Source organism: Ptychodera flava, chromosome 22 (genome assembly GCF_041260155.1).
Source record: "Ptychodera flava strain L36383 chromosome 22, AS_Pfla_20210202, whole genome shotgun sequence".
Classification (NCBI taxonomy): domain Eukaryota; kingdom Metazoa; phylum Hemichordata; class Enteropneusta; family Ptychoderidae; genus Ptychodera; species Ptychodera flava.
In genome coordinates this window covers 10,691,161-10,763,249 of record NC_091949.1, presented here as the reverse complement: position 1 = coordinate 10,763,249, position 72,089 = coordinate 10,691,161, and the positions used below count along the sequence as shown (strand labels likewise).

Sequence of the window (72,089 nt, the reverse complement as noted above, 5' to 3'; positions counted from 1 at the left end):
ATCTGCTTTTTGCAATACACTTGTTTTTTGGTAATTTGTAACATTGCAACTTCAGCTATAGGTCACCTAACGCTTTTGACAAATGTGAATAATTAAATGATCCAATTCCAATCGTGTTGTTAGTCCAGTCAATCTACGAGATTTTGGCACCCAACCAAATTGCAACATAATTTTTTTCTTCAGAATGCATTTGGAGAGGTACCCAGAACGACATGTCAAAAGATTAATCGAATCTACCTTGGGGAAATATGTCTAATTTGCATAAATCAAATATGGCTGCTAGCCGTCCTACAAAATAACATAATTGGCCATATATCACATGTTAAACAAGCTATTTCAGTGATTTCAAAGTCTGAAACTACTTATTTGGCATGGGGAATTATTTTGGAGATATAATGTTGCATATAGGCAGTTCTTTAATTTGCATAATTCCAATATGGCGGCTAACATTCCTAAAAAATACATTTTCGGTCATATACCACGTATTAAACAAGCTATTTCAGTGATTTTCAAGTTAAAAGTATATTTCTTTGGCACGGACAAACAATTTTGGAGTTACAATGTTCTACACAGGCACTTTGTTAATTTGCATAAATCCAATATGGCGGCCAACATACCTATAAATGACATTTGCGGTCATATACTGCGTATTAAATAAGATATTTCAGTGATTTTAAAGTTTAAATATATTTCTTGGGCATGAAGGAACACTTTTGGTGGGTCAATGTTTTAAAAAGGCGCTTTTATAATTTGCATTAAGTACATATGGCTGCCAAATTAATGTCCGATTGTTTAGTAGGTTTTAATATAAATAAGGTTCTGGTATATTTTTAGCGCTAGGAATATATCAAGAAGATACTGTTTAGTCCTTGGACATTTATTTTTAAAAATGTGAAAAGTATGCTATAAATTATTTATAGTAACGATCCATTTCAGAATAAAGATCCATTTCAGAATTAAAGTTTATTTTAATAGGTGTTTGTGGTACCTAAATGTGTAAAATACTCCATAAATATACTGTATTTTGAAAAACGTTAAAGCTAATTTGGCAGACTTACTTAAATTAAAACTTAGGATTGTTGCAAACAATGTCAGACTCATACAAACCTTATCTATGCGCAAACTTACAAAAATTGAAAACTGCTTGCTTAGCAAGGCTTAAAATTCATTCAAATACCTAATCAACCCTAAAGAATCCAACTGTTACACGATGCAAACATGTACAGCTGGAAAAATGGCACTTTTGTATATTATGAGACTTAAACAAATCATGAAATTCCCATTCATACTGAAATCAAAATGGACCTCACAGAACAACAGAAAACATAAAGTTTAGAAAACTATTTGAAAGCTAAGCAACTGACCCTTGTAAAAATCCCTTTTAAAAACCAGAAAAATCACACGATGCTTACAGAACGCAAGGCATTGAAAATTCTATCAAGAATAAGAAGATAGCAATTAAACATTTGATAAATATAGGGGAACAGCAGCTCTAGATGCTGATGATAACATAAGGAAATGTCAGCAACAACTGGGAGAGCGGCGATACCAGACAAAGTTAACAGCAGATGGCACAAAACGAACAATAGAAGAAATAAACAACCTAACAACAAAATGTATGATAAAAAACACATCGATTATCACATAAATATCTTAGTCTATTAAACAGTAAATACAGACACCACTTTCATACCTCCTGCTAAAAAAATCACAAAACTCGATCACGAGGCACATAGTTCATACGACGTCCGATAAGTGGGCTCTGAAGTCTTACTTTTTACGTTTCGAAACAAATCGTGAAAAAAAAACAAAAATACATAACATATACACACATTTATACAGAAAATTGAGAAAATCTAAACAATGCGACTTTGGTAACATTAGACGAAGAGTAAATGGACTTACTAGTACATCACATAATGAAACATTTGACCTAGTCAACAGGACATTGAATCTTGAAACGTTACCAAACGATTACATGAATGGAAAACCACAAACAAATATATGTCATCCATGCCAGAGATAAATTAGAGAAACAACAGGTTTGAATTTAACAATGAATTCGAAAAAAATATGTGGGACGGTGCTGTATGGGATCTCCAGCTTCACAGGATATATAGCTGATATTGCATTTCATGATACAGAAATAAGAATAATACAGCAACATGCGTAACAATATATTTTGGTTGAGGTTTGAGATGGAGTATTTCTTTATTTGAATGCAACACGAGATCAATGAATTTAAATTGAACATCTTCAACAAAATGCATCAACTTTTAAATTTTCGGTTGAAACTCTTATCAAGAAATAACATATTCAGGCCCAATTGTCTTTTATAAAGGTCACCGACACAACAAAGACAATTCTTGCCACCGGAATACACAAAAGCAACTGATACATTCCAGTTAAAACAGAAAGCCATGTCACGCTAGGGCAACATTGAAGGGCCTCGTTAAAAGTGAAACATTGGAGAATATCAGAACATGCAAAAACGAAAATGATTTTACACAGAAAATCACATACTGCAGTGAAAAACCGATTAGACTTACACTACGAAAAAACGAGAAATAGAACATTTCAAAAAAGGCAAGTGGAATGAAAAGTAGCAAATAAAACCAAGGAAGAGAGTATAATAATCGCTATCATACCAATCATAATCCAATAACACTAGGTCAAAATTTGTAAGACAATAGTTGTAAACTAGATACAAAACAGCACAGAACAGACAGTAAATAGACGGTACACAAACAAAGTCAAATTCATGAAAGAAAGATATATGGACTTCTGGCCAAAAGACCAAGAAGTGATGTCAGGTGTTTCGAAAATAGTAAGCGCATCCTGCCCCACATGTGGCACCCGCCATATATCAATCTGTAAGTCAGATAGGTAGTGGTCACTAACTAAGGCCCATGTCACCGATGCCATCAGTGATCATTTGTCGAAGAGAGATATTGTATTTATCTACCAGCTTGCGATACCTGCCAAAAAAGCGTTTGAATGTAGAGACAAGTCTTGCTCTGGTGTAACCTTGATTTAACAGTTTGTAAGAGAGATGGCCATGTCTCTCTACAAAATCACCGTATGAACTGCATGCTCTTGCATATCGAATAAGCTGGGAAATGTATACCCCATAAGCAGGTGAGAGTGGAATATTACTGATGAGGTGTGGAAAATTGATTATACTAAAGTTGAAATCATCTCTCTTGTCATATAGCCTAGTAGAAAGGTGACCATTAGAGTCAAATTCAAGTAAAATGTCCAGATAGGAAGCAGAAGAGGCCGTTTCTGTAGTTTCTTTAATCTCCAATTCTGGAGGATAAATCATAGCGAGATATTTACTGAATTCAGAGTTATTCAATGAAATACCATCGTCTATGTATCTAAATGTAAGGTTGAAAGTTCGAGCTACAGAGACCTTTTTCTGCTTGATAAGGTTCTGGATAAATTCTGCCTCGTATTAGAACAGAAATAAGTCGGCAAGTAAGGGAGCACAGTTACTGCCCATGGGAATTCCTATACACTGTTGGAAAATGTGTCCTCCAAATTCAACAAATATGTTGTCAATGAGGAAATCAAGCGTACTGATAATGTCTTTCTCGGTATAAAACACTATAGAGTTAGTAATATTTTCAACAAAATATGTAGAATTATACCCTAATACCACATATTTGTAACGGCGTGAACCGTTTTTGTAGAAAAATGCTTGGTTGATGATGTTTTTCAAGCGTTCTTTCAATTTATCATGTGGTATTGTGGTATACAATGTGGAAAAATCGAAAGTTTTAATAGATGTTATTCTTGAAACAGATCTTGATTTCAAATTTTCCAAGAGTTCCTTCGAATTTTTTAATATCCACATTTGATTTACACCACTCCGAGAAAAGACAACATCACAGTATGCTTGAAGTCCCCGTTTAACAGTACAAAGAACAGCAGTCAGTAACTTCGATAACTCTGTTGTTGAACATTTTGAAGATCCTGCGATAAACCTAGCTTTGTAAGGTGTTTTGTGGAGCTTTGGTATCCAGTATAAGCTAGGCAACTTATTATGGTCATCCTTTGTTGTAATATTAAAATTATCCATGAATGACTTATGGTTTGCCAAAATTTCAGATTTGTTGAACATTGATTGTCTGTAAGTGGAGTTGGTGGAGGTCTTAGTTACACCAAGTTCGTCTATAAGACATTCAAAATAATACTTCTTACAGACAAATACAATGTTATGGCAGCTTTATCAGCAGGGACGACAACATATTTGTCATGGATATCATTCAAACACTTAACAGCATCAGGATCTTTAAATACAGAATAGGGTCTTCTGCAAACATGTGATCTTAGTCGACCGATACGGCCACGCACTATTTTCCTCACAGATTTGACCCATTCTGACAGTGTGTCTAGCTCTACATTCTCCCTTTTAGCCCATTTCCTGGCATATTCTTCAACAGAGTCCATAATGATCTTAAAATTATGGCTCCAGTTGATCCTGCGAGGTTCTCTGAACTTGGGTCCACAAGATAATATCTTACGAAGGTGGTGATGTTCAACCAAGTTCAGATCACCAGTGATGACATGGCCAACTGGAGTATATTTGAAGGGAGATGTAGAGCAGTCACATGATGCTGGTGTTTGAAGGAATTCATCAATTTTTAAGTGCCGCAATGCCTTATTGTAATTGAATATTTTATTGGAGATTGTCTTGGTGTATTGATATGACAGAATAGGTACAGACTGGTTCTTAAAGTATACAGGTATAGTTGATGTAACATTTTTGTTGTGAAGTATATTGCTGATATTAATGGCATCAATTCCTTTGTTAGTAAATGGAAGATGTATGAAATGACGATGATCATCAGTCATAGGTTCAGCACGAACAGGCTTGTATAGTCTGTATAGTGCAATGTCAGCAATAATACTGACCAGTCTATACGGTTGTTTGTTCGGATCTGTCAAAGACAATGCACAACAATGAAGTCCATACATCAGACCTAAGAGAACCAAACAAGCCACGACTGAAAAGTGGTGTGAATTTAAGAAAATATTTAAAGAATTTGTTTCCAAAACCACTGATCATCGCATACAAGAAGCACAGACAATACACTCAGAAAACACTAGAACTCACAATCCCACCGAATGTCCTATTAAACTTCGAATAACACGAGCAAACACAATTACTATCAGACCGGTTGTTTACGTGTCATAATACACAAAAGTTTCATTTTACCAGATGTACTCGTCCATAAGAAGGAGGGTCAGTCTAAAATAAAAAGTTAACATTTAGTAAGATGTTTTGACACTGTATAGTGTTAAACACCCATACAACTTACAGATAACGTCGTATACAGGTGAAGCCAATGTTATTCAGAAAAAAATATTATTCAGACGGCTGACAACCATTATTAGTCGTGATATATAGAAAAACCACCATTTTAAACACAAATGTCCAAGGACTTAACGGTTTCTTTTTGATAGGTTCTTAGTGCTGTAAACTATACCAAAACCTCATTTATATTAAAAGCTACTAAGCAATGGGGCATTAATTTGGCAGCCATATTTGTTTTATGCAATTTTCAATATGCCTTTCAAAACGACGAAATGCCGAAAAGTGTTTCTTCATGCCAAAGAAGTATATTTAAACTTTAAAATCGCTGAATCAGCTTACTTAATAAGTGGTATATGGCCGCAAATGTCCTTCGTATAAATGTTGACCGCCATATTGAATTTATGCAAATTAATAAAGGGGCCGTGTAGAACATTGTATCTCCAAAATTGTTTGTCCGTGTTAAAGAAATATACTTGTAACTTAAAAATCACTGAAATAGCTTGTTTTATACGTGGTATATGATCGAAAATGTATTTTAAGGAAGGTTAGCCGCCATATTGGAATTATGCAAATCAACGAACTGACTATATGCAACATTATATCTCCAAAATAATTCCCCTTGCCAAATAAGTAGTTTTTGAAATCACTGAAATAGCTTATTTAACATGTGATATATGGCCAATTATGTTATTTTGTAGGACGGCTGGCAGCCATATTTGATTTATGCAAATTAGACATATTTCCCCATGGTAGATTCGAGTAAACTTTTGATATGTTGTTCTGGGTAGCTTCCCAAAATGCATTCTGAAGAAAAAAATTCTGTTAATTTGTGATGGGTCTAACCTTATTTTGAATGGACTATGTGTGTGTGTTTGTTCAAAGCAGAAGGTGAAAGCTTGTCTCCCTCAGTACTAGTCTCCCTCCTCAGGCTGTTGTGATCCTAGGCTACTCAAACAGCCAGACCTACCATGGATAATGTTCATGACGCATGGTCCCAGGGCAGAGTTCTGTGTCCAGGCCGTGTGTTTTGGTGTAACCAAGCTGTAACAATGCACATGCCTCCGTGACGCTGCCTGTCAGGGAGCTTTACAGTAACATTCAGATACACAGATGTGGCTATGGTACGTGATCCGAGTTTTGTTGGCTTGTGCAAAATGCATGAGAGAAAAGCCAATTGGGATTCAAGGACACTCCCCGCCCTCAAATGGAGACCCAAAGTATCCGAGCGTTCTTGACGGCCTACTATCACTTCGGAAATGAGGGCACGCCGATGGTCTGCACTTCACCTACACTTGTAATGTGTAACTTGCATTACCGTTCAACAATGCAAGAGTTTAGTCGCCTCTCACTACCGCTGATGCAGCAAAAACCATGCCACCTTTTGATTGTCGGAACAAATGTAATATACCGTCCTTTCATCATCTTGCTCTAAGAGATTTATTTATGCTTTCATTTTACAATTATTCCGGGATGTTCTTTTTACACATTGCTTTGTAACATCATAAGGCTATCAGCCATTTCATGATTGGTATCAGTATTCTCTTATTTATTGCTTGGAACATTAATGGCAAGTGGTCAAATTCCGTGTGACTAACAGTTAAAGAAAGGGTCAACAAGAAAAAGTATGCCCCATGTACGAAGATACTTTGTTTTACGCTTAGAAAATGGGTGGATTGAAAATCAAAAATCATTCATACAATTAGGCCTAATGAAATTACTCAGATATATTTTCGAGAGACTGTGTACTTTCTCAAATACACAGTTGAGCTCATCTACCTTCCGCTTATACTGTAAATAATATCATGGTATGCACGGTTGCTCCGAAGACAATGGTCTGTAGGGCTATTGCCGACTCTTCAATGCACTCAATCTTTCTCCAAAACTTGTTCAGGAGCAACATATAAAAACATTTTATTTTCAGTCCTTAACCTATATGATGCATGCTTTGACTTGTTTTCTCGCTTCAAGTAAATATGATCTGAGTTTTGCTCTGGCTTCGTTTACACGCGACCGTAAATCGGCATGCCAAGATGTCGTATATTACCTCTTGAGCCTGAAGATCTACAGTATTTTTTCAAACGTTAAATTAAGCTCCAAAAAGTCATCGTTGATGGCACAGTCCCCACTTGTTAATGGGTACTTTGATTACAAGTCCTCAAAGTGGATAGAGTCCTCGTCATTAATTAGGTCTGTGATAAAAATACTTTGATACAGATTGCACTCAATGGCCAAGAATGAGTTCCGTGGTGGTGAATATAAAACCAATATAGGCCGTCATCCTAATTACAAAAGGTCATTAAATGATTCAATTAGGAATTAATCGACAGGATGTTGCCAAACATTTTTGCACACTATCCTAACACTAACAGATTATCGCCGGTACTATATTCCATAAAGTTTGATGCACTATTTACAACACTATGAGATCAACATCTGTATCAAGTTTCATCAAATTTGACACAGTCTTTGTGGATATATCACTCTAATTAGGAAAGTTCATTACATATGCAATGACAAATTGATTAAAATGACACTGATAAATGTCTTTTTCAGGCAATGTGAGCTCAACACCTGTACCAATTTTCATGAAATTTGATGCAGTATTTCTTGACATATCATCCTAATTACTAAACTTCAGTAATTGACATCATACTGCTACATGCTGTGAAACAAATTAACATGCATATGTGTGAAATAGGTCAATGTCATTCTACCAACTTTGAATTATACTCGGAAAATATGTGAGTTATGGCTCTGTACATGAAAAAATTGTAGCAAAATCGCCGCCACGCAGCAGTATTTTATCTTACTGTCTAAAAAATCGACATGCATATGTATGACATAAGTCAATGTCCATGCACCAACTTTGAATAAAATCAGTTGAGAGTTGCCAGAGTTATGGCACTCGACATGAAAAAATGGCCACCATATGGCCATATTTGATAATATCGTGAAACAAATAGACGTACTTATGTATAACATAAGTCAATGTCCTTGTACCAACTTTGAATAAATTCGCTTGATACATGTCTGAGTTATGGCTAGGACATGAAAAAATTGTAACAAAATGGCCGCCATGCTGCAATATTGGATCATATCGTGAAACACATTGTCATGCATGTGTGTGACATAGGAATATCCTTGTACCAAGTTTGAATAAAATCGGTTGAGATATGTCTGAGTTATGGCTCCGTACATGAAAAAATCGTAATAAAATGGCCGCATGGCGGCCATATTGGATCGTATCACAAAACTAAATCGATGTGCATACATATGACAAATGAAGAAATCCTTGTACCAAGTTTAAATGAAATCGACTGAGACATGCTTGACTTATGGCTAAGGACATGAATAATTGTAACAAAATGGACGCACATCGACCATATTTGATCGTATCACAAATCAAATCGACTTGCATATGTATGACATAGGTCAATGTCCTTGTACCAACTTTCAATAAAATCGGTTGAAACATGTCTTAGTTACATGTATGGCTCTGTACATGAAAAAATCGAGACAACATGGCCGTACGGCGGCCAAATTTAATCGTATCACAAAACAAATCAACGTGCATACGTATAACATACGACGTAATCCTTGTACCAAGTTTGAATGAAATCGCTCAAGGCATCTCTGAGATATCTGCGTGAACAGTCGCATGCACGCACGCACGCACGGATACAATGACATGATCAAACCTATAAGTGCCCCCGGACGGTGTCCGTGGGGACTAAAAAGCAGCTTTTGTATAAATATGTTGAAATCAGAATTTACTTCATAAAATTCAAATTTCGGGATAGGGAATCGTTATATTTATAATAGCACTGAATATCTGGCAAATTTGTCAAGGGCCTGATCAAAAATCAACACAATTTACAGCACTTCCTTCAGTGTTTCCTGGGACCACAATCTATCTTCGACACTCAAGGGGTTACTATATAGCCCACGACGTCAAATAATTTTCAAAATCACCAAGGAGCCAAAATGTTTGAAATAATTGTGTTGACATCGACAACCGTAAATGAAATAATGAAATTACCCTTATCTGATTAGGCAGAGTAGCCACTGATCAGAACAACGGCGATCGTGGGCTGCCACGAGAAAATATTTTTATCCCAATAAATTAGTGACAAACTAAAATAGACATTTTGGTCTAGTATGTTATCGAAGCGTTTCCCTGTGGTTAACTTTGTCGAATCCTGTTGTGCGTCGACTTTACCACTGAAGTTGCATTTTCTGGGATGTATGATTCCAAATACAATGTCAGTCCTTATCGAAGTGCCTACTGTGTGTCCTCTACTGTCCATTTGATAATTTTAAGATACGATTGCTGTAACTGCCGCTAACATCATTTTTCTTCCTCAATTAGATCAAAATGTCAAGCCCACTGTTCCTTGGATGATGGCATGTGCATACAGCAATGCTGTAAAACCACCGTACAACTATCTGTCACACAATGATTTTGAAGATCATATGATTTTCCTCCGTTCAAGCGTCTATCATGTACTCCCAGAATGGCATGCACGTCTTCAGCGGTCAACGTCATTTCAATTTAGCCTTTGTTTAGCAAAAGTTGGGAGGACGTCGTATGATGAATTCAATGTAATGCGTGATTTTGCTGACGATACACTCCTTGCTACTAACTATGCGCAAAAAGTGTGTGTAAGCAAGTCCACAAGAAAGCCAGCTCAACTACCGGATTGGTTCACTGGTGTGTATGCTCCACATGGCAGCCACCAGACACCACAATACATGGATTGACTTGGAGACAAACCGTCGAGAATATTCCAGCACAAAATCCAACCAGCAAGTAGTGATATCGATGTAAATAATCACATTACATACACCGCTTACATCAAATATACCGAAGAGTGTGCCTACACAGCAGCTGAGAACAACGCCTATCCTTCATTTATCACTGATCTCACAAGATACAGGATCAAAACCGCTAGCATTCTGTACATGGCTGAAGCCCTTTGAAATGAATTGATAACAATAGAAACGTGGGAGGATGGGGAGAATCGATGGAAATTAAATTTTGTGATGAAGAAGGAAAAAAAAGAAGACATATGTCACTGTAGTTTTTAGTACTATGATTTTATCAACTCAAATCTCTAGATACAACATTTTTGTATGGAATATGAGATGCCGTCTCACCTAATCTCTTGAAATTTTATCGTCATATGGAAATATTAGTATTCTTTGTCTTGCCATGTGTTTGTTATGCAGAATGGAATCGCAATAAACACAGTGACAGCTTTAGGTTGATATAGCGTACATGTAAGTGTCTCTCTATTTCAAAAACATTGACCCTCCTCCATTTAATTTGGATTATTTGGCCTACTTTTGGAAAATCAAGCAACTGCAACTTGTACAGCTTGTGTATTTTCTTCTCCCGTTTGAGCAAAAATGGTATGCCACCTAATTATGCTGTAAACTTTATTTTACTGATTGTCCTTCTGTTGTTAATTGCTAGGCCCCGTCAAGGCAGTTTGCATGTGTGATTATCATACTGTTTTGGCGAAAGTGTTCTAGAAAATATAAGCATACCAACCGCTTACTTGAGCACCATCGTAGCTTTCCATTGGATATCGAATAAATCACTGTACCCCCTTTTTATAAGGGAAGTGTGTTTTCAAAGAGAAGTGTTTTCCTTGAGTGCGTTGTGATATTAATCATTCTACAGGGTTTGAAGTGTATTACCCAGCAAAATCAATTCGTTTATAAAGCAAGAGCTCCTCTTTACAATATCAAATGTTATAATACATACACATTTTGACTTGTCCTGAATTCGTTAAAAGCAGGCAATGTAGGATGATGAATTTCTCCATTGATTTACACCTGTACTGATTAGCATCATTATTAATTACGTCCAGTATTTGTTTACTTAATTCGTCCATCTCGCTCTTAGTCAGGTTAATGAGTCTACATGTCGGAATATTTCATAACATTGTTTTACAGTTACGGTTGCAGCATAGTGGAGCAGCTCTGAAGTAAATAAAGTATTTACAACAAAATTTTTAAAATATATTGTCGAACTTGTTCAATGCTCATATAGAATATCAATTCACACCTTACCTAAATTGTCCAGTCACTACGTTAAAGCTGTGCATTAAACATATATCTAAGGGGCGACGTCAAAAGTTCAATGAAGGATAAAAAACTTAATTCTTTTAGTTTGGGGGTGGGGGGTTTTGACCTAAAAAAGTTTCTATCCTACAAATCGATTTAAGGTAAAAATTGCCAGGGGAATGAATATTTTGAAAAAATAGAGCAGAAATGCACACTTTCGTGTTGAAGCCAGCGGAGGGAGTTGTTTTAACACGGTGCAGAGCTGCACCTGGCCTAGTTAGTGTAAACAATGCAGGCTGTTGGCCTCTGTTGCACCATAGACGGTAGTTTCTCTACTGTCTATATGGTTGCACTCGGAATTTATAATTGTATTTTGCTACATTTCTGGTGCACGTGTAGTCCGCCTGAATGGAGTAGTGTGAACTGAGTTGTTACAACCACCAGGACAGTTGAGAGAGTTTTTATACCTCTGGAAGGAGAAACCTGGACTTTATTGTTGTTGTTCTTGTTCATTCATTGATAAACTTCAAGTTTGTTGTTAGTATGTTGTATTTACATTTGATGAAACACAAAGTGTGTTCCCAATCTTAAGCCCCACTAGCTTTATCTTTTAGCATTATTTTTATGATTTTACTTTCAAACTAAAATAAGTTGGTGACAATGTAGTCATTTAGGTCTGTGTACACACTTATAACTACCTGCCGGGGCTATATATGCAATTTTGAACAAGATAAAGATTACACTGCGATTAATGTTCGCCCAAACATTAAATCACAGCCCCATGCAGAAAAGCTAAAACCTTGATACTATGCATATCTGCACTAAGATCTTCACATAAACTGCACAGAGTAGTCCAAATTGTAATGCATACGGGTGGATGTTTTCAACTATGACACTGTATGTTCTGATTCCTTTTTAATATTACCAATTTTGAAAATGCCAGGAAATCAAAATGATCGTTAAAATTTAATTTACATATGTGAAATGTTTCTGAAAGGAATGGTTTCCTAATGCAGTAAAAGTTCATATCTCTTCAGAGGGTAGATTTCAGAAAGGAGAGAATAGGTAGATAATTTGAGGTCAACAAATTTCAAGAGTTACAGCTAGTGGGGCTTTAACGATGCATTACTTTATTTCACCCCTAAATTGACTGATCCTTAGCTTTGCTTTACATAGAAAGAGACTGGCAACAGGTTCAATATAAGTCAATTAAGTTTCTAGGGGGGTGGGGGGGTTTGGGGAGAAACTAAGGGAATTAAGTTTTTTATCCTACATTGAACTTTTGATGTCGCCCCTAAATAGTTGATAATTTCAATTTATAAACACTGAACATAAAAAAATCAAACACTATCACCACTTTCCAATTGCAAAAGGAAAGGATATCACTGCAAGTGAATGTAGGGACAGTTTAAGCTTCATGTAATGTTTGTAGTGAATATATCATTGAATATGTGTGTTTGACAACGCAGCCGTAAAACAGTAAATACAATTTTGAAAAGTTGACGTTAAAATAATACCATTTGGTGATACTTAAAACACTTATATCGCACATGAACTAATCCCCACCCGTTCGGCTGTAATGTTTTAAGTAACCTAACATTCCTGTGATTCCCCAGTCGTAATAATGACGTTTCCCTTAGCTGAAACATAGGGGAGGGGGCTGACGTAGACTTGAGGTTCTATATGTGTTAATACAATGATCGGTTGACCCTTAATCGACCTGAAGTCTCGCAACAGTGAACACATTCATCACGTGACGAGACTTCCAGGTAAAACAGAAGCAAGGCACAGTCACAACCGGGGTTTAGATGATCGAATCGACATGCGGATGCAAATGACCTCCTACAATAAACTGGGCATATGGTGCACCTTGGTGGGCCATATACCTGGTGACTATATCAACGCCAAAGGTGAGTATTTATACAGAAATCTGGTGTATGCTTTTTCCAAGTTGACGTTGCGAGCTTGTCTCCCTCCTCAGGCTTCTATGATCCCAAGAATACACTCAAACAACAAGGCCTGCCATGTACTATGACCCTGACTCTTGGTCCCTGGTCAGAGTTTTGTGTCCAGGTCTGTGTGTTGTTGGCGATGGTTAGGCTTACCAAGCTGTAACAACGCACAGGCGTACACAACGCTGCCTGTGACGGAGCTTTACGTTAACCCCGGCGGTGGCAGTCTCTGCATGGATGGGTACTCACGCTCGTTAGCAGAGTTTGAAATGTACCCCTTTTCCCAGAATTTTTCTCTGAAAACACCCCCTTTTGGGAAATCTGGGAGAAAATCACTGCGAAAAACACCCCCTTTTTTCCGATATCTGGGAGATTTTACCTAAATATTTGCCAAGACATTTGAATACCATAATTTACCAATTTCAAAGCAAGTGTGCCGACTCTTGGTGAAAAAGGAACACGTAATACACTGGCTTAGCATGGGTTGACTTTGTGTTTGATGTCACAGTAACAGACTGCCTTGTTCAATGTATGCTTAGTAACATAATGAAAACTTGAAATACAGTGATCTTTCAATGTTTTGTCTTCACCACATCTTCATCAGTCACACTCATGTCAATCACTTTTCTGATCCGTTTTGATCTTGTGTATTAGTTGATTGCTCTTGAGTTATTAGACATCGTCCGTCATCTGTAGCTGCAACAAATACATGTGGGGTACGCTTTTTCTTTGGTCTGATTCTCGGAGGGTGATCTGAAAAAGTACCCCTTTTTCTCGATTTCACGGACCTAGATGTCTCCGTGATGTCCGACGAAAATCACCCCCTTTTCCGCGAAATTTCTAACGAGCGTGCGTACCCGGCTGCTCCAAGACTGCCACCACCGGGACGTTAACATGGAGCAGACTTTCAACGAAGACTATGGCAGGTGCTCCTAGTGTTGACCTGAGAAAAATACATTGCAGAAAAGCCAATAGGGCCCAGAGCCAATATCCCGCTCTGTACTGGGCAAACAGCTATCCGTGGACTGTAGACCCTTACTATCGTTGCCACAACTACAAGTACACCTGCACTTGTAATTTGTAAGTTTCATTACCAGCAAACAAGAGTTAAGTCACGTCTCACTAGTGCTGCTGTAGCAGTAGCCATGCGACCTGTTGAATGTTAGGACGAAGGTAATTTACCATCCCATTTCCAGAGATTTAGTTACAAGTTAACAATTATCCCGGTATGTTCTTTTTACACACTGCTTTGCAACATCACAATGCTATCCGCTATTTCATGATTGGTATCAGTATTCTCTTTATGTAATGTTTGTCACTGTGAAAATCGATGACAAATGCTCAAATTCTGTGCGACTACAAATTAAGACAGGGTCAACAAGTGAAAAGCCATTATACTGATGTACCAAGAGATACTGGTTTAGTTTTAGAGAGAGGATGTAGTGAAATTTATCAATCTTAATACTTGATCCAACATTTAGGGAAGTTTCCACAAAACAATCATAATCACCATATGATCAATGAAATTACTCAGCAATATTTTTGAGAGAATATCTACATTCGAATATACACAGTTGAGCTCGTCTGCCTTAAGCTTATGAGGTAATATGCTGTAAAGAATATCAAGGTATGCACGGTTGGTCGGAAATCAATGGTCTTTAGGACTGGTGCCACCTCTACAATGCACTCGATCTGACCCCAAAACTTGTTCAGGAGCAACATATAAAAATGCTTTATTTTCAGTCCATTCCTAGAAATGGTTCAAGAGTGCGATGGCTCGATGATTTGTGTTCTGTTTTCATATGAAATGCATGAGTTGGGTGAATTGGGTTGGCGGGGTGAACGCGATAAAGGGGAAAACTAACTCACATATGCACAGACTCAAAGTAGCGCGTTCGATAGCTAGGAAAACTTGGCCTCGGTTGCTAGAAACCCAATAGGTTTGTATATAAAATAGGAGCGACACGAGAGAAACTATTGTAAATGTTTTTATTTTTTTTTAATTTACTGACTTGAACCAAGTCTAGTCCTTGCCCTATATGATGCATGCCTCATTGTTTTTTTCTTGCCTTGACTAAGCATGGTCTAAACTTTGTTCTGGCTTCGTATGCTCGTGATGTAAAGTGCTCCGTAAATCTGCAAGGCTTGAAGATGTCAGTTGTTTCATCTTGAGTCCGGCGATTACTTAATATATCGCTCAATAAGAACTTAACAAATTATGTTGTTGTTACATCGCCGTCCCTGCTTTTATACAAACTCTTCATTTGTGGGTTCATCGAGATGCAGCAGACTAAAATAGCAATCAACATTAATCTTAATCCGTAGATTTGTTCGACATTATGGCGCGTTGAGCTCTGAAGCTGGAGTTCGAAATTTGTGCGAGCTCAAAAATGTAACGCAGCGCGCAGGTCTTCTTGTTGAGGATATAACCTCTGCTCCAGCCAATCAAAACATGAGAATGAGCATAAAGTGTGACAATAAAAATAATCCCAGGACAACCAGTCATTTTCTCTTTACATTTTGTTTGCCGGCACTAAAGGTAGATATAATGTAGATTTATTCACTTTTATTGTTATATTTGTAACTTTCTATTTTTAGGAAGGACGTCGACTTTTCCTCATTCTGTCCATTTGACCAAAACTTCCCTTCTTAGAAATCCGTCGCCGATATAACATAATTGGCACTAATTTTTGAGAAAAGGATCTTTAAGTTGTTCAAATTTACCGATAGTGTTAGGCGCCAGGTAGCTGGAAATCTCAATATTACAAATTACCCATATAAACAAGTGAATTGCAAAAACGAAAAGTAAAGAAGTTTAAATATGCCGATTTAACCAACATTACTACAATATTATTGAGAATATAAGTGAACATCTGGCAAGTTTGTCCTGCGTCTTGTCAAAAATCAACACGCTGCGCATGCTCTTGTATCTTCATATGTACCAAACAAAAATTTGCATATGTCAATTTAAAAGGCCCTCGATGCTCGGGCGCTTTCTACCCGAAACTCGAAAGCGTTACTGTAGCACACAATTTCAAATAATTTTAACCTCACCTAGGAGGCAAAAGGTTTCAAAAAATTCGAGTATGTAAATGTAAATGTAAATGTAAATGTAAAAATTGAAACGACCAATATCTGTCAGGCAGAGTAGCCACTGATCCGAAAAAACGAGGATCGTGGACCACCACGACGTGTTTTTATTCCGATGAAATCGTGAAAAACTAAAAAAAAGGGTGTGGTATTTTTCAGAGTATTTCCCCATGGTTGACTCTGTCAAGTCATGCAGTGCATTGTTATATATTACGACCTCTACAAGTGAAGATGCATTTCTTTCTGGGATATAGGATTCCGAATACAGTTTTGGTCCTTTTCGAAATCCCATATAATCTCTCTTCCCCATCCTCCGTATGCAAAATTGCTGTAACAGTAAGGCAAGGAAGAAAAAATAAATTGTTCATCGGAATCGCCGCTTCTACTTTGGCATATTTGGAATTTTTTTTTTTTGATCTTGGCGAATTCTGCCTTCCGCATTACAAATATTTTTAGTACTGCCGCTGGTGGCGCCCTACACTTTGTCGGGTTTTCGCGGGCACGGGATTTTGAATGAGACTTCCGACGTGTTCGGACTTAGTTGACCGCCGACACGTTGTTGTGACATATAAATTTGGCGAATCACGACGCAAAGTGGGTCGATTTGGCCAGAAATTTCCTCGTTTTGTAAAGGTTAGTACATGTCACATCATGAGTATTAATTTGATCGCCAACATTCGACGTGATGGCCAACAGTTAGTTCCAAAGACGCTATTCAGTGTTTGTCCTGATATTACGTTCGGCGATTTGTTCAACAAGATCGTGACAGCAGATGGACGGTGCATCCGATTGAATGAAAATTGCATCGAAAGTATAAAAATTTATGGTAATGACAAAACACATGGTTGCGTCGATGTTAAAGTACGACCGATATCTGAATGATGACTATATAACTTCACTCCGATCACAGTACAGTGTTGTTAGACCATTGTGTAAAATGTGTAGAGACAGTGGTAAAGAGGCCAAAACATGGGGCCAAAGTAAAAACAAAAAAACTCAGATGCTAGGTCCCACCAGGACAATATTAAAGGACAATACTGAATTGTTGGATTTCAGTGATTTGCTGTACATTTCAGTTTTATTCTGAGAGAATGTTGAAATACTCAGAATATGTTGTGCAAACACTAACTGTGAATGTAATGGCCTATGTTATTGTTGGGAAATATACTGTATTAATTCAGTTACCAGTATCAGTGTTTCTTGTCTGAGATATTTCTGGTAAAAAGAGAAACAATTATCTTGCCTTGTCTGCATCTGTGCAAAAACGCCAGAGAACCGCGATTACCTTCGGCCAAAAAAAAAAAAAAAAACGCTTGCCACTCCTGGGACTTGGTCCAAAAAATCCGATGAACAAGATTTTTTTTTCTCTGGCCTAACTAACATTATTATTCTTCCTCAATTAGATCAAAATTTCAAGCCCACTGTTCCTTGGCTGATTGCATACGCATGGAGATGTGCTGTAAGACCGCCATACAACTATCTGTCCTACCGTAGTTTTGAAGATCATATGATTTTCCTCCGTTCAAGTGTCTATCATATACTCCCAGAATTCCATACGCGTCTGAAACCATCTGCTACATTTCAATTCAACTTCTCTTTAGCGAAAGTTGGGAGGACGTCGTATGATGAATTAAAGGTAATGCGTGATTGTGTGGATGATACACTCCTGGCTACTAACTATATGCAAACTGTGTGTGTAAGCAAGTTGACAAGAAGGTCAGCTCAACTACCGGATTGGTTCACTGGACTTTATGTTTCACATGGTAACCACCAGACACCACAATACATGGATAGACTTGGAGACAAACCGGCGAAAATATTCAAACACAAAATTCAACCACCAAGTAGTGATACTGATGAAAATAATCACATTTCATCCACCGCTTATATCAAATATACCGAAGAGTGTGCCTACACAGCAGCTGAGAACAACGCCTATCCTTCATTTACCAATGATCTGACAAGATACAGAATCAAGACCATCGGCATTCTTTACATGGCTGAAGCTCTTGCAGATGATGTGATAACCATAGAAACGTGGGAGGATGGGGAGAATCGATGGAAATTAAATTTTGTGATGAAGAAGAATGACAAAGACGAGCTTTGTCACTGTAGTTTTGAGTACTATGATTTTATCGAGTCAAATCTTTAGATACATCAATTTTGTGTGAAGTATGAGATGCTGTCACACTAAATCTCTTGAAATTTTATTGTCACTAGAAAATGTAATTATTCTATCTTGCCATGTCTTTGTTATGCAGAATGGAATCACAATAGATACAGTGCAGTTTTAGTTGTGTATGTGTCTCACTGTTTTCAAAATATAACCCTGCTCTCAACAATAAATCATTACTGCAGCTAGCTGACGTTAAAGATTTAGATGACATCTTTACCATTATCAATATCGCCAGTAACTATAGTAATCATACGTAGCGGGATAACTTCATAACTCTGTAGTCCATGTACGAAATTTGTGACATCGGAGTACTTTAACTCACACGCATCGTTTCAAGCATGATCTTGCGCCAAAGAGGAGTCAAAACGCCTTTACCAAGCTAAATGTGTACAGTAAGTACCTAACCCTAATATAATGACTACTGAAGGACCATTTAAAAATTTAATAAATCAATAGTTCCCACAGATTTTGTCATTTAGCAAGCGTTTATCTTCCAACTTTTCACCTTGCGCAGCGGGTGAGCAATTGGAAATGGGCTAGTATTCAGGGGGAAACAACTTAAGTCATAAGCTTATATACAACACAGAGGAATAGTTTTTAAAACATCCGTTGTGTTAATACAGTGGTAAAGGGGGTATGTCAAAGAGATCTGTAGTGACATAGTAATATTGTAGACATCTCATTCTACAAAATTGTAAAATCACAGACGCATACATACGAGCATGCAAAATGTTCTTTATTTTCTATCTCGTTATATACAAACTGTTACGATTTTGCTTTGTTTCAAATATACAAAAACGACACTGTAAGATGATCAACAATTCAGAATGCAACGATATTGCATTTGTCTTAGTGTCAAGAAAGGATTCTTGATAAAAAGTATGAAAATAAAGAGATCTGTGATGTTGCAGGATAAATCAGAAATATTGGCCGACTTTTACCACACACAGCAAACAATTTGGTAACAGATGTTCTGAATACTTGCAAGAAGGCATTTTAATCGCACGCGCAATTTGGCGGTCATGTTGTCATTTATCAGAAACACCAAAGATAATCACAGTCACGAAATAAATAAAAAACATGAAAGACCTACGATAATCGCCCTGAAAATCTTCCTCTCTAATGGATCACACTGTTTGACCAGTAGCGATTGACAAGTATGTGGTCAAACGGTTTTCCCCTATTTTTATCATCTTTGACCTACTTTGTGTATTTGAGCAACTGCATGGGCTAGAGGTTTGGTGTTTGATGGACATTGATTAGTATGGGAAAACACTTTTTCCAAATTTGTGGATGATCTTTGATAACCGTTTGACCCACTTTTATGTATCTCAGTTCCTATAAGCACTTTAGATTTTATGTGGTTAGGTATAACGAGTATCGGACTAAAGCTTTTTTCAATAATTTTTGTTGAACTTTGCCTCACTTTTACGTATCTCATAAAATACAAAAGCTAGATATTTGGCTTTGTTTATGTATTGACCAGTATCAGACTAAAATTTTTCTCTTGTTTTGGGATGACTAACTTGCATTCACTTATCTGAGTAATTAAAAGGGCTAGAGGTTTTTGGTTTGGTGTAACAGTATTGTTTTACAACTTCTACCCTAATTTTTGGATGACCTTGGATGACCTTTGTCCTACCTTCGCATAATCACAGGTATCTGAGACTTTTGTAAAACTTCGGTATTGTCACATTAGTCACATTCCGTATTTCAATAATTGACACACCTTATTATGTGCATACCTGATTCAAGGTATTTGATTTACACCTGTACTTGATCTACCATCATTGTTGATTATATCCGGTATTTGTTTACAAGTTTTGCATGTCAGATTATTTCACTACATTGTTTTATAGTCACTTCTGCAGAATACTTGGGTATCTCTGAAGTAAATAAAGCATTTGCAATATAAAAATATCAAACATATGTTTGCTAAGAAGACAGCTGTGAGCGTGAGACCTGAGGAGTCCCCCTCCTGATACCTAAACCTTTGAAAATACTATATTGAAATACTGTAATTCAAATAAAAAATTGAAATAAAATAATTTACTAACATCCCATTCCTGATGCTGAAACTTGTACAGTTTTTTGTCGAATTTGTTGTGCTTTTAGTGTACTTTCGGACTAAAGAAAAAGACACACTACTCATATTGTAGCAACTAAGAATTTACTTCTTTAGTGCAATGTCATACATATATTACACGTCATTGGTTACTATTCGACACTTCAGATATTGTCTCACCAAGGTGGTTTATATCACTCAATAAATGTTATATTAATGGTGAATATACTACAGAAATAGATCAGGTGACATCTAGAACGCTAAATCGCACCTGGATATGCCCAGCCACAGCTTTAAAGCTGTGCACTAAACATACATCTAAAAAATTGATAATTTCATTGTTATAACCACTGAATATATAAAAATTCAAACATTCACCCCACTGTTCTCCAACATTGAAAGGCAACAAAGGCAAACATATCATTGCAAGAGAATATAGGGATAGTTTGAAGCCACATACAGTTTTGGTCACTACATTATTGAATGTGTGTTTGACTACAAGGCAGCTGTAAAGAAGCAAATACATGAGTGAGGTTAAGAGAGGGTCTCCCCGTTCCCGATGCAGAAACGTTTGAAAATGTGACATCAAAATAACACAATTTGGTGATACTAAGAACACTTATCACACATGAAAATTTTGTGTAACCCCTCTCTGTACGGCTGTAATGTTTTGAGTAACCCCTTACTGTTTATTATTTCTTGAATATGGGGTGGCCCCATAGGGCCTTGCACAAAAATCCGTTTCCAGGGATAGGGATGGGGTAGGGGTGTCTAAGCACAAGGTTCTTATTGCTATGGTTTATTTTATTTTAATACGTTTGACTATGATATGTATCGCTAATAAATATTTATACTACCAACCTTTGTTTGCAGCTTTGGTGTCTTTGTCTCATTTTGGCACTGGTTTTGTAACGATTTCTTTTCCTCCTTGAAATTTGCCGTGCAAGGTATTTGTCCTTCGACAATCTTAAGCGAACTTTTGTCACTGTGTTGCGTCTATTATCTGACCAGTTTGATTGCCTAATTCGCCAAGCAAGCAAGGTAGTAATTTAGCCTCTTATCTGATGAGTTAGCCTAATTTGCCAAAGTAAGCAAGGGTAAAATACTAATCTGTGGACGCTGTCACCAGATTATCACCGGACTAACTTTGACCACAGACAAATATAGCAGACTGGAAACGCGGCATGCCTTTTGTTCCATGGTCTTCTCGGTAGACTATTGGCTTTTCATATTAAAATGAGCTTCTAAGGTGTTAAACTTTTTGGAGGCTTTGCTCGTAGTTGATTATGCGAAAAATACGACGAGATGGCATCGTACTGCCAGTCGCGTAGCAACCATAGTTACTTTGTGAGCTCTCAGTCCAGAAACACTGCTTCACGCCAATCAAATATAACATGCCAGCACGCCAGCAGTTTCATAAACACGCCAGCAGTTTCATAAACATGTCCTTCCTTGACGCACGTGACGCACGTGACGCACGTGTAAAACATGGTATGACTGACCGTAAACCATTGAGTAAAACCAGACAGTATCGATAAAAGACTTTCAAATTTGGTTCAAACACACCCATTATATATTCATAAAAATATTAGAGGAATTTTAAAACGGTAAAACTCACTTTCCTGAAGCTCAAAACACTCCCGTTTTCGCCAGCACGTCAATTCCGCTCAGCACCACACGACAACAACAACACAAACTTTGCCGAACATACTTTCGCTTAGCAGTTGGCGAAAATCCGAAAATTACCGAAGGATGCATGGTCGGCACTCTTCGGAAAAGAGAGGCAAGAGCAACCTGAGGCGAGGCAAACATGGATGGGTTACGTAACCACTTCACGCTGTAAACAATACCAGTTGCGAGTCTGTCTATGTTTGTCTGTGCTATGACAAAGTCAACAACGACCGCACCAGGAAGGTATAACTGAAGGCCTTGATGATAGGTATTAAGGGGTGACATAAAAGATAATAGTTAATTGCATATTAATGAACATTTCAAGATTTGTTAAATATGCAAATTACTATTATCTTTCATGTCATCCCTTTATACCTTTCACGGCTGATATATCCTGCTGTGATCAACATTTGTAGTAAATTTAATCAAATTGTGTGTAGTCGTTTTCAATGTATATCCGTTTTTTCTAAAATCATTAATTATGCAAATTAATATAAAAGTATGCAAGCCATCCCCACTAAAAAGAATAGGTTCTTGCCAATTGCTAAATCAATCTATGTACAAGATTTGATTCTGATCTGAGAAGCCGTTTTTTAGATATCGGGCCAACAGACAGACAGATACACCAACAGACAGACAGACCGACATCGCTACGACATCAGCTGACGTGTGTGACCAACATGTCACAGAGATGTGCTGTGACATTTAAACACCTCTTTCTGTAAATATGTGAAATAGACAGACTTATACATGCGCGAAGGCAAAATATATTTTATTTTTCATCTCTTAAAATACAAACTGATAGTATATCATGATATTCCAAATTGGCTTTGTTTCAAATACACAAGACAAGAGTTTAAGATGTGCAGTAATTCAGCATGTAATGCTATCGTTTTTCTGTCAATTTAAAGAGAAATCTAGATAAAAAATAAAATACAGAGATCAGTGATGTTGCATGATAAAACAGAAATATTGCCCGATTTGCACCGCTCACAGAAAGCAAGGCTCATGTCATTAGTCTGAGCATGGAGGTAGCACAGACTACCTCCATGTTCTGAGTAATTGCAAAATTGCAAAAGACTTTCCAATCGACCTTCCAATTGGCTGTTTTGTCATTTGCAAAAGAAACTGTGATAATCGCAGTCATGAAATACAAAAACATGCAAAAAAACTACAATAATCACGTTCAAAAATCTTCCCCTTTAACAAATACAGTCTTTATCAGTAATTCACATGTATGTGGTAAAGGTTTCCCGTTGTTTTTATGACCTCTGACCTACTTTGTGTATCTCAGTAAGTGCCAGAGGTTTGTCGTTTGTTCAGTGTTGAGCAGTAGGCTATTGGACTTTTATCCCAATGTAATAGATGACGTTTGACAACCTTTGACCTACTTTTATGTATTTCAAAAACCACAAAAGCTTCAAATTCGTCTTGGTAAAACATTGACGAGCATCGAACTTAAGCTTTTTTCCTACCTTTTATGCGCCCTTTACCTCACAAAGGCTAGAGATTTGGTTTTGTGAATATACTGACCAGCATCAAACCAAACGTGTTTATCTTGTTTTGGGATGACCTTTGACTTTAATTCACTTGTCTCTGCAATTACATGGACAAGCAGTTGGATTTAGCTTCTAGACGTATGGTTTCATAACTTCTACCCTCATTTCTTTGGATGACCCTTGATGACCTTACACCTACTTTGTCAGAATCAGCAACTTAGACTGACCTACAGCTAAGGTGATGTCATATTAGGCACATTGTCTCTTTAATAATTGGCATTCGTTAGTATGTGCATACCTAATTTAAGACAATTTAAATTTAATTTAAGACGTTTCCTCCACTCTTGCCAGTATCATCTCCAGTATGAACAGTTGTTCGGGGTCGCCCTGAAACGCAGACATTGTGGTTTCGGCTTTCTTGGGTTGGTTGGTCACTATTCCGCGGTAGACTCCTCGTGTCCTCTTCAGGTTGGTCGTAGCTGGAGTTGCCATTCCCTCTGCTTGCGCTGACTTCGGCTTAGCTTTCTTCTTTGAACTCATCCTGGTCTCGGCACCAAAAACAATGTGTGGGATTGTTTACGAAGCAGGATCTTTTGAGTTCAAGTGATGGAGACAGAGGCGTCGACTGTATTTCTTCAAACTTTATTACTACAGCTACGATGAACTACTGCTACAAAATATAATGTATCAGTGGGTGGATAAGTGACGACCAGATCCATTGGTGAACGATGCGCTCTGAGTATACGCATACACATACACATGCACGGTATGTGCACAATTATATACTAGTATTAATGGCTAATTCAGGCTGTGATATAAACGGTTTTGCGGTAAAGTAAGAAGTATCTTTGACTTTGATTGGTCAGAGATGAATAACATCAGAAAGGGTTAAAACTACGGGTAAACACAGGATATTGGTAGGAACTGACGAGATGACAATCTGTCTTCATTGTCAAGGAATTAAGAAGTAGCTATCTTTGTATACGTTTCTCGACAATAGAGCTAGAGGGCCGTTTTTGTGCACATTGACCAATTTAGGGCCTAATCTGTTCCAAGATTTGGCGATGATCTTTGATCTGCGTTTAGATATTTCAGCAACTGCAACTTGAACAGTTTGCGTGTTTTTCCCCGTTTGAGTAAAATGGTATGCCTCCTTTATATATTACTAATTTCCAATTCTGATGTTAATTGCTCTGGGCCAGTCAATGCTACTCGAAGTGTTGATTATTATATTTCTTGGCGAGAGTGTTCTGGAATACAGAGGCGTACTAATCACATTTGTCAGCCATATAGTAGCCTCCCCTTGCAACATCGAATAAATATATGTCATACCTTTTATCTAGGGTACCATGTTCCCAAAGAGACGAGTTTACCTTAATTTCATCATGATATCAACCACTTCTAAATCATTAGAAATTGAAGTGTATTGCTACACCTTCTCTTTATGATATCAAATGTGATAAACTCTTCCATTTTTCCTTGTCCTGAATTCGTTTGAACAACTCAATGTCGGAAGATCAATTTCTCTATTGATTTACACTTGTATATGATCTAACATCATTATGATTACGTCCATTATTTGTTTACTTACTTAATCCAAGTCGCTCGTATGGGCGGGTAAATAAGTGTACATGTCGCATTATTTCGTGACATCATTTCATAGTCACCAATATAGAAAACTGCGACAGCTGTGAAGTAAATAAATTATTTACAGTGTAAAATATCTAACATATGTTTGTTAGGCTGACAGGTTTCAGCAAGACCTGACTTGGGAGTCCCCTACCTGATACTTAAACGTTTGAAAATATGATTTTCAAATACTGTAATTCAAATAATTCATTGGAATACAGTAATTTGATAATACTCCCTCCTGATGCTGAAACTTTTAAAATATTTGTCGAAATAGTTCAATGATGACATCTAGAACACTAAATCAAACATGACCTAAATTTGACCAGTCACAACTTTGAAGCTATGCACTAAATACACGTTTAAAAGTTGATAATTCCATTGTCATAAACACTGAATATATAAAAGAATTGATACTCCAACCATTCTTCAGTAGTGGGTTGCAACAAAGGCAAGCGTATCACTACAAGAGAATATAGGGACAGTTTGAAGCTACATGCATTGTCTGTAGTCACTACATTATTGAGTATTTGAGAATTTGACATTAAAATTATACCATTTTGTCATAACTACAACACTTAAATCACACATAAAAAATTTGTTCAACCCCTCCCTGTTCTGCTATGATATTTTAAGTAACATCATACTGTTCATCAATTTTTGAGTAATCCCTCTCCCATTCCTGCGATCTAATCATTGACTCTAAATCGACCTTTAAGTCTCGCCACAGTGATCACGAAAATCATGTGACTCCCAGGTCAAACAGAAGCCATGCACAGCCACAGCTAGAGGTTTGACAAGCGAATCGAGATGCGGATGCAAATGAAATCCTACAATAAACAGGGCATATGGTGCACCTTGGTAGGCCATATACCTGGTAACTATATCAACGCCGAAGGTGAGTATTTATACATAAATTTGGTGGGTGCTTGTCTCCCTCCTCAGGCTTCTGTGATCCCAGGCTTACGCTAAAACAACTGTACCATTTATGGACAATGAATGTGACCCTTGGTCCGTAGGCAGAATTCTGTGTTGTTGCCATAGTTCGGCGTACCAAAAGTACCTCCATGGGCGTACCAAACTGTAACAACGCACAAGCCTCCATAACGCTATCCGTGACAGAGCTTTACGGTAACGCCGAGTCATGGTTGCTTGTTTGATACACGGCCAAGGCCGCTGCATGTATGATGATGATTACAGCGACTTTCGTCGTGTATCGAACCACAAGAGATTGTGCACCGAGCAGCTTTTCGGGGAACAGCTATAGCAGGTGTTACAAAACGATTGGAACTATTTTGGCATAATTGGATGGTGAAGTAATGTCAGTTTTTATCTGCAAATGTAAGCTCATCTGCTTTTCTTTTTACGTTATACACCAGTTTCTATGGGTAATCTCTAATATTGCAACATTCAGCTGTAGGGCACCTAACATTTTGACAAATTTGAAAAGTATGAATATCCCATTATACCAACTTAGTTCCAATCGTGTTACCAAAACTTCCCTCTCAGAAATCAGCTAACTGATTGCTCTGGAATTTCATTTGCAGGTTCTTCCTACAGCAGTTGTGTATACATATGTTGAAATCAGAGTGTAATAAATGAATTTTAAATTTCGGGATAGCACATTGCCAAGTTTGTCCAGGGTCCGGGCAAAAACCTACACTTAGTGCATGCTTTAATACCTGCGTACCAATAATTTGCACCTGTCAATTTAAAAGCGCCTCCTCGAGCGTTTATCTGGGCCACGTTCGATCCCCAACACTCAAAAGCGTTACTGTAGCACAAATTTCCAATGATCTTAAAACTCGCCAAGGAGCCAAAATATTTGAAACAATTTGAGTAGACATCTAGAAATGTAAATGTCAGACTGAAACTGACCCATATCTGATAAGGCAGAGTAGTCACTGATCCGAAAAATGGGGATCGTGAACCGCAAAAAGTATTTATCACGATTGGAACTAATTTGGGATAATTGGATGGTGAAGTAATGTCGATTTAATCATCTGCTTTTCTTTTTAAGATGTACACTTGTTTTCATGAGTAATTTGTAATACTACAAGATTCAACTATAGGGTACCAAACACTTTAAAGAAATTTGATAAGATATCAAGATCCGATTATCCCAAATTAGTTCCAATAATGTTATTTTTATTCCGTTGAAAACATGAAAAACGTAAAGAGAAATTTAGGTCCAGTATGTTATATGCGTTTTCCGTCATATATGATTCCCAATACAGTCCTCTACTGTACACATGACTTTAACATTACTGTTATTATCACTAACATTGTTTTTCTACCTCAATTAGATCAAAATGTCAAGCCAACTGTACCTTGGATGTTGCAATAATGCATGGAGATGTGCTGTAAAATCACCGTACAATTTTCTATCCTACCGAAGTTTTGAAGATCATCTGGTTTTCAACCGTTCAAGAGTCTATCATATACTCCCAGAATTCCACACGCGTCTTGAGCCTTCAGCTGCATTTCATTTCAACCTTGCTTTAGCGAAAGTTGGTAGGATGTCATATGACGAATTCAATGTTATCCGTGATTGTGTTGATGGTACACTCCTGGCTACTGACTATGCACAAAATGTGTGTGTAAGCAAGTTGACAAGAAAGCCAGCTCAATTACCTGATTGGTTCACTGGGTTGTATGCTCCACATGGTCACCATCAGGCACCACAATACATGAATAGGCTTGCAGACAAACCGTCGAAAATATTCCAACACAAAATTCGACCACCAAGTAGTGATATTGATGAAAATAATCACATTACATACACCGCTTATATCAAATATAACGAAGAATGTGCCTACACAGCAGCTGAGAACAACGCCTATCCTTCATTTACCAATGATCTGACAAAATACAAGATCAAGGCCGTTGGCATTCTCTACATCGCTGAAGCTCTTGTGGATGATATGATAACCATAGAAACATGGGAGGATAGGGAGAATCAATGGAAGATAAATTTTGTGATGAAGAAGAATGACAAAGAAGATTTTTGTCACTGTAGTTTTGAGTACTATGACTTTGTCAAGCCAAATCTCTAGATAATTCAATTTCCTTTGAAATGTGGCACGCTCTCACAATAAATCTAAATGAGACTTGATAAATTTAGCTTATTCAGAATTGTTGAGATTTTACCACATCAAGGCTCTTAATTTTTCACTGTCATGCGGAACCGGACTACAATAAATTCAGTGACAGCAAAGCTAAGTGTGTTTTGCTTTCCAAATAATTGACCTACCTCTTGAACAATAGAACCATTAAAGCAACTGAAATTTAAGATTTACATTTGACGCACAATGTACACAGGTCCCGGAATAAAATGCTTCAAGTTTTATAATAATCGATCGTACGCAACGTTTCAGGATGAATTCGACATTGTGTCCCAATCCGAGTCTGGATATTAATTTTTATTACATTGGAGTACTTTGAGTATATATATAAAAAACATACACACGTTATACACATTCATTCTTCATTCTTCAATGTGTACGCGGAGTCACATACTCTTATCATCAGGTGCTGAAAGGTAGTCAGAACAGTTTGAATTGAGAATTGATAACACACACACACACACACACACACGCACACACATAAATATATATATATATATATATATATATAATTATATATATATTAATCATTATATATTATATATCTTATTATATATATAATTCAAATTACTTCAAGTACAAAGTAATAATATCTGTTAAAGTTTAATGCACTTTAAACTCCCACGAGGTCATGTGTACTTCCATATATATATATATATATATATATATATATATATATATATATATATATATATATATATATATATATATATATATATATATGTGTGGTGTGGTGTGTGTGTGTGTGTGTGTGTGTGTGTGTGTGTGTGTGTGTGTGTGTGTTCAGCGGATCAGAAATATTGAAAATTTGCAAATACAGTAGCACACAATTTCAACACTTTTTAATACCAGTATACCTGACAACATTTGGACGCAAAAGGATAGTATAAACCAAATACCGTCGTGAAAACCTGCGAATACGAGGCGATTTTACGTATTCCAGAAACTAAAAAGGCTAGAGGTTTGGGTTTGTGCCTATATTGACCATTATCACACTGAAAATTGTTTCTCTTGTTTTGTGATGACTTGCATTCACTTATTCCAGTCATTGAAATGGCTAGATATTTTGGTTTAGCCTGTAACAGTACGGTTTTACAATTTCTACCCTAATTTTTAGGATGACCTTGGCTGACTTTTGACCTACTTTCGCTGAGACTGACGTACAACATCGGTTATGTGACATTAGTCACACAGTCTCTTTAATAATTGACACTCTTTATTACGGGTATACCTAATTTACGGTAATATGCTCTTCCAAAAATGAAAGACTCAAACGGTTGTCTGGCAATCTTTCAACCATTCTCTTTCAAATTTAATAATAAAAATTGGGAATCACCATGCATATATTGGTACTGGAGAAACAATTTACCCAAGATTTACCGATATTTGAAATTCAAAATGGCCGCAATCGTTGTCTTTACTCTATGTAGAAAAATAAAATTTTCGAAAAACAGACGGCGAAAAATTTTCCTACATCAGGAGCTTAAAATGAGCTCCCACAATTAGTAGATTAGGAAAGATTTATGAAAGTTTGAGAGTCCAAATATATACCCCCAGGCTAATTCTACCTTGACGCAAACCAATTTTTGGCAGCAGGTATCACAAGCTAGTAGATTAATACGATATCTCTCTTCGACAGATGATCACTGATGGCATCAGTGGCATTGGTCCTACAGTTGGTGACCACGACCTGTCTGACTTACAGATTGATATATGACTGGTGCCACATGCGGGACAGGATTCGCTTACTATTTCCGAAACACCTGACATCACTTTTTTGTCAATTGGGTCTTTGTAAGAGGTCCCTATATCTTTCTTTCACGGATTTGACTTTGTTGTGTGTATCAGTACAAAGACATTCCGTTATTTTAGCCAAAGCATGCAGAACCATTCCTATTAACGATGTTTACATTCCCTATTTTCTAGTCTTTGTACACTCCTTGATGTACACTTGGCCTTGTCCCCCAGGAAGTTCCAAAGTCATACAGTATCACAGTATCATAACTCTCAAACACAACATGTTCAACACATGAAGTTTGGTGTCGAGATTGGAAGGGTCATTGTGTATATTATTTTAAAAGATTGTGTATATTGTTTTAGGAATAAAGTATATGTGTAGTTTGAGATGAGAGGATGTGTGACCTAGAGTGACAATTTTTTCATTACTTTCTCTGTTCAATGTGTATGTATGTAGTTCTTTGAGGTGGCAGCATGGGTCATTGATTTCTGTCGTCTGCATTTATGTCTGACAACTCCAATACATTGGGTCATAATCCTTGTGTAACCTTGCTACATGTATACCGTATAAAAATATTTTAGGGTCACATACATAGTTTGATTTATATAAAGATGTGAGTCCAAGAAAATTAGAATGAGCATAACAGTGTGAAAATAACAATAATCCATGAACCGGTCATTGTGCCTTGATATTTGTTTGCCTGCAATATAGGTAAATGTAATGTAGACATTCATTTTTTGGTAAAATTTTTAACTTTTAGTTTTCAAGGGGGACTGTTCCTTATTCTGTCCAGCTTTGACCAAAACTTCCCTTCTTAGAAATCGCCACCAGTATAACATAATTGCAACTAATTTGGGAGAATAGGATCTTTCAGTTGTTCAAATTTATCAACATTGTGAATTGCCAGTTAGCTGAAAATCGCAATATCACAAATTACCCATAAACACAAGTGAATTGCAAAAAATTGCCAATTAAAGCAATATTACTACAATATTATTGAGAATCTGGCAAGTTTGTCCTGCGTCTAGTCAAAAGCCAACACGCTGCGCATGCTGTTCTATCTACACAGCAGCCGAGAACAACGCCTATTTTTCATTTACTAATGATCTGACAAAATACAGGATCAAGACCATTGGCATTCTTTACATGGCCGAAGCTCTTGCAAATGATGTGATAACCATAGAAACGTCGGAAGATGAGGAAAATCGATGGAAATTACATTTTGTGATGAAGAAGAATGACAAGGAAGAGCTTTGTCACTACAGTTTTGAGTACTATGATTTTCTCAAGTCAAACCTGTAAATACGTCATTTTCGTTGAAATATGACACGCTGTCATAGCAAATCTTTCAAACTTTTGTTGTCATAATGAACTATTAGGATTCTCTAACATGAAGTCTCGTGATATGTCCCTGTCATGTACAATGGAACCGCGATCGATACAGTGATAGCTTTAGCTCTATCTGTCTAGCAAGTTATTGTGTGTTAAAAAAAAACGGACCTTAATGCAGCTAACTTGAAAAGATTTAGATGATATATTACTACCAATATCATCAGTAACTATAATGATCATACGCAGCAGGATGGTTTCATAACTCTCTAATGTATGTCCGAAGTTTTGTGACATAAGAGTACTTTGAATTTAAAACAAAAAACAAAAGAACACATTTCCAAATCATGCAAACTTGTATTCATACATTCTCCACAGTAAACAGATCTACAACCTCTAATGATGGTACTCACCATTTCCAGCATCTGGTGCAATAGAATAATGTGATGTACAGTAACTACATTTACAATGACGACTGTATGACCATTTTAAAACCTAATACATGAATAGTTTCCACAGATTTGTCGTGTAGCAAGTGTTTATCTTGCCTCTTCATACTTTGGACAACGGGTGGGCAAGTGAAAATTGGCAAGGATTCTGGGTGAGACAAATTAAGTCACATATACAGTAAAGAGAAATAGTTTGAAGTATATATCTGTTGTTTTAATGCAGTGGTAAAAAGTAGCATGTCACAGAGATTTACTGTGACATTGTAGACACCTCTCTTTGTAAATATGTGAAATAGACAGACTTATACATGCACGCATCAAAACTGTATTTTGTTTTCCATCTTTTAAAATACAAACTGTCACTATAATATGATATTCCGAAGTGACTTTGTTTTAAATACAAAAAGACAATATTTGAGGATGTGCAATAATTCAGAATGTAATGATATTGTATTCTATCAAAAAGGAATTCTTGATAAAAAGTATAGAAAATACAATTGGAACTAATTTGGGATAATTGGATTTTTATATTTTTCAAATTTCTCAAAAGTGTTAGGTGCCTTATAGCTGAATGTTGCAATAAAAGAAAATGCTCATAAGAACAAGTGTTTAACTTAAAAAGAAAAATTGATGAGGTTACATTTGCAGATTAAATCGACATTACTTCACCATCCAATTATCCCAAATTTTTTTTCCAATAGTGTTAGAAATAAAGAGATCTGTAATGTGGCTCGATAAAACAGAAATATTTACCAATTTGTACCATACACAGCAAACAGTTTGCTTTGATGACAGGGTTTATATTATTAGTCTGAGTAATTGCAAAATTGCAAAAGACATTTCATTTCAATCGATCTTGGAATTGGTGGTTATACAGTATTATCATTGCCTTGGTAAAATATTGACGAGTATCGGATTAAAGCGTTTCCCTACCTTTAGATGCTATATGCCTCGCTTTTACATATTTTCTAAGCCACAAAAGCTAGAGATTTGGTTTTGTGAATACAGTGACCAGTAAGCACTTGAATTGTATCTCTTGTTTTAGGATGACCTTTGACTTTAATTTACTTGTTTCTGTTTAATTACAAGGACTAGAGGTTTGGTTTTGGTTGTAACTGTACGGTTTCATAACTTCTACCCTCATTTCTTTAGATGACCTTTGATGACCTTAGACCTACTTTTGCAGAATGAGCAGTTTACATTGACATACGGCGTAGATAATGTCATATTAGGTATATTGTCTCTTCAATAATTGACACAACTTAGTATGTGCACATCTAATTTAGGACAAACAAATAGGACGAGAGGGCCATTTTTGTTGCACATTGGCCAGTATAGGGCTTGATTTGTTCCAAGATTTGGCGATGACCTTTCATCTGCTTTTTGGTATGTCAGCAACTGCAACTTGTATAGTTTTATGTTTTCCCCCGTTTGAGGAAAGATCGTATGCCACCTATAATTATGCTGCAAACTTAATATTAATGATATCCAATTATCCAATTCTGTTGTAAAGCTCTTGGGGCCTATCAATGCTGCGCCAAGTGTTGATTGTCATATTTCTTGGCGAGATTGTTCTGGAATACACAGGTGTACTAATCACACACTTCAGCAACATCGTAGCTTCCCATTGCAACATCGAATAAATATTTGTCATACTTCTATCCAGGGTACTATGTTTTTAAAGAGAAGAGTTTACCTTGATTGCATCACGATATCGACCACTTCTAAATCATTAGAAATTGACGTGTCTTGCTACAAAATGATTTTATTTACGCAGCACCTTCTCTTATCAAATGTAATAAATTTACATTTTCACTTGTCCTGAATTCGTTTGAACAAGCACGGTTGATAAAGATGAATTTCTTCGTTGGTTTACATCTGTACGTGATCTAGCATCATGTTGATTGCATCCAGTATTTGTTTACTTACTTCGTCTATCTCGCTCTTACTCAGGTTAATAAGTCTACACGTCGGACTATTTCATGACATTGTTTTATAGTCACTTCTGAAGAATAATTTGGTAGCTCTGAAGAAATAATGTATATCTAACATAGGTGCCAGAAAGACCTGGCCGCGGAGTCCCTTTCCTAATAATTACACGTTTGAAAATACAATGTTTTTTACTTTAATTTACATAATTCATTGAAATAGAGTAATTTGATAATATCCCCTTCCTGATGCTAAAACTTTTAACATTTATTGTCGAAATTGTTCAATGATGACATCTAGATCATTAAATCACACTTGACCTAAATTTGCCAAGCCACAAGTGTAAGACTGTGCAATAAACATATGATTTAACAGTTCATAATTTGATTTTTATAAACACTAACATATAAAAATTCAAACACCCCCAACATTCTTCAGCAGTGAGTTGCAAGAAAGGCCAGCGTATCACTGCAAGAGAATATAAGTACAGTTTGAAGCCATATGCAGTTTGTGTCACTACATTATTGATATGAATGATATATATTATAGCCCAAACATGGGACTATGTGCCCGCGGGTAGGTGACCATTGCCCGACGTAAGGAGGGCAAATGGTCTCCTGTCCCGAGAGTAAATAATCCCCTGTTTGGGCTATAATGTTTTATTACATGCCTCTCTTACTCAGTTCGCACCAAAAATATTTACGTTTATTGGCAAATTATAGTCAAAAGCTTTATTTTCATTTTAGATGAAAAACGGTTAAAAATAGAACGACTTTCATCATCGATGTCGCATTGATATATTTAAACTATTGTTTTGCGGTTTATCAATATTTTTATGCGACTTTTTCCAAAACCTGATTTTTCCGTGCAAAACATGAAATTTCAAGACTTTTACATCCAAAAGTTTTCAAGTTGAAAATAGTTCCGGTTCACTTTCAGTCCAGTGATGACTATGCGGCCCGCGACGTCATCGGCGAGTTACCATTGAATCGTATGGAGCGCGCGACGTTCGATACACGAGCCCGGTGGTGGCAGTCCCCGGGTTGGTGGGTCACCCATGCGCGTTACCAAATTCACGGAAAAGGGGGTGTTTTTCTTCAGTCATCTCGGAGATTCTAGGTCCGTGAAATCGAGAAAAAGGGGTACTTTTTCAGAGTAACCTCCGAGATTAGGGGTAGTCCTTTCATAATCTCCCTAGGACACTAAATTTGGTCTAGTCTCACTCACAAAGAAAATGAAAAACAGTACCGTACGTTTGTATGTACTTATGACGTATACATGCCCATCGGGCCAAAAAAAAAAAATTGTGTGTTTCCGGTAACCCGACCTACCCCAGTTCAAACCCCCCGACCCTAAACTTTTTTTTGGACCTTGAAAACAAATCCCGCGAGATTGGCTGGAAAAAGTTTTAAATCACGCGTGATTTCATGACGTCATTAAACAACAATGGCGACAATTAGCGTGTTTTCCGTAACATGTGATTTACACTGGAAATGGGCACACAGTCCATGTAGCCGACAATGAGATGCAAATGATATGCGGTTAAGGTCTCCTCGACTAACTTTCAGCTGGTTGCTCACTTTCTACTATTTTTATAGTATTTTATACAAAGGCACAGACTTATTCTACCTGCAACTTAAAACTGATAGTGATTTTGTAGCCCATTCTTTACTATTTTTCATAGTTTTTGGTAGCCGGTAACAGACACTTCGTGTTCGTGTCGGCTACATGGACGATCTGCCGAGAAATGCGATCACGTTCAAGAAAAAATGTCTTTGCTGACAACTTTGGAACACAGGCGTAATTTAGAAGAAATGTTAGAAGACTACCACCCCGGTTTCAAGGTTTGTGTGGGATATCGAATTGCCATACAGTGTTCTGTATCACCAAATGGTCCCTGGTTCGATGTGGATAGTAACATTCTCCTGGGAGAAGTTGCTTCAACCTTTGGTGTGAAGTCGATACGATTTTTTTGTATTGGAGACAAAGCTGTGGTATCACTTCAACATGTGGTCCAGGAAACCAATGAGAAGGCTATGAATGCCTTTCAAGTTCTGATGGCCGGTGGGCGTGAATTTCCCCCAAGAAGACATCAAGGTAAAGCTAAATGTTTGATAAACAGCGTACGGAACTGACTATGAATGTAGCGGTCATGTGTGATGCAATTGTAGTGCGAGTCCATACTACTGTAATACTAGTGCTAAGTAACTTCACTTAGGTTCACTTAGGTTAGGTACTGGGCGCAGGCCTCTCGGCCTCTATGTCCAGATCCGGTTGGTAGTACATAAGTCCTGGTGCTCCAACTGTATGAAGTTTTTCCTTGTAATTGTACTTAATTCCCTGAGTAGTCCAGAACTTATCCAGGCGCTGTTCAAACGAGTTGACAGATGGTGCAGTTACAACATAATCTGGTAGAGAATTCCGTATGGTAACAATCCGGTTTGTGAAGGAAAATTTTCTGATGTGAAGGAAAATTTTCGTCAGGCGTAAACCGTCTGATAAAATTCCACGGTCACCTTCGCCACAACCAGGACGGCATTGCAGCTGTACTTGTAAAGATCCTGCATAGAAAATTGCTAAACTTGGTTTTATTCTTATTTTCTGTGTGATTTTAAATATTAATTTCACAGTCGAACGTGCAGTGATGTGCACGTGTTTAGGTTGTGAAGCTCAGTCGCGCGAGGGCGCTCCGTATGCACTTTGCTCCTGTCCCAAGTCCACATTGTAAGCTGTATGTTGTAACCCAGAGAGTCATATGGCTGCAGGATTTTGTTGGCACATTAAATTAAAAAATATCAGAGATCAAACCCCCAAAATGATGATGGTTTAAGTCACTGATGTGTCTGTGAAAGGATCGAATTGTTGTGTGGATTCACCCAGTTTTATTTGGGTTTTTAGTAGGCAAACCCTACATGAATTCTGTGAAAAAAAGAGTGTGTCTCCATGAAAAATATGCACAGAAAATAAACAGTGACTTCAAACACGATGTATTGCATGTTTTTGAAGGTCACCAAAAAGGAGAAAAAATAAAATTCTTTTAGACAGAGAATTATTGGTAATATTAAGAACTTAAACAAAAAATGAATTTATATATTTTGCGTGGTCACAAATGATATGAAATTAATTTTTTTTTTTATGTTTGTAGTGCTGGTGTCAAAGATGGTCTTTCAAAAAAAGATAAATTGTACAACAAACTGGTGACACAATTTGTTGAAAAAGATTGGATTTCCCCAAAGCATCTGCAAAAACTACTGGATCCTACATTGTGCAGGTACATTTTAATTTTTTATGAAGAAAATGGTATGCATGCTGTTTTAAAATGTTCAATAAAATATTTGAAATTATTTCTATGTATTATGAATTTAGTATTTAGTATTTTAACTCTTTTAATTTTGCTTCATTGCATGAACTTTATGGTAGAATATATATGTTCTGTACATTTATTTTTTAGTGTTATTGTCAATTTAATTTATTTTCTAACATGTTTGTTTTCATTTTTCATTCCTTTTTTCCTTTCAGAACATAACTAGTAGCTGAGCGAGTGATGTCAATCCTCAACCTAGGATTACAGAACTGTTCATTGGAGAGACAAATGAGTGATGACAAAGGAGAAGCAGATCTTAAGAAGTGTGGATCAATGGCTGACATCAGAGAACGTAGCAAGAAACAGGCAGACCTGAAAGACAAGTGGGTAGAAGTTGTAGAACCACTACAATCACTTGTACGGAATAGGTTTACCAGGCTGAAACTGAAAGAGGAAGCAATTCAGGCAATGGACCCTGTAGCTGATGTAGAGATAGATCATCTTAAAGTTAAACAGCACTTGCAGGCAGCATTTCCAGATCTGGCTACAGACAAACTACAGAAAGCACACACCCAAAAGGTGAAGTCCTACACAAGCTGGATGGACAAGCATAGCCGTCAGAGGCAATATTGCTTTCAAATCAGGAAATGTGATGATACCATGTGCTGTACACCAAAGAAGACAGTAATGGATGACTTGGAACGGCTTCCTGATCCGGTGTTGCAAGAGAATGGAGAGCACTACAAACAGTACTCTGAAGTGAAGGTAACAGACACCACAGAAAATGACAGACCCTCTCTAACTGTGACCAAAGTCTCAAAGCAAAGGTCAAGTCAAAGTGAAGCCCCCAATCAGAGTCTGAAAGTGTTTCAGTCCAAAGGGCATCACCCCAGTGTAGTAATATTACATTTTCTGCTCAGACTGCCAGGGTAAGTCTGCAGTGTGTTGAGTGCAGAAAGCCACGTGTCATCTATGCAAAGACAAAGTTGTCCCAGACTGATCAGATCAAGCTAGCAATCCTCATGTCAGAGAATGACTATACCTGTGGTGCAGAGCTGTCACCATCCGACCATCGGCTACATAAAAAAGTTGCTTTGCGGCCACATCTCAGCTGTGCTGTACCAGTGGAGATCCCGTATTATGGAGCTGATGTAGGACAAAAAGATGTCTGTGCCCACTGTGGTTGTGATGAGGCACAGATAGATGCTGAATTGAAAAAAACAAAATAAGACTGTCTTACCTATGTGTAATGCATGCCATGAACTTGGCAAAATGCCAATCACTTACCGCCCATTTGGCAAAAAGTAAACAATCAGCAGTAGCAAAAAGCAGCAACAGAGTCTTTATCTGCATCACAAAATGTCAAAAGCTATGTCACGGTGCATTGATTGTCAATGCTACTTGTTTCTGTTTACATTAAAGGGTTGAGAAATTCAATTGACGGTATTAAAACTTTCCCATTTTCTTTTTTGCAGAGAAAAAAAAATTACCAAAAAAAAAACAAAACAATTTCCTACCTACCTACCCTATTTCTGAAGAGCATGTTACAGGAAACACACAATTTTTTTTTTGCCTCATTTGTGATGTATGTACATGTATACAAAGTCAACCTCCAGGGTCAACCCTGGAAGTCAACATACTAACCTCCTAGATTTCGAAAATAAGGGTATGTTTTTTACAGCTAATTTCTCCCAGATTTGCCACAAATAGGGGGTGTTTTTCTCAGAAATATTCTAGGAAAGGGGGTACTTTTCAAACTTGGGTAACAAGCATGGGTACCCACCAACCCGGGGACTGCCACCGCCGGGTACACGAGGCATGTAATAAGGGTATTTGACGACCAGGCAGCTTCAAAGCAGGGTCTCCCAGCCCTGATTCAGAATTTTTTTTAAATCTGGCAATATAACATCACTTGGTGATACTGACAACACTTATCACAAATCAAAATTTTTGTATAACCCCTCCCTGTTTGGTTATAATATTTTGAGTAACCCCTTTGTTGTTCATCATTTTTTGAGTAAGCCCTCTCCCTTACCTGGCATGCTCGTTGACCCTAAATCGACCTTGAATCTCGCAACAGTGATCAAGGCAATCATGTGACTTCAAAGGTCAAACAGAAGCAACGCACAGCCACAGCTAGAGGTTTGACAAGCCGATCAAGATGCGGATGGAAATGACTTCCTACAATAAACAGGGCATATGGTGCACCTTGGTTGGTCATATAACTGACAACGATATCAACGCCGAAGGTGAGTATTTATATAGAAAGTTGGTGTATGCTTGTCTCCCTCCTCGGGCTTCTGTGATCCCAGGCCTACACTCAAACAGCTGTACTTGCAATGGACGACGCCTATGACCCTTGGTCCATGTGCAGAGTTCTGTGTCCAGGTCAGTGTTGTCGGCGATAGTTAGGCGTATCAAGCTATATACAACGCACTGGCCGCCGCAATGTTGCCCGTGACCTAGCTTTACGGTAACATCTAGCCCTGCATACAGGTCTGTGTGTTCCCGGCGTTATACGGCCTCCGCCACAGCCCTGCAACGGTCTATGGAGATAACTGGCGATCTGCGGTCCGGATCCGGACCGCAACGAAAAACGGTCTTTTGGCCGAAATTCTGCTCTATCGGGGCAAAATCCTTTCCCTGCCTACCTTTACCTCCTAACCGACCCAAGAAAAGATGCGATTAACTTCTCCTAACGTCCAAAACCGCTCGTTTTCTGAAACATAACGTACTCGACAAGTTGTTTACCCATGGAGATCGCCATTTTGAATCTCGCCAGTTATCTCTATGGACCGTTGCAGGGCTGTGGTGGAGGCCGTATAACGCCGGGAACACACAGACCTGTACACAGGGCTACGGTAACATCCAGATATGCCGAGCCATGGATGCTTGTTCGATACACGGCCAAGACGGCTGCATAAATGCTGATGTTCACAATGGCCTTCGACGTGTATCCTGTGTATCGAACCACAAGTGACTGTGCACCACTACCGCTGATGCAGAAAAAGCCCTGCGACCCTTTGAGTGTTGGGACAAAGGTCATTTAAAGTCCCTTAAGCAGACTGCTTCCAGATAGCTATGTTACGTCACAATGTTATCATCCATTTAATGATTGTCAACAGTATTCTCAGTAAAGTGTTTGTTGCTGTGGAAATCGATACCATATAGTCAAATTCTGTGCGACTACCGATTTAAGAAAGGGTCAAAAAGTGAAAAGTTGTTCTGTTGTACCAAGAGGCTCTGTTGAGTTTTAGAGAATGGATGATTAAAATCTGCCAATCTTAAAATTTGATCCAACATTAAGGCAAATTTCCACGAAACAATTATGATCACAATTACTCATATAATCAATGAAATGACCGTCAGATATTTGTTTTGAGAGATCGTGTACATTCCCATTGCCAACTCTTAAATGCATTTAATTTTTCTCAAAGATTTGTTCTGAAGCATTATACAAAAAAACATTTTTTCCATTTCTTAACCTACGTTATGTATGCTCCTTTGTCTTGTTTCCTTGCATTGAGTAAGTATGGTCTGACTTTTATTCTGGCTTTGTGTACATGCGATGTGAAGTGGTCTGCATGCCAGTATATCATCTGTTTCCCATTGATCCCGCTGATTTACAGCATCCCTTCTGAAGCTACATTGAGCTACCAAAAGCTACACTTTTTGGATGATGAATTTATGTGGAAAACTCCCTCGAAAATGAATATTTTCACCTTCCATTATCAGATATACAGTTTCTTACTCATTCTTAATCATTCTCACTCATTCGTTAGTCTCAGGGCCAAGTATTATCAAGATTTCTCATAACGTCTGTGATTTTCCGTTTTATCGAGTCGATTTCTGAGATATTTGTGTTCTTCAGCCATTTCTGTAAGCTCTTTAGGTTCGAAGGCAAATTGTCTTTCATATATCGGTAAGTCATTTCGGGGACAGGTGCATCCCTTCTATCGTTCATAGCGTCTGCAGATTAATGTAACTGTATTAACAGCAGCATTTTCAGGGAAGTACTAGCAAAAGAAACGTCACATATTTCACGAGCAAGACTTCTAGAGAATGGCACGTACATATATGTACGTATGTATGTCAGTCGACATCAAAAACTGGAGAACTGCTGCTTTTACCCACTGGTTATTTGGTACATACATGTGTCATGGACTATAGGCTGGAACTTCTTTTAAAAATATGTAACTCTAGAATATGCAAACGTTACCTCAGACCGAGTTTGTACATTTTTTGTAATTTCAGCAGGGACATCTTCAATTTTGCATTTAAGGGATTTTGTTCATGATGTCCCTGCTGGTGAGAAAAAGTATTTCAAATTTTACCGCATGGTTACATAATTTGCATTCGAGGTCCCTAAGGCTGTTATTCTACAATATAAGCTCCAGCATTATTGCCTTCACGAATTTTTAGTCCCTTATAGAGTGATTTAAGAAGCATTTGATAAAGTACGTTTAAATCAATCCTGGTAAAATTTTCAGCAGAAAACAATGCTAAAATGGCTTCCACATATTTTGTCTCGTTTCAAAGATATTCCATAATTTTATGCACAGCCTGTAGAACCAAGGTTGTGAACTACACACTTTAATTTCTGCTGTTCGTTCTGGTAGATCTAATGTAGATTTATTCATTTTTGTTGTGATATTAGTAACTTTCTAGTAACTTTCTAAAAAGGACTTTTCCCCATTCTGTCAAGTTTTGACCAAAACTCCACATCTTAGAAATCGCCACCAATATAACATAATTGGCACTAATTTGGGAGAATAGGATCTTTCTGTTGTTCAAATATATCAAAAGTGTTAGGTGCCAGGTAGCTGAAAATCGCAATATTACAAAATACCCATAAACACAAGTGAATTGCAAAAACAGTAAATAAGCTTAAATTTGCCAATTAAACCAACATCACTACGATATTATTGGGAATATAAGTGAATATCTGGCAAGTTTGTCCTGCGTCTAGTCAAAAGTCAACACGCTGCGCATGCTGTTCTATCTTGTACCAAACAAAAATTTGCACATGTCAATTTAAAAGCCCCTCCTCGATCCTCGGGCGCTTTCTAGGGACATGTTCGATACCCGAAACTCAAAAGCGTGACCGTAGAACACACGTTCAATAATTTTCAAACTCACCAAGGAGCCGAAAGTTTTGAAACAATTTGATTGGACATCTGCAAATGTAAATGTAAATGTAAAACTGGAACGACCCATGTCTGACAGGCAAGAGTAGCCACTGAACAGAGATCGTGGCCCGCTACGATAAAGTGTTTTTGTTCCGAAAAATATTAGATATGGTATGTTTTGGGAACATTTCCCTGTGGTTAAATTTGTCGAGTCATGCTGTGCATTGTTTTATATTATGGCCTATACCACTTAAGATGCATTTCTTTTGAGGATGTACCATTCCGAATACAATCTTGGTATTTCTCGAAATCCCTTTACTCTCTGTCCCATACTGTCCGTATGAAAAATTAAGACACGATTGCTGTAATAACAACATCATTTTTCTTCCACAATTAGATCTAAATTTCAAGCCCCACTGTACCTTGGATGATTGCTTACGCATGGAGATGTGCTGTAAGACCGCCGTACAACTATCTGTCCTACCGTAGTTTTGAAGACCATATGTCTTTCCTCCGATCAAGTGTTTATCATATACTCCCAGAGTTCTATACGCGTATGAAGCCATCTGCTACATTTCAATTCAACTTCTCTGTAGAGCAAGTTGGAAGTACGTCGTATGATGATTGCTGTGTAATGCGTGATTGTGCTGACGATACACTCCTGGCTACTAACTATGTGCAAAAAGTGTGTGTAAGCAAGTTGACAAGAAAGCCAGCTCAACTACCGGATTGGTTCACTCGACGGTATGCTGCACATGGCAACAACCAGACACCACAATTCATGGATAGGCTTGGAGTCAAGCCGTCGAAAATATTCTTACACAAAATTCAACCATCAAGCAGTGATATCGATGAAAATAATCACATTAGATTCACCGCTTACATCAAATATATAGAAAAGTGTGCCTACACAGCAGCTGAGAACAACGCCTATCCTTCATTTACCAATGATCTGACAAGATACAGGATCAAGATCATTGGCATTCTGTACATGGCCGAAGCCTTTGCAGATGATGTGATAACCATAGAAACGTGGGAAGATGAGGAAAATCGATGGAAATTAAATTTTGTGATGAAGAAGAATGACAAGGAAGAGCTTTGTCACTATAGTTTTGAGTACTATAATTTTCTCAATTCAAATCTCTAAATACGTCATTTTCGTTGAAACATGATATGCTGTCATAGCAAATCTTTCAAACTTTTGTTGTCACAATGAACTATTAGGATTCTCTAACATGTAGTCTCGTGATATGTCCCTGTCATGTACAATGGAACCGCAATCGATAGAGTGATAGCTTTAGCTCTATCTGTCTAACAAGTTATTGTGTGTTTTTCAAAAAAAAACCGGACCCTGCCCTCAATGAGAAATCCTTAATGCAGCTAACGTGAAAAGATTTAGATGATATATTATTACCAATATCATCAGTAACTATAATGATCATACGCAGCAGAATGATTTCATAACTCTCTAATGTACGTCCGAAGTTTTGTGACATTTTTTTGGATTTGAAAAAAAAACACATTTCCAAATCATGCAAACGTTGTATTCATACATTCCCCACAGTAAACAGATCTACAGCCTCTAATGATGGTACTCACCATTTCCAGTATCTGGTGCAATAGAGTGATGTGGTGTACAGTAAGTACATAACTCTTTTACACTGACGACTGTATGACCATTTTAAAACCTAACACGTGAATAGTTTCCACAGATTTGTCGTTTAGCAAGTGTTTATCTTGCCTCTTCATACTTTGGAGAACGTGTGGGCAAGTGAAAATTGGCAAGGATTCTGGCTGAGACAGAATTAAGTCATATATACAGTAAAGAGAAATAGTTTGAAGTATATATCTGTTGTTTTAATTCAGTGGTAAAAAGTAGCATGTCACAGAGATCTACTGTGACATTGTAGACACCTCACTCTGTGAAATAGACAGACCTATACAAGCACGCATCGAAAATGTATTTTGTTTTCCATCTTTTTAAATACAAACTGTCACTATAAGATGATATTCCGAAGTGGCTTTGTTTAAAATACAAAACGACAATATTTGAGGAAGTGCAATAATTCAGATGTAATGATATAATTGTATTCTATCAAAAAAGAATTATGGCTAAAAGTATAGAAAAATAGAGATCTGTGATGTGGCATGATAAAACAGAAATATTACCGATTTGCGCGATACACAGGAAACAGTTTGCTCGGATGACAGGGCTCACGTCATAGATCTGAGTAATTGCAAAATTGCAAAAGACATTTCAATCGATCTTGAAATTGGTGGTTATATTGTCATTATGCAAAAAATATGATAATCGATTTTATGAAATTAAAAAAAAAAATCATGCAAAAAATACGATAATCACGTGCTTCGAATTCTCTAAGCAAATACAGTGTTTATCTGTAATTCACATGTCGTCAAAAGTTTTTTCCCCTTGTTTTCATGACCTTTGCTCTACTTTCTGTACCTCAGCAAGTACATGTGCCGGTGGTGTTTGTTTGGAGTTGATCAGCATGGGACTACATTTATCCCAATTAAATAGATGACATTGGACCTTTGAAACTACAAAGTCTTCAGATTTGGTCTAGGTAAAATATTGACAAGCATCGGACTAAAGCTTTTTTCCTACCTTTTAGGTGGCATTTTTCTCGCTTTTATATACTTAGAAGCTACAAAGCTAGAGATTTGGCTTTGTGAATACAGTGACCAGTAATACACTGAATTGTTTCTCTTATTTAAGATGACCTTTGACTTAATTGACTTGTTGTGTGTAATAACAAAGACTATAGGTTGGGTTTTGGTTGTAACGGTATGGTTCCATAACTTCCACCCACATTTCTTTGGATGACCTTTGATGATCGTAGACCTACTTTTGCAGAATGAGCAGCTTAGACTGACATACAGCTTAGAAAATGTCATATTAGGCACATTGTCTCTTTAAAAATTGACATACCTTAGTATGTGCATCCATAATTTAAGGGAGCCTTCAGAAATTAAAGAGGGTGGGCCGGGAATGGGGGGGAGAGTCACTTTTAGAAAACAGTTCAAGGGGGAGGGTCACTTTTTATAAACCTATCTTGGGGAGGGTCACTTTTGACAGAAGCTGATTTTATGGCCAAAACTTTGATTGTCCGTGTGATATTTCCTGAATAGGAAATCACCAACAAAATACGTACACATTACCACAAGTTTCACAAGCAAAGAAGATGCAGTGGTATCCTACATTAAACACTTTGAACAGTTAAAACTGATAAAAGACAAGAGACAAAAACATATGCAACAGGTGGAAAAGTGTATATCAATTATCAAATGTACATAAATGCAAAGATATTGTCAGTTTTATATTAGAAAAATTGTGCATAGTTCTGTCATAGACTACCATGTACAGTAAATCATCTTTGAGTGAAATTCCAAAATAAATTTCTTGCACAACCAGGGACTTATAACCACTCTAGAGTTTAATCAAAAACATTAATATCAATAATCAAGAGTACACAAATGCAAAGATTTACCTATTTTTGTATTGGAAAAAACTATTCATAGTTTCATCATAGACGCCATGGATAGTGAACTAACTTTTTTGATGAAATTCAGAAATCAATTTCTTGTGCACAAATGCACATTTTACTTCCTAATTCAAGCAAAGTACATTATCAAACATATATAATATACAGATATAGCATGTTTTGTGGGGGAAAATTGTCAATAATTTGCCTGATAGACTCCATGTATTATGATTTAATATTTTTGGATGAAGCACTAAATCAGCCACATCTTGCCTTCTTATAGTTGCACAAAATATGGTGACCCTCCCTCAAATATATGAAATACCATATCTCTTCAAAAATTCTTGCGTGATAAATTGCGACTGTCACTCCAAAAACACCAGCCCTCTCCTCTGTAATTTGTCCCTAACATAACAATTGAACCAATGGTTATGTAAATTAGCTGATACTATTTCAGTTATTCCTGGGGGGAAGGGTTAAGTTTTAGAATGTTGGACAAGGGGAGGGTCACATTTTGGATCGTATTTCTTGGCAAGAGTGTTCTGGAATATACAGACGTACTAATCACACACTTCAGCAACATCGTAGCTTCCCACTGCAACATCGATTTAATATTTGTCATACCTTTTATCTAGGGCTCATGTTTCCAAAGAGAAGAGTTAACCTTGATTGCATCATGATATAAACCACTTCTAAATCATTAGAAATTGAAGTGTATTGCTACAAAATTAGTTTTTTTACGCAGCGCCAGCAAATGTAATAAACTTACATTTTTAATGTCCTGAAATCGTTTGAAAGATGAATTTCTCCGTTGATTTACACCTGTACCTGATCTACCTGATTCAAACACTCCAACCATTCTTCAGCAGGGAGTTGCAAGGAAGGCAAACGTATCACTGCAAGGGAATGTAGGTACATTTTGAAGCCATATGCAGTTTTTGGTCACTACATTATTGAATGCGTGTATTTGACGACCGGACAGCTGTAAAACAGTAAATACATGGGTGCTGTTTGGAGAGGGTCCCCCCGTACCCGATTCAGAAATATTTGAAAATTTGAATTAAAGTGACATCATTTGGTGATACTGACAACGCTTATTACAATTCAAATTTTTTGTATAACCCCTTCCTGTTCGGCTATAATGTTTTGAGTAACCCTTTCCTGTTCATCATTTTTTGAGTAAGCCATCTCCCATTCCTGCGATCCTCGTTGACCCTAAATCAACCGTAAGTCTCGCCACAGTGATTAAGGTAACCATGTGACTTCCAGGTCAAACAGAAGCCACGCACAGCAACAGCTAGAGGTTTGACAAGCCGATCAAGATGCGGATGGAAATGACTTCCTACAATGAAACAGGGCATATGGTGCACCTTGGTGGCTATATACCTGATAACTATATCAACGCCGAAGGTGAGTATTTATATAGAAAGTTGGTGTATGCTTGTCTCCCTCCTCGGGCTTCTGTGATCCCAGGCCTACACTCAAACAGCTGTACTTGCAAATGACGATGCCTATGACGCAGAGTTCTGTGTAGAGGTCTGTGTTGTCGGCGATAGTTAGGCGTATCAAGCTATATAACAACGCACTGGCATCCGCAACCTTGCCCGTGACCTAGCTTTACGGTAACATCCAGATATGCCGAGCCATGGTTGCTTGTTCGATACACGGCCAAGACCGCTGCATTAATGTTGATGTCCACAATGGCCTTCGACGTGTATCCTGTGTATCGAACCAAAAGTGACTGTGCATCAAGCGGCCTTGCCAATGAACAGCTGTAGCAGGTTCTCCGTATGTAATCAAGTTTATTGACCCAAGCTAAAAACAGGACAGGAAAACCAACCGGGAGCCAAGCACAACACCCGTCACCTACATATGTTAACTGGGCACTCAGCTATCCGAGCGCCCTTGACCGATTAATAATCGTTGCAGAAATCGGGCTACCATAATTTGTAACTTGTACATAGGTCAGTAAGAGATAAGGCGCTTCACCATGCCACCGCTGATGCCGTGCGACCTTTTTAGTGTGGGACAAAGGTTATTTACAGTCCCTTCAGCAGACTGCTTCCAGAGACTAAGTTTATTCCCGGATGTTCCATTCACACTTTGCTATGTTACTCACAATGCTGTCATCCATTTCATGATTGTCAACAGTATTCTCAGAATAGTGTTTGTCGCTGTGGATTTGATGGCATATAGTCAAATTCTTTGCGACTACCGATTAAAAAAGGGGTCAAGAAGTGGAAGTCGTTCTGATGTACCAAGGGGCTCTGTTTTAGTATTACAGAATGGATGCATTAAAATCTATCAATCTTAATATTTGATCCAACGTTGAGGCATATTTCCACACAACAATGACAAGTACTTTTATTCCGATGATATAGTAAAGACTAGAAAAGAAATTTAGGTCCAGTATGTTATCAGGGCTTTTCCCTATTGTTAACTTTATCGAATCCTGGTGTGCATTGTTGCATATTACGGCCTATACAACTCAATATGCTTTTTCTGTCATATCTGATTCCCAATACGATATTAGTCCTTCTCGAAGTCTGTTCTCTACTGTCCATATGAGAATCTGACGATATCAGTGCTCTAAATCATCACTAACATTATTTTCCTTCCTCGAGCAGGTCCAAATTTCAAGCCCAATGTACCTTGGATGATGGTATATGCATGGAACCATGCTGTAAAATCACCGTACAACTATCTTTCCTACCGTAGTTTTGAAGATCATCTGGTTTTCAACCGTTCAAGAGTTTATCATATATTCCCAGAATTTCATACGCGTCTTAAGCCATCTGCTACATTTCAATTCAACATTGCTGTAGCGAAAGTTGGGAGGATGTCGTATGATTCATTTTATGTAATCCGTGATTGTGTTGATGACACACTCCTGGCTACTGGCTATGTGCAAAGTGTGTGTGTAAGCAAGTTGACCAGAAAGCCAGCTCAATTACCGGATTGGTTCACTGGACTTTATGCTCCACATGGTAACCATCAGACACCACAATACATGAATAGGCTAGGAGACAGGCCGTCGAAAATATTCCAACACAAGATTCAGCCTCCAAGCAGTGATACCGATGAAAATAATCACATTACATCCACCGCTTATATCAAATATAACGAAGAGTGTGCCAACACAGCAGCTGAGAACAACGCCTATCCTTCATTTACCAATGATCTGACAAGATACAGGATCAAGACCATTGGCATTCTTTACATCGCTGAAGCTCTTGTAGATGATGTGATAACCACAGAAACGTGGGAGGATAGGGAGAATCAACGGAAGATAAATTTTGTGATGAAGAAGAATGACAAAGAAGAGATTTGTCACTGTAGTTTTGAGTACCATGATATTGTCAAGTCAAATATCTAGATACTTCAATTTCCTTTGAAATGTGGGACGCTCTCGCAATAAATCTCTGACACTTGAAATGTTATTATCTCGTTCAAAATTGTCAGCGTTTTGCCATATTAAGGCTCTTGATTTGTCATTGTCGTGCGGAATCGAACTACAATAAAATTCAGTTACAGTTTAAAATATATGAAAGCTAGTGTCTTCTTCTTTCCAAATAATTGACCTAATTTTTGAATAACAGAAATATTGCAGCAGTTAAGTTACATTTGACGCACAATGTACACTGGTCCCGGAATGATTTCCTTAAAGTCTTAGAATCACCAATGACACTATTGATCGTACGCAGTGTTCCAAGATGAATTCGTAATCAAGTGTCCCAGTCCGAGTCTGGATGTAAACTTTTACGCTCACTTCTGCGTAACAAATATTTCAAGAACATACAAATGTTACACTCATTCACATACTCTTATTACCATTGGTACTCATCAGATATCAGGTGCTAAAAGGTAGTCAGTACATCATGGTCATTCCGCGTCGCGATTCGCTAGAATACGTCATGTGACGAGAAAATAGATACGTCTAGTCCCCACCGGATCGACAAAAGTGACGTCAGAGGGTATTTTTTGAAAAGCTATTTTCCTAGGGAATAGTTCTGACCAAATTTGGAAAAGTCCCCGGTCACGTGACCGTAGTGTCGTCTGCAGCTTTGCAACAATGGCGGCATTCTCACGAGCCAGAGCAATAATTTCCGCTTCGCTGACCTACGCAAAAATCAATCTCTTGACGGGTAGCGCTGAGCTGTTGCCGTAAAGAGGCGCATGGTTTACGACGATGCAATGGCGGGTGACCAGAACGTGATGTGCGTCCGGGATAGGTGACAACACATTCTCTGATCCCCCCCCCCAAAAAAAAAAACAAAAAAAAAAAAAAACGGGGAACGTGAACCGCCACGAGAAAGTATTTTTATTCTGATGAAACAGTGAAAAATTTCCAAACAAAACCAAAAAAACTGTATATTCTATTATTATAGTATCATAGCATTTCCATATCGTTTTCCTTGAATATGTCGAGTCCTGCTGTGCATTCTTCTTTACCACTGAATGGCACATATGATTCCGTACACGATCGCATTCCTGCTCCCTTCCACTGCCTTTCCTCTACTGCCCATGTTACAATTTAACACGATTGCAGTACCCGTAAATTGACAGATTCACCGCGTGCGGGCGCTCCTTTGCACCGCTACCATACACAGCTAAATACCTGTATATCTGACAACCATTGGAACGCGAAAGGACGGTATCAACTGTCTTGGAATACATGTGAATACGAGGCGGTATGGTTGCGGGCTATTGTCTTAAGAGGGTCACAGGTGGGAGGGGGCCATCACAAGATTACGCCTGCATCGACACATGTATATCTGTGAATCTCTGGCAGATCATGTAGTAGCCTCAGAAACGTAAGTGAAGATAAATTTAATGATAGAGAAGAGATATGCCTTTATTTTACAGAATACTACTGGCCTGTCTCTTGTAGATGTTGCATTCTAGACCAATGAAATACTGAAATACAATGTATGTTTGTTTGAAATAACAACACACACTCTACTCGGACTAACTCTTTCCCCGGGCGAGTACATTTAAGGGATCGTTTAGTTTTTACGGCCGCGGGGGCAAAACGAGGGGGTCACTTTAATTTTGGAATCCAAAAAGGAGGTCATCTTCTTTAGAATCACTCAGAGGGGTCACCGTATTTTAAAAAATGTAACAGTTGAACATAAATTGTTTTCTCTGTCGTGATTCACTGCAAGACCACGCCTCAGCATCAGACCTGGGGCATGCCACTCGCCAAAAAATGTCCCTTGCTCAGTGCGTAAGCCAATCTGAATCACAAAACTATAGTGACAGACAGGCTTGCTTTAATGTGCATTCATGACTAATCAAACAGACAAATCATGACAGTCACTGTGAAAAAGCTAAGCCTGTCCTGTCGACCATATCATTTTTTCAGATTATGTTTTTTTCACATCGCAACTTATAAATGATTTCTTTTCAATGCAAGGGCGATAATGATATTGTGATATTATCAATCTGCAATGTGTGTTGCTTCAATTGAAAGTATATCTGCATGCTTTAACATACAAAAACTGAAGCAATATTATGGTTTATGTAAACGTAGTTCATGATTTATTTCTAGGTTTTTAGTATTCTGTTCATAGTTGATTAATATTTTCTTAAGGGTCATATTTTTTCGCCTGTGAAGGTGGCCATCATTTTTTGGTCCAGGATAAAGGGGGTCTATCTACCTTTGAAAGCCAGTGACATGAACTTGCCCACCCCCCCTCCCCCGCCGTGAAAACATAATCGGTCCCTAAGTATAATTCTCTATAAAAAAGTACATACACCGTTTTGACAGAAAAACATATTTATTAGACGTTTGAAAAACCATGAAATACGTTCTTATCCTCATCGGTCGCTTTAAGATCTTGCTAAACTTGTAATGGATGAGTAATTCATAAACGCAGGTAGTTATAGTAATGTAGGTCATAACAGGCAAATATTGTTTGCTTCCCTGTATTTAATTGTGGTTTCACCATCTCCATACATAGTTACCACAATGTCTTTGTTCTAACTTGCTCCTACCTGGCCATCATCACTACCTCTCATCGGATCGTATCTGCCTACATAAGAGACAGTGAATCTTCAGGATTGACGTCATCAGCTTATTTTCTCAAAGCCGTGTGGACATATACACTCTAAAATGAAGGTAAGCGAATCTTAATGGCGACCTAGTCTCGCAGAAAAGATAGTAATCATAAACCTCTGACACGAAAACGTCCTGCTGATGTATAAGACATTTGATAACAACTTTACAAAAGCATCCGAGGAGTAACATCACGTAACTGAGAAGGCCACTGAAGGTTGACGGATTTCGACGGCAAAACATCTAGTAGGCTTCAGAGTACATGCATGCTTAGTGTTCTCTCAGGAAATGAAAGCTAAATTTCATATTTGACAGGAAGCAACAGACATGATGCTGATTTTAAAAGTATATTGAAGAGGAAAAAATTACATTACTCCTGCTGATGAATCTATAAATTCTCACATGTAGGCCTTGGTCCAACTACAGCAGAGATGTGTGTTTTCCGCTGAAAATCCTCCAGGTGTTTACGTAAAAAGTTCGTTTGCTCTTTACGAAAACATTCAAGAATCACTTCTGTGCGCTAACTTTTGTTACCATTTTTTGAGAAAAAGATGATTTCTCTTTCCGAACGTTACTCAGCCAACGCCTTTGATTTTGACGTTACTAAATGTAGATCGCGTCGGATCTTTGAAATGATGTGTAATTTTCTTGTTTTCATTGATGTATATACCGTATTTAATTGCATTAGAGGGTAGTTCAGGCAACCGAAAACACACAAATATGTGCGTTTGACCAAGTACCGTGAAATGAAGGTCGATAGAAATTGAAGGCAACATACTAAGCAATATTGCCGGGAAAAATCGCTGATTAAAGAAAGTACGGTAATTCATATATCCTGCAGAAAGACAAGCTCTAGACTTTATGATCGACTTGTTACTTCTAAAAATATGAAATAATTTTGTTTCTTGTAATATTCCTTTGAATGATTTTCTTGATTATATTTCGAGTACAAGTATAAATGGATAGTTATACCTCATTTTCCCGTTTTCAAGAGCCAAAAGAGGGCAAAAGAAACGAAATCAATATCAATGATGTAGATAAGAAGTTCGACTGCCTTTCTTTGTGTACTGGAGAAATGGTAGGAGAGAGACGCAATCTTTTAGCATACCAATATAAATCATAACTTTTCAAGTTGTGTAGACTTGGTTATATCTGATTGAGTTGTCATATGAAAATACATAAACTTATTAAATAGTCCTGAAAATGCAGACGGCCACCATCAGCCGTCAAAGCAAGTCGTTTCTGAACTAAGTGAGCATCATGTGCCAAGATGATACATGGTATTGTAATGCAGCAAATCTTGTTTGCTTGTAATCTTTCTTTCGACGCAAATTTCAGTTATGTCAATTATACATTCGCAGTCGGGACTTTAGTGGGATCATTACTTTCACGCAAACCACAAGTGTAGTCAATGTGCAACGTTTTTGACAGAAAATGTCTGAATTCGTTTGAACCAGCACGGTTGGAAAATGAATTTCTCCAGTTATTTACACCTGTACGTGATCTAAAATCATTATCGATTATGTCCAGTATTTGTTTACTTACTTCGTCTATCTCGCTCTCAGTTAGGTCTACATGTCGGACTATTTCAGGACATTGTTTTATAGTCACTTCTGTAGAATATTGTGGCAGCTCTGAAGTAAATAAAGTATTTACAGTGAAAATTATCTACGATGGGTTTCAGCAAGACCAGGCTAGGAGTCCTTTTTCTGATAATTCAACATTTGATAAAAACAATGTTGAAATACCGTAATTCAAATCATTAATTGAAATACAGTAATTTAATAATATCCCCTTCCTGATACTGAAATTTTTAAAATATTCTGTCGAAATGGTTCAATGGTGACAATATAGATCACTTAATCATGCTTGACCTAAATTTGCCAAGCCACAATTTTAAGGCAGTGCAATGAACAGTTCATAATTTCATTTTTATAAACACTAAGATATAAAAAAAACCAATCAAACACTCTCAACATTCTTCAGCAAAGAGTTGCAAGATAGGCCAGCGTATCACCGTGAGCCACGATCTCTGTTCAGGGGCTACTTTTGCCTGTCAGACAACTTTAAGGCCGTGCAATGAACATATATCTCAACAATTCATAATTTCATTTTTATAAACACTAGGATATGAAAAGCAATCAGACACTCCCAGCATTCTTCAGCAGTGAGTTGCAAGATAGGCCAGCATATCACCGCAAGAGAATATAGGTACAGTTTGAAGCCATATGCAGTTTGTGGTCACTACGTTATTGAATGTGTGTATTTGACGACCAGGCAGCTGCAAAGCAGTAAATACATGGGTGCGGTTTGGACAGGGTCTCCCCGCCCCGATTCAGAAAATTTTGAAAATCTGGCATTAAAATAACATCCTTTGGTGATATTGACAACACTTATTACAAATCAATTTTTGTATAACCTCTCCCTGTTCGGCTATAATGTTTTGAGTAACCCTTTCCTGTTCATCATTTTTGAGTAAGCCCTATCCCATTCCCGCGATCTTCGTTGACCCTAAATCGACCTTTAAGTCTCGCCACAATGATAAGGTTATCATGTGACTTCATGGTTAAACAGATTTCACGCACAGTCACAGCTACAGGTTTGACAAGCGGATCAAGATGCGGATGGAAATGACTTCCTACAATAAACAGGGCATATTGTGCACCTTGGTGGGCCATATACCTGACAACGATATCAACGCCAAAGGTGAGTATTTATACAGAATTTTGCTGTATGCTTGTCTCCCTCCTGAAGCTTCTGTGATCCCATGCCTATACTCAAACAGCTGTACCTGCAATGGACTATGCCTGTGACCCTTGGTCCGTGGGCAGAGTTCTGTGTCCAGCTCTGTGTTATTTGCGATAGTTAGACGTACCAAGCTACAACAATGCACTAGTCTCCGCAGTGTCCTCCGTAACGCTGTCTGTGACGGAGCTTTACGGTAACATCCAGATATGCCCAGCCATGGTTGCTTGTTCGAAACACGGCCAAGGCCTTTGTATGTAAGATGATGCTCACAGCGGCCTTCGACGTATATCCTGTGTATCGAACCATAAGCGACTGTGCACCAAGCGGCCTTGCGACGAACAGCTATAGCAGGTGTTCCGTGTGTTTTTGTTGGCCCAAGGTAAAAACAGGACAGAAAAACCAACCGGGAGTCAAGCACAACACCCGTCTCCTATATAAATGTAAATGGTCAAGTGTCCCGATGAAATCATGAAATTTGCCCATATTTCGACTTTCATTCTCTGATTTCAGGGTGAAAAAAATGGTTGGCCAAATAATGTCACGGATTGTTGACTAAACTTGCTAAATATATTGAAGATACTATGATACAACATTATTGAAAATCATTAAGCATTTTTACTTTAGCCAATTCCTAATTTGCATATTTAATGAACTTTGCTAATTAGGGATATATATCTAAATTGACTGGACCAAAATTGTTGAAACTTGCTAAATATATTAAATATACTATGATACAACATTATTGAAAGTCGTTAAGCATTTTTTCTTCAGACAATTCCTAATTTGCATTTTCAATTATCTTTTTCTAATTACGGATATATACTTGGATTTACTTGATCAAAGTTGGCAAACATGCTATGTACATTGATGATTATACCAGGTGAATTCAATATTGAAAGTCATTTCACATTTTCATGTCAGCTAATTTATAATGGGCATATCTAATGAGCTTTCACTGTTTGGCATATATGGCTTGAAGGACTTGGCCAAAGGTAATTACACTTACTATATTAAGTGGTGATACAATGACAGCAGTTAAAGAAATTTAAAATTTTTATTTCAGCTAATTATATATTTGTATACTTCATGACCTTTTAGAATGAATCGGCGGTGAATAATGTTCATTATGTTGATCATAATACTTTCAATAAAGTTTTAAACATGTGGTGAAGGTTCAAATTACAAATAACTGCAATATATAATGAAACACGTGAGCATTTTCAGTTCATATCTGGTGCATTTAGGTGAACGTGTTCATGATTTCCGTGAAGGTGAGAAAAAGTATTTCAAAATTTTACGGCATAGTTATACAATTTGCTTTCCAGTTCCCTACCGCTGTTCGTCTACAATATAAGCTTCAGCAACATCGCCTCCATAAATTTTTCTCTGCAAATAAACTTGGTCTAGTCCCCTAGGACGTTCTAATGAGTAACGTCTCACAGTATCACACTGTCATAAATTCTTAAACGCAGCATGTTCGAGATTTTTTCATTAAGATTGGAAAGGGTCATTATGTATATCATTTTGGAAGAAACGCCGTAAATGGGACAGAGCATTAGGCCTAGTTTGTACGTAGCTCTTTGAGATGTCCTAAAGATCATTAAGGTATGTTGCCTGCGTGTATACCTGTCCACAACAAAACATTTGAGTCCCAGTCCTTGTGTAATCTTTGTATACCGTATAAAGATACATATAGGGTCACATAGAGGGCTTGATTTAAATAAAAATGCCAGTTATGATAACAGGAGAATTAGCATAAAATTGTTAAAAAACCAGAACAACCGGTCAGCTTATCTTGACATTTTGTTTGCTTGCACTTTAGGTAGGTATAATGTAGAAATCCAAAACTTCCGCGCTCAGAAATAAGCCAACAGATTGCTCTGAAATCTGATTTGCAGGTTCTTACTACGGCAGTTGTGTATGTACATATGTTGAAATCAGGGTGTAATAAATGTACTTCAAATTTCGGGATAGCGAATTGTAATATTAAGAAAAGTAAATTAATGAATATCTGGCAAGTTTGTCCAGGGTCTGGGCAAAAGTCTACACGTTGTGCATGCTTTAATACCTACGTACCCATAATTTGCACATGTCAATTTAAAAGCGCCTCCTGAAGCGCTTTTTAGGGCTACGTCACGATCCCCGGCGCTCCAAAGAGTTACTGTTGAACACAATTTCCATTAATTTTCAAACTGACCAAGAAGCTAAAACGTTTGAACCAGTTTGTGTCGACATCGACAAATGAAAATATGAAACTAAAACGACCCACATCTGATCAGGCAGAGTAGCCACTTATCCCCAAAATGGGGATCGTGGACCGCCACGAGAAAGTATTTAAAATTGAAAAACTAAAAAACAAATTCATGTCTAGTACATTATCAGAGCTTTACCCTAATGTTAACTTTGTCGAATCCTGTTGTGCATTGTTCTATATTACGGCCTAGACCACTGATTATGCGTTTTCTGTCATATATGATTCCCAATAAGATGTTAGTACTTCTCGAAGTCCCTTCTACTGTACTGTCCTCTACTGTAACATTATTTTTCTTCCTCAAATAGATCAAAACTTCAAGCCCACTGTACCTTGGATGATGGAATATGCATGGAGATGTGCTGTAAAACCACCGTACAATTTTCTGTCATATCGTAGTTTTGAAGATCATCTGGTTTTCAACCGTTCAAGAGTCTATCATATACTCCCAGAATTCCTTACGCGTCTTAAGCCATCAGCTACATTTCAATTCAACTTCTCTTTAGCGAAAGTTGGGAGGATGTCGTATGATGCATTTTATGTAATGCGTGATTGTGTTGATGGTACACTTCTGGCTACTAACTATCTGCAAAATGTGTGTGTAAGCAAGTTGACAAGAAGGTCAGCTCAACTACCGGATCGGTTCACTGGACGGTATGCTGCACATGGCAACAACCAGACACCACAATACATGGATAGACTTGGAGACAAACCGTCGATAATATTCAAACACAAAATTCAACCGCTAAGCAGTGATATCGACGAAAATAATCACTTTACATACACCTCTTATATCAAATATATCGAAGAGTGTGCCAACACAGCAGCTGAGAACAACGCTTATCCTTCATTTTCCAATGATCTGACAAGATACAGGATCAAGACCATCGGCATTCTGCACATGGCTGAAGCCCTTGAAGATGATGTGATAACCATAGAAACGTGGGAGGATGGGGAGAATCAATGGAAGATAAATTTTGTGATGAAGAAGAATGACAAAGAAGAGATTTGTCACTGTAGTTTTGAGTACTATGATTTTATCAAGTCACATCTCTAGATACTTGAATTTCCTTTGAAATGTGGGATGCTCTCACAATAAATCTAAGAGACTTCAAAGTTTATCTTATTCAAAATTGTTAGAATTTGCCACATAAAGACTTTTGATTTGTCACTGTCCTGCGGAATCGAACTACAATAAATACCAGTATACCTGACAACCATTTGAACGCGAAAGGATGGTATCAACCCAACCGTCTCGGAATACATATGAATACGAGGCGCTATTGTCTTAAGAGGGGCACAGGTGGGAGGGGGCCATCACAAGATTACGGCTGCCGTGACACATGTACATCTGTGAATCTCTGGCAGATCAGTAGCCACAGAAACGTAAGTGAAGGTAAATGCAATGACAGAGAAGAGATTTGCCTTTATTATACAGAATACTACTGGCCTGTCACTTGAAGATGTCGCATTCTAGACCAATGAAAAACTGAAATACAATGTATGTTTGTTTGAAATAACAGCACACACTCTACCCGGACTTACTCTTTCCCCGGGCGAGTACAATTTAAGGGACTGTTTTGGTTTACGGCCGCGGGGGCAAAACAAGGGGTCACTTTAATTTGGGAATCCAAAAAAGGAGGTCATCTTTTTTAGAATCACTTAGAGGGGTCACCGTATTTTCAAAAATGTAACAGTTGAATATACATGGTTTTCTCTGCCGTGATTCACAGCAAGACCACGCCTCAGCATCAGAACTGGCGCATGCCACTCACCAAAAATTGTCCCTTGCTAAGTACAGTGCGTAAGTCAATCTGAATCATTAAACTGTAGTGACAGACAGGCTTGCTTAAATGTGCTTCAGGTTCATGTCATGACGATTCAAACAGACAAACAGTCACTGTGAAAAAGCTAAGCCTGTCCTGTTGACCATTTCATTTTTTCAGATTGTATTTTTTTTCACATCGCAACTTAATAAATGATTTCTTTTCAATGCAAGGGCGATAATGATATTATGACATTGTCGATCTGCAATGTGTGTTGCTTCAACAGAAAGTATATCTGCATGCTTTTATAACATACAAACACTGAAGCAGTATTATGGTTAATATGTAAAGGTAGTTCATGATTTATTTCTAGGTTTTTAGTATTCTGTTCATAGTTGATTAATATTTTCTTGAGGGTCATATTTTTTCGCCTGTGAAAGAGGTCACCATTTTTTGGTCCTGGATGAAGGGGGTCTATCTACTTTTGAAAGCCAATGACATGAACTAGCCCCCCCCCCCCTCCCACCGTGAAAACTAACCGGTCCCTAAGCATAACTCTCTATAAAAAGCACATACACCGTTTTGGCAGAAAAACATATTTATAAGACGTATGAAAAAGCAAGAAACACGTTCTTGTCCTCATCGGTCGCTCGAAGATCACACTAAACTTGTAATGGAGGAATAATTCATAAATCCTGACACGAAAACGTCCTGCTGATGTATAAGACATTTGATAACAACTTTACAAAAGCATCCGTGGAGTAACATCACGTAACTGAAAAGGCCACTCAAGGTTGACGGATTTTGACGGCAAAACATCTAGTAGGCTTCGGAGTACATGCTTAGTGTTCTCTCAGTGAAATGAAAGCTAAATTTCATATTTTACAGGACGCAACAGACATGATGCTGATTTTAAAAGTACATTGAAGAGGAATACATTGATCCTACTGATGTATCTATAAATTCTTACATTTAGGCCTTAGTCCAACTACAGCAGAGATGTGTGTTTTCCGCTGAAAATCTTCTAGGTGTTTACGTAGAAAGTTCGTTTGCTCTTTACGAAAACATTCCAGAATCACTTCTGTGCGCTAATTTTTGTTACCATTTTTTGAGAAAAAGATGATTTCTCTTTCCGAACGTTACTCAGCCAATGCCTTTTGATTTTGACGTTACTAAATTTAGATCGCGTCGGATCATTAAAATGATGTGTAATTTTATCGTTTTCATCTAATGTATATACCGTATTTAATTAGTCCCCAAGGACACCGTCCGGGGGGGACTTATAGGTTTGGTCATGTCCGTGCGTGCGTCCGTGCGTGCGTCCGTCCGTCCGTTCACGCAGATATCTCAAAGACACCTGGAGCGATTTCGTTCAAACTTAGTACAAGGATAGTACCCTACCTCATACAGATGCACGTCGATTTGTTTCACTATGCGATCAAATTTGGCCGTGTTAGAGGACTTTTTAGTTTTCACCTCCATAGACTCCCATGTATAAGGCAGTCCATAGACTCCCATGTATAAGGCAGTCCATAGACTCCCATGTATAAGGCAGTCCACAGACTCCCATGTATAAGGCCAAGAAAAATAAAAATTTAGTTTCTCATCGTGTTCATATTGCAAAAAGGATGCAGTGACACAGTTTTTAGTCCCAACAGATATAGTCCAGGCGGCTTATAGATTGGGTCATGTCCGTCTGTGAGTCCATCCGTGAGTCCATCCGTTCACACAGATATCTCAGACACTTTGTCACGTGACCTTGATGACCTTTGACCTCAAATATACATATTTGCCCATGACTCAGTAACCACAAGTGCTAAACCCTTCATATATGGTATGATGGGACACCCTATGACGCCACATATTGTACCCCATAAATTATGCATATATTTACTTTGAGCGAGCCAATAGAGCTAGAGGTCTGATTTTTGGTATATATGGATAACTTAGCAATACAATTTTTTGACAAAATGTCACGTGACCCTGGTGACCTTTGACCTCAAATATACATATTTGTCCATAACTCAGTAACCACAAGTGTTACAGCCTTTATATTTGGTATGATTGGACACCTTATGACGCCACAAAGAGTTCCTCATTAATTATGCGCATATCTAATTTTGAGCGAGCCAATAGAGCTAGACGTCTGATTTTGGTATATAGGGATAACTTAGCAATACAATTTTGTAGATTGGGTCATGTCCGTCCGTGAGTCCATCCGTGAGTCCATCCGTTCACACAGATATCTCAGACACTTTGTCACGTGACCTTGATGACCTTTGACCTCAAATATACATATTTGCCCATGACTCAGTAACCACAAGTGCTAAACCTTTCATATATGGTATGATGGGACACCCTATGACGCCTCATATTGTACCTCATTAATTATGCACATATTTAATATTGAGCGAGCCGATAGAGCTAAAGGTCTGATTTTTGGTATATATGGATAACTTAGCAAAACAATTTTTTTGACAAAATGTCACGTGACCTCAATGACCTTTGACCTCAGATATACATATTTGTGCATTACTCAGTAACCACAAGTGCTACACCCTTCATATTTGGTATGATTGGACACCTTATGACGCCACATATTGTACCTCATTAATTATGCGCATATCTAATTTTGAGCGAGCCAATAGAGCTAGAGGTCTGATTGTTGGTATGTAGGGATAACTTAGATATACATTTTTTTTGACAAAATGTCACGTGACCTCAATGACATTTGACCTCAAATATATATATTTGTGCAACATCGGTAACCACAAGTGCTACACCCTTCATATTTGGTATGATTTGACACCTTATGATGCCACATATTGTACCTCATTATGCGCATATCTAATTCTGAGCGAGCCAATAGAGCTAGAGGTCTGATTTTTGGTATATAGGGATAACTTAGCAATACAATTTTTTTGGACAAAATGTCACGTGACCTTGATGACCTTTGACCTCAAATATACATATTTGTCCATAACTCAGTAACCACAAGTGCTACACCCTTCATATATGGTATGATGGGACACTTATGACGCCACATATTGTACCTCATTAATTATTCTTATATCTAATTTTGAGCGAGCCAATAGAGCTAGACGTCTGATTTTTGGTATACAGGGATAACTTATCAATACAAATTTTTTGACAAATGTCACGTGATCTCGGTGACCTTCGACCTCAAATATACATATTTGTCCATAACTCAGGAACCACAAGTGCTACACCCTTCATATTTGGTATGATAGGACACCTTATGACGCCACATATTGTACCTCATTAATTATGTGCATATCTAACTTTGAGCGAGCCAATAGAACTAGATGTCTGATTTTTGGTATATAGGGATAGACTATAGGATAGAAATGTGTTTACATAATGTCATGTGACCTCGATGACCTTTTACCTAAAATACACGATTATGTCAATAAATAAGTAACCACAAGTGCTATGTCCTTTATATTTAGTAGGATGGGAGACCTTATGACAACACATGCTTTACCTCATTAATTATGCACATATATAATTGTGGGCAAGCCAATAGAGCTAGAGGTCTGAATTTTGGCATATATGGATTAATTAGCAACACAATTTTTTTTTTCAAAATGTCACGTGACTTTGATGATCTATGACCTTGATTATGCGTATATATGGATAACTCAGTAACCACAAGTTCTTTACGCTTCAATTTTGATAGGATAATAGGCCTTAAGCTGTCACATCTTGTACCTCATTTATTATGCGCATATGTTTTTCTTGGCTGGCCAATACAGCTAGAAGTCTGATCTTTTTTCCCGATTTAGAACCATAAGTTAGACATGCTCCATGTTTTTCAAATTGGGAACAATGACATAGACCTATGTGCCCATAGATCTGAACATATACAATCCAGTGATACTTCTTAATGACCACATTTCCCTGCCCCATCAAGACTATGTCATTGGGATCATTACTTTCACGCAAAACCACAAGTGAAGTCAATGTGCAACGTTTTTGACGAAAAATATCCTGAATTCGTTTGAACCAGCACGGTTGGAAAATGAATATCTCCATTTATTTACACCTGTACGTGATCTAGAATCATTATTGATTATGTCCAGTATTTGTTTACTTACATCGTCTATCTCGCTCTCATTTAGGTCTACATGCCGGACTATTTCAGGACATTGTTTTATAGTCACTTCTGTAGAATATTGTGGCAGCTCTGAAGTAAATAAAGTATTTACAGTGAAAATTATCTACGATGGGTTTTAGCAAGACCAGGCTAGGAGTCCCCTTTCTGATAATTCAACATTTGATAAAAACAATGTTGAAATACCGTAATTCAAATAATTAATTAAAATAGAGTAATTTAATAATATCCCCTTCCTGATACTGAAACTTTTAAAATATTCTGTCGAAATGGTTCAATGGTGACAATCTAGATCACTAAATCATGCTTGACCTACATTTGCCAAGCCACAACTTTAAGGCCATGCAATGAAATATATCTTAACAGTTCATAATTGCATTTTTATAAACACTAAGATATGAAAAAACAATCAAACACTCCCAACATTCTTCAGCAGTGAGTTGCAAGATAGGCCAGCGTATCACCGCAAGAGATTATAGGTACAGTTTGAAGCCATACGCAGTTTGTGGTCACTACATTATTGAATGTGTGTATTTGACGACCAGGCAGCTGCAAAGCAGTAAATACATGGGTGCGATTTGGACAGGGTCTCCCCGCCCGATTCAGAAAATTTTGAAAATCTGGCACTATAATAACATCCTTTGGTGATACTGACTATATCACAAATCAATTTTTGTATAACCTCTCCCTGTTCGGCTATGATGTTCTGAGTAACCCTTTCCAGTTCATCATTTTTGAGTAAGCCCTATCCCATTCCCGCGATCTTCGTTGACCCTAAATCGACCTTTAAGTCTCGCCACAATGATCAAGGTTATCATGTGACTTCATGGTTAAACAGAAGCCACGCACAGCCACAGCTACAGGTTTGACAAGCGGATCAAGATGCGGATGGAAATGACTTCCTACAATAAACAGGGCATATTGTGCACCCTGGTGGGCCATATACCTGATACCTATATCAACGCCAAAGGTGAGTATTTATACAGAAGTTTGCTGTATGCTTGTCTCCCTCCTCAAGCTTCTGTGATCCCAGGCCTATACTCAAACAGCTGTACCTGCAATGGACTATGCCTGTGACCCTTGGTCCGTGGGCAGAGTTCTGTGTCCAGCTCTGTGTTATTTGCGATAGTTAGACGTACCAATTAAGCTATAACAACGCACTGGTCTCCGCAGTGTCCTCCGTAACGCTGTCTGTGACGGAGCTTTACGGTAACATATGATATGCCGGCCATGGTTGCTCGTTCGATATACGGCCAAGGCCTTTGTATGTATGATGATGCTCACAGCGGCCTTCGACGTATATCCTGTGTATCGAACCATAAACGACTGTACACCAAGCGGCCTTGCGACGAACAGCTATAGCAGGGGTTCCGTGTGTTTTTGTTGGCCCAAGGTAAAAACAGGACAGAAAAACCAACCGGGAGTCAAGCACAGCACCCGTCTCCTAATTGGGCACTCACCTATCCGAGCGCCCTTGACCGCTTCATAATCGTTGCAGAAATCAGGGTGTAATTGTAATTTGTAACTTGCATGTCGGTCAGTAAGAGTTAGGCGCGTCACGAACGCTGATGCAGCAAAAGTTTTGATTTTTGGGACAAAGGTTATATAGAGTACCTTCAGCAGACTGCTTCCAGATACTTACTTTTATTCCTGGATGTTCCTTTTACACATTGTTATGTTACGTCACAATACTTTCATCAATTCATAATTGTCAACAGTATTTTCAGTATAGTGTTTGTTGCCGTGGAAATCAAATTCTGTGTGACCACCAATTTAAGGAAGGGTCAACAAGTTAAAAGTCGTTCTAATGTACCAAAAGAATCTGTTTTAGTCTTACAGAATGGATGCATTGAAATCTATCAATCTTAATACTTTGTCAAACATTGCGGCAAATTGCCACATTACGATGACAATCACAATCACTCATATAATCATTGAAAATACCGTTAGATATCGTTGTTGAGAGATCGTATAGATATATTGCCAGCTCTTCAATGCACTCGAATTTCAAAGCATCATGCAAAAATGTTTCATATTCATTTCGTAACGTATATGATGTATGCTTCTTTGTCTTGGTTTCTTGCTTTGAGTAAGTATGATCTGAGTTTTGTTCTGGCTTTGTGTACACGCAATATGAAGTGCTCTGCAAGCCAAGAAGACGACTGTTTCCTACTGAGCCCGTTGATTTACAGTATCCCTTCTCAGGGACTGGACATTAATTACAGGGGGATGGGCCGGTGTTTTTTGGGGGTGGGTCGCCATTTTTCGCGCAAGCATTTATGAAGGGTCATAAAATTTTGTGCAATTCTATGGGGGAGGGTCACCTTTTTTCATGCATCAAAGCCGAAATTGCATAAGCACGTATTGAAGAATATGGAATACTGAAAAAAGTAAAAATACCTCCTGGCACTTTCATTTTCTGCCATTTCTATTTTCAGCGTGCCCTTCGGGCGCAAATTTCAGGTATAATAAACAATGTATTGATGATCCAAGCAGCTACATTGATTTAAGTTGTCATGATTTGTACTTATTCAACTCCTGTATTGTGCATAACTGTCCCCTAATGACTCTTCCAATAACAATTTGGGAGATCACTTATTTGACATCATTCTCCCATTGACAATACATTGGGTATAAGTTGGTGTCAAACGTTCATGTCGGTGTATGTACATTTTTTTATTTTTTTTAGGACATTGACAGAATACAAACTATTCAGAATAGTGCATAGTGTCATCAATAACAACTGGAAGCTTCAGGTCGAACAACTTTTGAATAACAATTTAGGATCAGATAACTTCTAAGTTATTTGTAGTTTCCTCATAGCCTACAAAGTATAGTGAATCAACATTTTGGTGAAATTCCAAAATCAAATTTCTTGCACAACCATTGACTTGAAACCATTCTAGCCTTATCATTAACATTAATACTAATAATTAGGTGTACATAAATGCACAGGTTTACCTAGTTTTGTATTGGAAAAAAATTATTCATAGTTTCATTATAGACTGCCATGTATAGTGAATTGACATTTCAGTGAAATTCCAAAATCAAATTTCTTGCCCAACCGTTGACCTGAAACCACTCTAGTCTAATCATGAAAATTAATACCAATAATCAAGTGTACATAAATGCACAGATTTACCTAGTTTTGTATTGGAAAAAAATTATTCATAGTTTCATCATAGACCGCCATGTATAGTGAATCGACATTTCAGTGATATGCCAAAAACAAATTTCTTGCACACCCATTCACTTGAAACCACTCTAGTCTAATCATGAACATTAATACCAATAATCAAGTGTACATAAATACACAGATTTACCTAGTTTTGTATTGGAAAAAAATTATTCATAGTTTCATCATAGACTACAATGTATAGTAGATAAACATTTTATGCGAAATTCCAAAAACAAAGTTATTGTACACAGATGCACACATTACCACCCTCTTCTAGTAAAGCACAATTATGTCAATTATTCAGGGTCTATATATGCACAGATAGTGCATATTTTTAATTCTGAAAAAAATTTTGTACAGTTTTGTCACCACCCTCTTCTAATCAAGCACAATTATGTCAATTATTCTCGGTCCATATATGCACAAATAGTGCATATTTTTAATTCTGAAAAAAAAAATTTACAGTTTTGTCATAGACTCCCATGTATAGTGGATCAACATTTTGAGCGGAATTCCAACCTCAAATATCTTATTCACATGTGCACTTGTAAACAATGCATGCTAATCAAGTATATCTATATCAGTTATTAAACATGTATAGATGAACAGATATTGCTAGTTTTATACTGGAAAATACACGTTCGTAGTTTTCTTATAGTCGACTACCATGCATAGTGAATCAACATTATCGATGAAATCTAAAAATTTACATTTTTTGTACAGGCATGCACTTTTTACCTGCCACTTCAAGCAAAGTACATTTACATGAATTATCACACAAATACGATTTGATATTTTTTTGACAACGCGTTATATCGGTCACATTCTGCCTTCCTTTCGTAGGAGGGCGACTTAAAAAGTATAGCAAGTAAGAAGGGGGTCTTAAACACATTGCGAGTTTGTTTGGAGGTATTGAGTAGCAGGGGAGGGTCACTTATTTTCATGCACGGATAAGGGGGAGGGTCACTAATTTTCGTGCATGAACTTTTGAAGGGTCACTATTTTTGACGCAGCGGTGTTTCGAAAAACACTGGCCCACCCCATCCCCCTGTAATTTATGTCCAGTCCCTAAATTGAGCAAGTAAATGCTATAGTTTTTTGATGATGAATTTATGTGGAAAACTTCCTCGAACATGAATCGTTTTAACTTAATATCAAATTAATAGAATCTCACACCCCCGAGGACCTGGGATCAGATTTCTCACACGATTGTGAAGTTCAGGTCCTTGGTGTGTGAGATTCTTTTTCTCACATGACCACAAAATGCGTAAAATTCACATTGGACACGTACAACATTATCCAAAATCGTGAAAACTCTGTCGTCTGCCACTGTACTCTGACCTGCTTACTTTGTAGTTCCTGTCCGTGTGTTACTCGTCCTGCCATTGGATAACATTTTGCGCGTGGAACGAAACAGACTTAGAGCTCGTGTAATATTTACTGCAGAGTGTGGGACGATTTCTGAGAGTGTGGGATCGATTTTTTCCATACCGTCGATCCCGCACTCCCAACGGCCAGGAATGTGAGAAATACAGTTTCCCACTATTCGCTCGCTCTCAGGGCAAATTATTATCAAAATTTGTGTTCTTCAGCCATGCATTTATGTAAGTTTTTTTTCTTTCGAAGTCAGTTTGTTCTTCTATGTATCAGTAAGTCATTTTTGGGAATTTGGTATTTCACCCAATTCGTAATTCCTACTTACATTTATTGGTTACAAATAAGGTTGGCCGATAAAGATACCGCGCTGAACGTGTCATTCTTAATTCAGAAATAGAATGCTAACAGAGCAAATTCATGATCAAAATTTGGTCCAATGTTAATGTAAATGGTCAAGTGTCCCTATGAAATCATGAAATTTGCCCATATTTCGACTTTCATTCTCTTATTTCAGGGTGAAAAAATGGTTGGCCGAATAATGTCACGGATTGTTGACTAACCTTGCTAAATATATTGAAGATACTATGATACAACATTATTGAAAATCATTAAGCATTTTTACTTCAGCCAATTCCTAATTTGCATATTTAATGATCTTTGCTAATCAGGGATATATCTGGATTGACTGGACCAAAGTTGTTGAAATGCTAAATATTTTAAACATACTATGATACAACATTATTGAAAGTCGTTAAGCATTTTTTCTTCAGACAATTCCTAATTTGCATTTTCAATTATCTTTTTCTAATTACGGATATATACTGGGATTTACTTGATCAAAGTTGGAAAACATGCTATGTACATCGATGATTATACCAGGTGAATTCACTATTGAAAATCATTTCACATTTTCATGTCAGCTAATTTATAATTTGCATATCTAATGAGCTTTTACTGTTTGGCATATATGGCTTGAAGGACTTGGCCAAAGGTAATTACACTTGCTATATTAAGTGGTGATACAAGGACAGCGGTTAAAGAAATTTAAAATTTTTATTTCAGCTAATTCCATATTTGTATACTTCATGACCTTTTAGAATGAATCGGCGGTGAATAATGTTCATTATGTTGATCGTAATACTTCCAATAAAGTTTTAAACATGTAGTGAAGGTTCAAATTACAAATAACTGCAATATATAATGAAACACGTGAGCATTTTCAGTTCATATCTGGTGCATGTAGGTGAACGTGTTCATGATTTCCGTGCAGGTGAGAAAAAGTATTTCAAAATTTTACGGCATAGTTACAAAATTTGCTTTCCAGTTCCCTACCGCTGTTCTTCTACAATATAAGCTTCAGCAACATTGCCTCCACAAATTTTTCTCTGCAAATAAACTTGGTCTAGTCCCCTAGGACGTTCTAATGAGTAACGTCTCACAGTATCACACTGTCATAAATTCTTAAACGCAGCATGTTCGAGATTTTTTCATTAAGATTGGAAAGGGTCATTATGTATATCATTTTGGAAGAAACGCCGTAAATGGGACAGAGCATTAGGCCTAGTTTGTATGTAGCTCTTTGAGATGTCATAAAGATCATTAAGGTCTATCGCCTGCGTGTATACCTGTCCACAACAAAACATTTGAGTCCCAGTCCTTGTGTAATCTTTGTATACCGTATAAAGATACATATAGGGTCACATAGAGGGCTTGATTTAAATAAAAATGCCAGTTATGATAACAGGAGAATTAGCATAAAATTGTTAAAAAACCAGAACAACCGGTCAGCTTATCTTGACATTTTGTTTGCTGGCACTTTAGGTAGGTATAATGTAGATTTATTCATTTTTGTTTTGATATTTGTAAATTTCTAGATTTAGGCGGAACTTTTCCCCTTTCTCTCCAGATTTGACCAAAACTTCCGCGCTCAGAAATAAGCCGACAGATTGCTCTGAAATCTGATTTGCAGGTTCTTACTACGGCAGTTGTGTATGTACATATGTTGAAATCAGGGTGTAATAAATGTACTTCAAACTTCGGGATAGCGAATTGTAATATTAAGAAAAGTAAATTAATGAATATCTGGCAAGTTTGTCCAGGGTCTGGGCAAAAGTCTACACGCTGTGCATGCTTTAATACCTGCGTACCCATAATTTGCACATGTCAATTTAAAAGCGCCTCCTGAAGCGCTTAGGGCTACGTCACGATCCCCGGCGCTCCAAAGAGTTACTGACTGTAGAACACAATTTCCATTAATTTTCAAACTGACCAAGAAGTTAAAACGTTTGAACCAGTTTGTGTCGACATCGACAAATGAAAATATGAAACTAAAACGACCCACATCTGATCAGGCAGAGTAGCCACTTGTCCGCAAAATGGGGATCGTGGACCGCCACGAGAAAGTATTTAAAATTGAAAAACTAAAAAACAAATTCATGTCTAGTACATTATCAGAGCTTTACCCTAATGTTAACTTTGTCGAATCCTGTTGTGCATTGTTCTATATTACGGCCCAGACCACTGATTATGCATTTTCTGTCATATATGATTCCCAATAAGATGTTAGTACTTCTCGAAGTCCCTTCTACTGTACTGTCCTCTACTGTACATATGAGAATTTTAAGATAAGAGTGCGGTAACCGTCACTAACATTATTTTTCTTCCTCAAATAGATCAAAACTTCAAGCCCACTGTACCTTGGATGATGGCATATGCATGGAGATGTGCTGTAAGACCGCCGTACAACTATCTGTCCTATCGTAGTTTTGAAGATCATCTGGTTTTCAACCGTTCAAGAGTCTATCATATACTCCCAGAATTCCATAAGCGTCTTAAGCCATCAGCTACATTTCAATTCAACCTTGCTTTAGCGAAAGTTGGGAGGACGTCGTATGATAGATTCAATGTAATGCGTGATTGTGCTGACGATACACTCCTTGCTACTAACTATGTGCAAAATGTGTGTGTAAGCAAGTTGACAAGAAGGTCAGCTCAACTACCGGATTGGTTCACTGGACGGTATGCTGCACATGGCAACAACCAGACACCACAGTACATGGATAGACTTGGAGACAAACCGTCGATAATATTCCAACACAAAATTCAACCGCTAAGCAGTGATATCGACGAAAATAATCACTTTACATACACCTCTTATATCAAATATATCGAAGAGTGTGCCAACACAGCAGCTAAGAACAACGCCTATCCTTCATTTACCAATGATCTGACAAGATACAGGATCAAGACCATCGGCATTCTGCACATGGCTGAAGCTCTTGAAGATGATGTGATAACCATAGAAACGTGGGAGGATGGGGAGAATCAATGGAAGATAAATTTTGTGATGAAGAAGAATGACAAAGAAGAGATTTGTCACTGTAGTTTTGAGTACTATGATTTTATCAAGTCATATCTCTAGATACTTGAATTTCCTTTGAAATGTGGGATGCTCTCACAATAAATCTATGAGACTTCAAAGTTTATCTTATTCAAAATTGTTAGGATTTTTCCACATAAAGACTTTTGATTTGTCACTGTCCTGCGGAATCGAACTACAATAAATACCAGTATACCTGACAACCATTTGAACGCGAAAGGATGGTATCAACCCGGTTGATACCATCCTTTCGCGTTCAAATATCAACCGTCTCGGAATACATATGAATACGAGGCGGTATGGTTACGGGCTATTGTCTTAAGGTAAAGGGCGACGAATTCGGACGCGCACACGCTTTAAAACATTTCTGCGCAGATTTAACTCCAGCCTGCCGCAAATAGGTTATTTTGTAGCGCATGTATTTAACATCACCTGTCATTGTTGAAATTGCGCTTTTACCTAATTTTTTTGACCCAGTCTCTTAGAAATACATCTGACCTTTAACCTTGTCATATTTTGACCCCCTAGGAAGCTGGTTTCTATTCAATATGAGCACAAAATTAACATTTCTCTCCCATTTACATGGCGCATATGCCCATTCACATGGAGATATTGTAAAAAGTAGCGTGGTGACACCCTTTTATTAAAAGTGTAAACTAAATGGTATTATGTCAGGATTTTATTCGCCAAGTTTGGTCAAAATGACACCATTCAAAGCGACAGGAAGAAAGTTCGAAAATTATGTAGTGATATAATTTCGATATCGTCATTTTGTAATCGATACCTATGTTAAAATTACTTTACAAACATCATGAAAACTATACATTCGATAGATATGGATCTTAATTCTTGGTATTTAATAAAAATTAACTCATTTGCTAAGCGTTTTATAATTGCTTTCTATAGTTTAAGTGAATTATATCATTTTTATTTTATTTCTAACGACGCCATTTTAACGTCAGTTTCCAAGAAAACGAGCGTGGTGACCCCCATTTTTTATTTCATTTTTGCACTTGCACAACTTCCAAGAATATTTGTGCAAAGTTTCAAGAAAATGACACCACAACCTAATTTTGACGTAATTCGTAGTACTTCACCTTAAGAGGGGCACAGGTGGGAGGGGGCCATCACAAGATTACGCCTGTCGTGTACATCTGTGAATCTCAGGCAGATCAGTAGCCACAGAAACGTAAGTGAAGGTAAATGCCATGATA

The 72,089-nt window shown here is 37.6% G+C and overlaps 4 protein-coding genes across 6 annotated transcripts in view; all 4 read left to right on the top strand.

Moving 5' to 3' along the window:
- LOC139122663 (uncharacterized) overlaps positions 1-18,698 on the top strand; it is a 249,372-nt gene extending 230,674 nt beyond the window's left edge. The window contains exons 1-2 of one of the 2 annotated variants that reach the window (XM_070688266.1): positions 13,193-13,305; positions 17,841-18,698. In XM_070688266.1, the coding sequence (XP_070544367.1) occupies positions 13,218-13,305; positions 17,841-18,589 (837 nt within the window). In that variant the 5' untranslated portion in view covers positions 13,193-13,217 and the 3' untranslated portion in view covers positions 18,590-18,698. Of the gene's footprint in view, positions 1-13,192; positions 13,306-17,840 lie in introns of those variants that run through there. The other variant, XM_070688265.1, reaches the window with a different exon arrangement.
- Positions 18,699-35,789: 17,091 nt separating this feature from the next.
- Positions 35,790-38,831, top strand: LOC139122665 (uncharacterized). Of its 2 annotated transcripts, XM_070688271.1 has the most exons (3): positions 35,790-36,144; positions 37,193-37,347; positions 37,567-38,831. In XM_070688271.1, exon 3 carries the CDS (start codon positions 37,592-37,594, stop codon positions 38,282-38,284), a length of 693 nt encoding a protein of 230 aa, XP_070544372.1. In that variant the 5' UTR covers positions 35,790-36,144; positions 37,193-37,347; positions 37,567-37,591; the 3' UTR covers positions 38,285-38,831. The 2 variants fall into 2 exon arrangements, with proteins under 2 accessions (XP_070544372.1, XP_070544371.1); XM_070688270.1 differs by lacking the exon at positions 35,790-36,144 and having other exon boundaries at positions 37,191-37,318; positions 37,567-38,554.
- Positions 38,832-47,305: 8,474 nt separating this feature from the next.
- On the top strand, positions 47,306-49,509 carry LOC139123343 (uncharacterized). Its single transcript, XM_070689497.1, has 2 exons — positions 47,306-47,393; positions 48,611-49,509. The coding sequence occupies exons 1-2, from the start codon at positions 47,306-47,308 to the stop codon at positions 49,357-49,359; spliced, it is 837 nt and encodes a 278-aa protein (XP_070545598.1). The 3' UTR covers positions 49,360-49,509.
- A 14,272-nt stretch (positions 49,510-63,781) lies between these two features.
- LOC139122664 (uncharacterized) lies at positions 63,782-71,751 on the top strand. Its single transcript, XM_070688268.1, has 2 exons — positions 63,782-63,911; positions 70,169-71,751. Exons 1-2 carry the CDS (start codon positions 63,824-63,826, stop codon positions 70,915-70,917), a joined length of 837 nt encoding a protein of 278 aa, XP_070544369.1. The 5' UTR covers positions 63,782-63,823; the 3' UTR covers positions 70,918-71,751.
- The last annotated feature ends 338 nt before the right edge of the window (positions 71,752-72,089 follow it).

What these genes read in the sequence shown, in the direction of transcription:
- LOC139123343 (XM_070689497.1), top strand. Translation starts at nt 47,306, where the DNA reads ATGCGGATGGAAATGACTTCCTACAATGAAACAGGGCATATGGTGCAC. An exon ending in TAACTATATCAACGCCGAAG is followed by an intron (nt 47,394 to 48,610) that starts GTGAGTATTTAT and finishes TTCCTCGAGCAG; the next exon opens with GTCCAAATTTCAAGCCCAAT.
- LOC139122664 (XM_070688268.1), top strand. Translation starts at nt 63,824, where the DNA reads ATGCGGATGGAAATGACTTCCTACAATAAACAGGGCATATTGTGCACC. An exon ending in TACCTATATCAACGCCAAAG is followed by an intron (nt 63,912 to 70,168) that starts GTGAGTATTTAT and finishes TTCCTCAAATAG; the next exon opens with ATCAAAACTTCAAGCCCACT.
- LOC139122665 (XM_070688271.1), top strand. Translation starts at nt 37,592, where the DNA reads ATGTCAATCCTCAACCTAGGATTACAGAACTGTTCATTGGAGAGACAA.